The 72,089-nt window shown below is 38.9% G+C and overlaps 3 protein-coding genes across 3 annotated transcripts; all 3 read right to left on the reverse strand.

Annotated features, from left to right (window-relative positions):
• Positions 1 to 9,363: 9,363 nt before the first annotated feature.
• Positions 9,364 to 10,296, reverse strand: LOC126058378 (olfactory receptor 2T33-like). Its single transcript, XM_049853472.1, has one exon. It carries the CDS (start codon positions 10,294 to 10,296, stop codon positions 9,364 to 9,366), a length of 933 nt encoding a protein of 310 aa, XP_049709429.1.
• An 8,259-nt stretch (positions 10,297 to 18,555) lies between these two features.
• LOC126058023 (olfactory receptor 2AK2-like) lies at positions 18,556 to 28,879 on the reverse strand. The gene is made up of 2 exons (XM_049852966.1): positions 28,865 to 28,879; positions 18,556 to 19,502 (listed from the first exon to the last, which is right to left on the reverse strand). Exon 2 carries the CDS (start codon positions 19,498 to 19,500, stop codon positions 18,556 to 18,558), a length of 945 nt encoding a protein of 314 aa, XP_049708923.1. The 5' UTR covers positions 19,501 to 19,502; positions 28,865 to 28,879.
• On the reverse strand, positions 28,143 to 29,129 carry LOC126058379 (olfactory receptor 2AK2-like). The gene has a single exon (XM_049853473.1). It carries the CDS (start codon positions 29,127 to 29,129, stop codon positions 28,143 to 28,145), a length of 987 nt encoding a protein of 328 aa, XP_049709430.1.
• Positions 29,130 to 72,089: the final 42,960 nt, after the last annotated feature.

A 72,089-nucleotide genomic window follows, 5' to 3' on the forward strand; every position in this document is an offset into this window, starting at 1 on the left:
GGTTACTTCAGAGTCTATGTCTTATTTTGTTAGAAAAAATTTTAAAAACTACCAAATTATTTTAACATTGGTCTTTACCACTTACGCAAATCTAAATCCCCTTCAACGTTGAAATTTTACCATCTGTGTACTTAGCTACAGTCCCAAATTTCTCATTGGAATGACAAGATTTTGTTAATTTTAGATGAGCGGAATCACAAACATGAATTTTTGTCTAGAATGTGGGCAATTAGTTATAATATTCTAGTTTATGCTGTAGTATAACACCAGTGATTAAAAAAAACTCTATCATAAAACCACAATAGTGGATTTCTGGATCACGCTGCATGTTATCTTGGGATTTGTCCTCCCTCAGGGACACAGGCTGATGGTGCTTCCCTCATTGTGAAGCAACAGCAATTTATGGAAGGTGTAAAACCCAAAACCCAGTGCCGTCGAGTCGATTCCGACTCATAGCGACCCTATAGGACAGAGTAGAACTGCCCCATAGTTTCCGAGACGTAAAGAACATGGAATTTCACTCGCTGGCTCTTAATTCTTGCCGTGGGTTACACATGTCACTTGCACTAATGTTTCACAGTCCACACCTAACTTCAAAGAAAAGGGAAGTGCAATCTAAACTTGAGCCAGGAAGGATGAAGATCAGATGACTAACCCACATTCCTAATCAAGTAGTTCACCCTTCTGGGTCCCAACTCCTGTCCAAAGGAGACAACCAAATGTCCCATTCAGTCATGGAATAAGCTCAAAGCCCAGGATCTCTTGGTGATAAGCAGTCACCAATAAGGTCCATCTTTTATCTGATGACCTGTGAATTATCTAAATTTCCCAATTATCCAAATATCCAGCATGTCTTGGTTGGACAGGGACAGGATAACAGAAATAAACACTGGTATTAAGAAAGAACGAATGAGATATCCACAGGAATCATGAGCCCCCAGAAGTTCTGAAATTCCATTAGGCAGACATTTAAAGGCCCACTATATTTCGGATGGGGAATAGTCACTGATAAGGCCACTTTTCTGCCTCCTTGAAGTAGTTTTCTCATTTATTTTTTTATAGCATTGCCCCTGAGTCTTCTCTCTGAAATTTGCTTTTTAAAAGATTCGTATTACCTTATCTGCCGTGACGAAAAACGCAACAAAAAACCCACTGCCATTGAGTTGATTCTGACTCATAGTCACCCTATAGGACAGAGTAGAACTGCCCCATAAAGTTTCCAAGGAGCGCCTGTAGACTCGAACTGCCAAGCTTTTGGTTAGCAGCCGTAGCACTTAACCACTATGCCACCAGGGTTTCCTATCTGCCATGATAATTGTGGAATATACTCTTAGGGTTGCTAAAGAGTTTTTTCAACTAACTTTCTGCCCATGGTGATTGGAGTCTGTGATAAAGAGACAATTTGACAAATATTTACTGCCGTCTGCCGATCACATGAGGAGCACACTTCTTCACTCCATCACGCATTAACCTAGTGATGTGATAAACTTTGCTCAATCGCATGTGGCTGAAAGTGTCTGTATACCACTTCCAAGCCTAGAGTTTCAGGGATATTATATTTTCATATTTCTCTATTGTTTCTTGCATCATCATGAGAAGAAAATGTCTCCAGTAGGTTGTCTCTTTCAAAAGCTTATTTAACTTTTCTAAGCCTAATTCCTCATCTAAAAATCAGTTATCAGGAGAGAGATCACTAGCTATTTCAAAAGAGAGAACAGAATTCAGATAAGTACTTCAATAGGAGATGAAGGAATCAAGGAACCAAACAAGGGAAGCTGAATCAACCTAGAGACTCCCATCAGTATGTTGCTTCCAACACCCAGAAAACTGTCAAACAGCAGGACAAGATGGCTTCCAGGACCCCATGGGTGGGGCCCTCATGCAGAACCCAGAACCAAGGTGAGGACCAGCAGACAATATTTGAAACCATGGAGAGTGTGGCTATCTCATTGGAAGTGAAATCATGGCGAGCCACGGTTACTTCCAAGAACTATAGTTGAAGTGGGGAAAGAAAGAAGGAGAAATTTGCTGACTTCTGTCCTATAGCCTTTCTAATCTTCTGAGAGTCTTACATTGTGATTTCATACAAGAAATATGCTGGCAAAGGATCTTGGGAAATGTAGTTCTCCTTGGTATAGAGTCAAATAAAGTCAGTGAAAGTATCTGAAAACCAAGGAGCATTACAAAACATGCTGGCTAATATGAAATAATAAAAACCAATCATGTTGAGTCAATTACAACTCATAGCAACCCTATAGGGCAAAGTAGAACTGCCTTATAGGGTTTTCAAGGAGCAGCTGGTGGATTTGAACTGCCAACCTTTTGATAAGTGTCAGCTTTTAACCACTGCACCACCAGGACTCCGAGCTAATAATCCAAAAAATAGATCCTGTCTTATATGGTGTGTGTGAGCATCTTCATATCTAGAAATTTTTTTTCTTAAAATCTGCTTTGTTTAATATTTTATAGCTAAACCACCTTTCCTTTTAATTAATATTTGTCTTATGCATCTTTTTGACCTTTTAAATTTCATATATTCTTTGTCTTTATATTTAAATATGCCTCCTTAAAATTTCACTCAAGTAAAATTTTGCTGAAGATAATTAAAAAATGGCTGCAGCAGTACATCAACTGGAAACTGCCAGAAATTCAAACTGATTCAGAAAAGGATGTGGAAACTAATGGGCCACAACTACCACAGCCTCCACCAGACTGAGTCCAGCACAACTAGATGGTGCCCAGCTACCACCACCAACTGTTCTGACAAGGATCACAATAGAGGGTCCAGGACAGAACTGGAGAAAAATGCAGAACAAAACTATAACTTACAAAAAAAGACCATACTTACTGGTCCGACAGAGACTGGAGAAATCTCTAGAGTATGGCCCCTAAGTGTCCTTTTAAATCAGTACTGAAGTCGCTCCTGAGGTTCACCCTTCAGCCAAAGTTTAGACACACCCATAAAACAAATCAAGACTAAATGGGCACACCAACGCAGGGGCAAGGATGAGAAGGCTGGAGGGAACAGGAAAGCTGATAATGGGGAACCCAAGTTTGACAAGGGTAGAATGTTGACATGGTGTAGGATTGGCAACCAATGTCACAAAACAATATGTGTATTTATTGCTTAATGAGATATTAATTTGCTCTGTCATCTAAAGCACAATTAAAAAAAGAGAGAGAAAAATCAAAATATCCACCTGATAGCATTTGGGAATTACTATTATTTCCATCATTGCTATCACATAATAACAAAGACCTGTGCATTGTTAATTATAATTACAACGTTTATTGTGCACTGTCAGGAACAGTACCAAGTACTTCTCATACATTGTTCATTCCATGCCCGTATTAACCCCATGAAGTAGGTGCTATTATCACATCCAGAGTCCTGTGGATAGTAATGGGTAGGAATGTAAACCTATGTTGAAATTCTTAACCACTGTTACATTAACTTCAGTTCTACTTCTGGCCACGGTGGTTCTGTTTTTGTATATTAATTGATTAAATGTATTGAGGAAGACTGACTGAGACTATAAACCCAGAGATATAAATTTGAATATGTAAGTATATAGCCAATGGAAGGATTTCAAAGGATAATGGAATCAGGGTATCATAATGAAGAAAGATCTGGATCATTAGGATGGCAGACCAAAGAGTAAGAAATACTAACTCTTCAGATGAACTATGTGAGCACTACCCAACTGACACAATGGTAAGTTCCATCACTTGTCTTGTCAAAGAAGATATGACATACTGTAGCCATTTACAGCTGTATTTCTGTATGACTTGATTCTGATCCATTGGGCAGACAACCATGTATAATGACTCTGATCTACAAGAAATATGTGCTCTGTGTACTAGGCTTTGGGTACATAGATATATGTTCCCTTTCTTTCCTTTTTTTTTAAAATAAGTTGTGGTTAAATAAATATTAAAATATAAAAAAATCCTGTTTTAAAAGAAAAAAAATAAAGAAAATGACATGGAAGGAGGGATATAATTGCTGATGTCCGGTGGATCTTGGCTAAAAGCTGAGAATACCAGAAAGATGTTTATTGTTATTGTTATTAGGTGCAGTGGAGTCGCTTCCGACTCATAGCGATCCTATGTACCACAGAAAGAAACATTGTCCGGTCCCGTGCCATACTTACAATCGTTGTTATGCTTCAGCCCATAGTTGCAGACACTGTGTCAATCCATCTCATTGAGGGTCTTCCTCTTTTAAAAGCTGACCCTGTACTTTACCAGGCAAGATGTCCTTCTCCAGGGACTGATCTCTTCTGACAACACGGCCAAATTATGTAAGATGCAGTATCACCATCCTGGCTTCTAAGGAGCATTCTGGCTGTACTACTTCCAAGACAGATTTGTTTGTTCTTTTGGTATATTAAATATTCTTTGCCAACACCACAATTCAAAGGCATCAATTCTTCTTCAGTCTTCCTTATTCATTGTCCATCTTTCACATGCATATGAGGCAATTGAAAATACCACTAATGCTTGGAACCTGAAATATACGAAGTATGAATCTAGGAAAATTGGAAATCTTCAAGAACGAAATGGAGCACATAAGCATCGATATCCTAGGCATTAGTGAGCTGAAATGGACTGGTATTGGCCATTTTGAATCGGACAACACATAGCCTACTATGACGGAAATGACAACTTGAGGAGGAATGGTGTTACATTTATCGTCAAAAAGAACAATTCAAGGTCTATCCTGAAGTACAGTGCTGTCAGTGATAGAATAATATCCATAGGCCTATAAGGAAGACCAGTTAATACAACTATCATTCAAATTTAGGCAGTAACCACTAAGAACAAAGTTGAAGAAATTGAAGATTTTTTTCAGCTTCTGTAGTCTGAAATTGATTGAACGTGCAATCAGGATGCATTGGTAATTACTGGTGATTGGAATGTGAAAGTTGGAAACAAAGAAGAACAATCGGTAGTTGGAAAATATGGCCTTGGTGATAGAAACAATGCCAGAGATTGAATGATAGAGTTTTGCAAGACCAATGACTTCTTCATTGCAAATACCTTTTTTCACCAACATAAACGGTGACTATGCACATGGACCTCGCCAGATGGAATACACAGAAATCAAAATGACTACATCTATGGAAAGAGACAAAGGAAAAGCTCAATATCATTAGTCAGAACAAGGCCAGGGGCTGACTCTGGAACAGAAAGATTTTTATCTGTGTTGATTATTGACTATTCAAAGGCATTTGACTGAGTGGATCACAACAAATTTTGGATAACATTGCAAAGAGTGGGAATTCCAGGACACTTAATTTTGCTCATGCAGATTCTCTACATACACCAAGAGGCAGTAATTGGAACACAACAATGGGACACTGCTTAGTTTGAAATCAGAAAAGATGTGCATCAGGATTGTATCCTTTCACCATACTTATTCAATCTGTATGCTGAGCAAATGATCTGAGATGGACTATATGAAGAAGGCAGCATCAGGATTAGAAAAAAACTCATTAACAACCTGCAATATGCAGAACACACAGCCTTGCCTGTTGAAAGTGAAGAGGACTTGAAGCACTTGCTGATGAGGATCAAAGACTACAGCCTTCAGTATGACTTACACCTCAAAATAAACAAAAATCCTCACAACTGGACCAGTAACCAACATCGTGATAAATGGAGAAAATACTGCCATTGTCAAGGATTTAATTTTACTTTGATCTACAATTAATTCCAATGGAAGCAGCAGTCAAAAAATCAAAGGACGTATTGCATTTGGCAAATTGGCTGCAAAAGCCCTCTTTAAAGTGTTAAAAAGCAAAAATGTCGCTTTGAGGACTAAGATGCACCTGACCCAAGCCATTGTATTTTCAGTTGCCTCTTATGCATATGAAAGATGGACAATAGTAAGGAAGACCAAAGAAGAATCGATGCCTTAGGATCATGGTGTTGGTGGAAAATATTGAACATAAAATGGACTGTCAAAAGAATGATCAAATTTGTCTTGGAAGAATTACAGCAAGAATGCTCCTTAGTAGCAAGGATGGTGAGATTTTGTCCCACGTAATTTGGACATATTATGAGGAGGAACCAGTCCCTGGAGAAGGACATCATGCTTGGTGAAGTAGAGGGTCAGCAAAAATGATGGATTAACACAGTGGCAGGAATAATGGGCTCAAGCATAGAGGTGATAGTTAGGTTGGGGCGAAATGGGGCAGTGTTTCATTATGATGCACAGAGGGTCGCTCTGAGTAGGAACCGACATGAAAGAACCTAAGAACAACAATTTAAAATACTAAAAGGTTTTCTCCAGTCTAGATTCTTTGCTTGGAACATTTAGTCTATTTACATTTGCTGAAAAACTTATGTTTTTCAGCTTATTAGTGTTTTTATTTTAAATTAAAAAAAAGTATATTATTCAATGTAGTGATTTTTAGTTACCTATCTTCTCCGTGTCTCCCCTTCATGTCATTCTTGTCTTCTTTGGATTGATTATTTTTTGCATTTCACAATTTCTTTGTATCATTTAAGACAATATGCACTTTACTTCTTTATGTTTAGTGATAATCTAGGACAATGTACCATACACTTAATTAATCAAAAACTAATTTTATTACAACTTCATCTACTCAAACAATAAAAGGTATTATATATTTTAACTCATATCTTCACAGCTATTGCTGTCTAACAAAACACCACAAAACTTGGCAGTTTAAAACAATAAGTTATTATCTCCCCAGGATTCTGGGTCGAGTGGGTTGGTTCTCTGCTGGAATGTCTATTTTGAAGTTGCAATCAGATACTGGCTGGAGTCATCTGAAAACCTATTGGGCTGGATGTCCAAGAATACTTCTTCACTCCCATGTCTAGTACCGCAATGCTGCTCCATGGGACCTCTCTCTCCAGCAGACAGTTATGGGCTTTTTATGTGACCTACAAGTTCTTGACTGAGTTCTCAGCCACTCTACTTGGTGCCATTCACTGAGAAAGAATTTTCTGCAGATTTCCTGGACCTACTTGAGGAGCTGGGAGGTTAATTTCTAGCTAACTCAGACAGAATTGTGTTGTCCCTTACATTTCCTGGTTTATTCAGAGTTCTTCTGAATCCTCACCTTTAGGGGCCTTGTAGTTTATCTCCTGTTGTCCATGAAACACAGAGCCATGAAAGTTGATACGGCATTGTTTTTTTTATTTCCTTTGACTAATACTCTGGTAAAGAAGCTACTTCCTTCTGCCTTATTTTTCTAATTACTGTTTTTATTTGTGTATGTGTGTGTCTGTGGTATATATATGTAGTTCTTTAATGCATGAAAGAAAAACTTAGATCCACATGCCTATAATCTGTTTCCAAGTCTGTCTATCTATCTATTCAACTAGCTCTGTGTGTTGGTTATGATACCTCATCTGCCATGTTTCCAGGCACTGAAGTCTCTGTCATGTTCTTTTCACATTACTAACTTAAATCTAATCTTGATTGTATATATTTTTTTAATTTTAGGAATGCTGTTTTTATGGACAGAATAGCTGTATATCAGAGAAGCTAACTTACCCAAGGTACATGTTCTTAGTTGACTGATCCCAGATGGCAACCCCTGGCCTTCTCACAGAAAAATCTAAGTGGTTTTTCCTCAACCACATTGTTTTTGATTTTTCACTTCTAGAACATCTTAAAACTTTAATCAAAGCCAAAGTGGTAAGACTTCTCTGTAATATAAAATAATTATAAACAGATAATAATATTATTTTCAGAACAATGGTTCCAGATTATATGAAGTAGGGAAAGAGAATTATAACCCCTTTTATTCAAATGTAGTTGATATCTTTATTATGGGTTTTAGGTAACACATATATTCCCCTAACCAGTGTGTGTGTGTGTGCATCCACAAAGCACAGCAGTTTAAAACAATTATTTATTTTGCAAATGAATTTGCAATTTCAGCAGGTTTCATCAGGGACAGCTCATCGCTACTCCATGCATCATCAGTGGAAGTGGCTCAACTGGGAGCTGAAAGATACACTTGCATGATGTGCCACCAATGACTGAAAAAAATGGCTTTGAATTTGGCTGGGCTCTCAGCTGGGGATGTGCACCAGAAGTCTTGGTTTCTCTCTTTGTCACAGCATGGGGATTATATAATTGCACTAACACAATTACTCTTAAGACACTTCTTAAAATAGGGAATGGGGCGGCATACAGTCACTTAAAATTCTGGTAGAAATTGTTGCCAGCTCCTTAATTAAGATTCAGTGTGATTCTCTGGGAATTATTCTACATGATTTTTGCCTCTGCTTTCTGAGTCACCCTTGCTCTACCATAAGAAAACTGAGTAGTCACCTCAATCAGCTTACTCCTTAGACCAAACTAGTGGTATTTCTGTCAGAAAAACATGCTTGCAAACATTGCGAGTTTTCCATGAATCTTACTGGAATTTACTCCATTAGACAAAACCCACAACTACGAACCTTGGGCTTCCTATGACTCTGCTGCACTACAGTGCCCTAAAACATTTTAGTAGTCCTATTTATTTTTAACTAAAGAGAATCTACAAGACTCTCAAGATTTATAGAAGGTCTTTTGTCTGTATGTTTATTTAAGGTACTGTGTCTTAAATCGTCCTGAAGCCTTAATAAATGATTTTAGAGTCACACCTTGTGTTGGATCTTTGGCCTGAGGCCCTTTCTTAATTTGAGACTTCTTTGCTGAGAGAAAGTTTTATTTTTGAATCCACTGTGTACTGACTCCTTTGTACACAATATATTTTTTTCTTCAGCTCATCTCTCTACTCTTAGGTTTTAACATAGGTCATGAAAAGCCAATTAGCATTTTTATATTCTGTCTGGAAGTTTCTTTAACAAATTTTCCCACAGCAACATTTTGCAAATATTTCTTGATACCTTCTTACGTATTTTATGTTTGATGGTCACATTGGGTCCTTATTTCATTTGAATTTAGTTTATCTTCATTATGTGATTTAGGATCTATGTTTTGTTTTCAAAAGGTATTATCCCCATCAAAATTAGTGATTTCCATTATTTATCAAAAAATACAAATTATACACGTATCATATGCTATTTAGAAACTCAATCACTCATACTTATTGCCAAAGCCCTAATTTCAGAGCAAAAACACCACTGCAAGTTATGACAGGAGGACAAATATAATTTTTAATTAATTTACCATATATAAAAATAATCATAATAAATTTACCATAATAAAAACAATGCAGCCAGATTGGCAAAGTAAGAGCAAAATAACTTGATACAACACAAAAGAAGAATTTAAATGGGATGAACAAAATAGCAAAAGAATATTTTGGAAATGTAACCTGTATCCAGTTTGGTTGCTGCCCTTTTGGCAAATTATGCTCAGCATTGATATCACATAAAATGTTTTTCCAGCCACCTCCTCAAGGCCCCCTTGACTTCTTTATTTCTCACACTGTATATAAGGGGGTTCAAGACAGGTGTGAAGATGGTATAAAACACTGAGACCACCTTATCGTGGTCCTCTGAACCGTTAGATTTGGGCCTCATGTAGATGAACATGATGGTGCCATAGAAGAGTCCCACAACCGCCAGGTGAGAGGAGCAGGTCTTAAAGGCTTTTTTCCCAGCTCCAGCTGACCGCATGCAGAGCACTGCAGCCAGGATAAGGCTGTATGAGGCCAAAATGAGAGACAAAGAGATCAAGAGCATCAGAATGCAGCAGACATACATGAAAAACTCAAAAATCGTGGTGTGAGCACAGGCAAGGCGTACCAATGATGGTGCTTCACAAAAAAACTGATTGATTTCCTGTGAGTGACAGTAAGGGAAGCTCAAAGTAGCACCAGCCTGCATCAGCCCATCAATCCCTCCCAGGAGCCAGGAACCTGATGTCATGAGTAAACAGAGCTTCCGACTCATGAGAATGGGGTAGCGCAGTGGGTGACATATGGCCACATAGCAGTCATAGGACATGGCCGTTAAGAGGAAGCATTCACTCCCTCCCAGAGTGAGAAGCAGGAAGATGTGGACTCCACAGCCAGTGGGAGAGATAGACCTAGTGTCCATCAGGTAGTTGGCTGCCATTTTGGGAACGATGGTGGAGACCAGCATCATGTCCATGAAAGAAAGCTGGCTAAGCAGGAAGTACATGGGCATGTGGAGTTGAGGGTGCACATTAATGAGAATGATCATAAGGGCGTTGCCCATCAGTGAGGTGATGAAGATCATAAGCACCATGGCAAACAGGAATAGGTGGATCTGTGTGTGGTTAAAGAGCCCTAGAAGAATGAAGTTTATTCCTGTGGTACCATTTGCATTGACCATGGCTCTACTGGTGCCTGAAAGACGTAAGACTGATGCAGAAATGAGATTTGTTTAAAAGGAACAGAAATGAGATTTGTTTAAAAGGAAGCTTGTGCATATCTTTATGAAAACTTGATCAAATGACTTGGGAAATCTCAGACTTGGAGGGCTAATTACTACTTTAATCTTTCACTTACAAACAAGATTTTTGTCATAGCATACTACTATCCATCTCTGCTGTTACTATACATTATTTTTTATTCATGCAAAATTAGATAACACATACATATACAGTGGTACAAATTATACCTCTGTTGTTTTTTAATAATTTGTCAGTATGTCACACGTAATTTACTCATGGTGTTAAGAAATATTACTTATGCAATCCGAGTTCTTTATACTTTTGGTATTTCTATATTGAAGGAAATTCAGATTCATGCTCTTTAGTAGGTATTGAGGTGATATGCCTATAGTTATTACTTTTGCATGTGTTTTAGATATTTGCTTAATGTATTCTCACTTGATTTTCTTCAATATAAAGACAAATTAAAATTTCAAAATTTCAAAAAAATTACAACCAAAGAACTAAGTTTGATGGGGAAAAAACAAAAGCAAAAATTCTCTATTCCACACTTACATGCAGCCTGTGCTCTAAACACACTAGGCTTTCAGCCGCCACAGATTCTACTGTACCCATCACCACATCATTTATATTATCACGACTTGCATTCCGGATCATGGTGCCTACATCTCGTTAAGTTTAGAACCCCCTCAACATTTAAACTTTTATGTATTATGTTCTCAAACAATGCTGCTGATTTTAATTTAATATATCCATTCTAAGGGAGCCCTGGTAGCACAGTGGTTAAGCTTTTGGCACTAGCCAAAAGGTTGGCAGTTCAAACTCATCACCCACTCCTTGGAAACTCAATGGGGCAGGTCTATGCTGTCCTATAGGGTCAGAATTGACTTGACAGCACAGGTGTTTTGGTTTTATCCATTCAAAAAAAGTTAATAATTTCATAAATGAACATAATTCGTATTTTATGCAATTTTCATATAAATTTGGACATCAATAATCTTATACTTTTAAAAGTAGAAGACAAAAACTAATGCGTTAATTATGACTTATCCAAATGATATTCTCATATAATGCACCTGAGGTCCAACATCTCCCACAGGTAAAATATACAGGTACTCATTCACTTTCAGAATAGCTTCTCTTTTCCCTAGAATCTACAACTTCCATTTCTTTTACGTCTAAGTATTTTTGGTGGTAGAAATGGATGCACATGTAAATGGATTCACCTATTATACTTAGGTGAGTGGTGTCTTTTGCTCACAAATTCATATTGTCAAAGAGAGCTGTGAATTCAGGATTACCAACAGTATTATGTTTGGACTTCATTCATAATCTGTGGTGTAGTAAATCCTTTTTTAGTTTTTCTGTAACTTATTTGGAAAACATTGCAAATGTTGTGAATGGTCTATGATCTTCAGACCTTTAATACATATTAAAATTTTTTGATTCTTAGTATATACCAACAATGACTTTCATATCATTAAAATATGTAGATGTTCCATTTTTCAAAATTGATATAAATGTGCTATAATAGTGAGCATATCATTCTTTTATGCTTTGTTCCCTCAAATATATATATTTTGAGTGAAATATATATATATTCAGTTTAATATATTGTTAACTACTGCCAAATTTTATTGCATCATATATATGCAATTTATATATATATAAATATACATGTATATATAGAATGTTTATTTAAGAATACTTAGCTTCTTTCCAATCTTTTGTTAGTATAACCCATATCCTTGTGCATGTGGCGATATTTCTCAAGTAAATATTTTACTAGAATATTTTGGGTTTAAGATAATTGCATCTCCACCTTTTATACTCCAGTCAACTGTCAATTTGTGTGATAATTCCTCCACATATTTTACTGTTAGATGCGATAATTAACAGCAATCATGTAAGTGTGAAAATAAATTTAAATTGCATGTCACTTAAGTTACACGGCAGAAACACTTTTAATCTATTCATCGACCTCTTGGATTTCTTCTGCAAACTGTGAATAGCTCTTATTCATGGTTTCTAGATTGTTTGGCTTTTTCTTAATAATTTAAAGAATTTCCCATGTATTTTGTAATTTATATATTTAATTATATATATAATTTATATACCTTTATAACTTGTTATTTATATGCATTGTGAATATCTTCTCCAGTTGATTTTATATATTTGATATTTTTGTTATTTTGGACTGAAGTTTTGCATTTTATATTACATATATTTGGGATACTTATATGATATTAATAATTTAATATTAATGTTCTGCATTTCATTAATAGGCTACCATTTTAAACAATTTCAGTGTTATTTGGATCAAACAACTTGTTATTGGTATATAAGTTGTTTGAATCTATGATCATTGTTGATTTAATATTACATTGTACTGTCTTTGCATGCATGAATATTAAACATATTAAACTCACAAAATGTATTGCTATAGTTCATCTTTTAATTTGTAGTCTCTGATTTTTTTTAAACAAAATAGGGATAATCAGTGTTCTTAAAGGCCATTAAAACATAGGTGTAAAGTAGTCTGTGTCTGTAGATTTTTTTTTTTAAATAATGTATTCACTTTCCTATTAGTTTCAGGTAAGCTGTGTTTTCCTATTACTTTTTAAATTCATATGACTTTGTATTTTTAAGGAAACAGTTTCCTTTCCTAATCTATTTTCTTTGTTAGCGTTTCTGACTGCATTGGGTGGATGGACAGGTCTGTGTCTCTGGCTGCCGCTGAACTGGAGGTCCTGACATGCAAAGTTCATTCACTTAAGCCTGCCCTGGGTCAGGGCATACTGGGTATAGACATACGAGTTACGAGTTGCTTAAATACATGAAGACTAGGAGTCAGAACTCTAAAGACCTGTCCATATTTTGTTCACAAATACGTGTGAGATTTGGGGAAGGTCACTTACTTTGCTATGAGCCACTCTCCTTGTTTCTAGACTGGGAAGATTCGCAGACTTTGGTAGACAGCTGTACTGGAGCACTGTTTTCAATTGTTTCCATCTGGCTCATTCTCTGCTTTGGCGATTTGATAACCACCTGCTAAGGCCCTGGGCTTAAGGGCAGCTTTCCAATGTTTCTCAGATGCCAAGATTCAATGAATATGATTTTGATAGTCTTCTGTAGATTTAAATTTAAGATGAAATTATTTTAAACTAACAGTATTTGAATATATTATCATATCAGGCATTCTATTCGCTGGACAGTTCATATAATGTGAAATATATGTATATTTCACATTTAATCAGCAAGAATTACGAAGTTCAGAAAAGTTACATGACTAATCTAATAATAAGCATTTAAACTGGTAGCTGCATTCATCTGAAGGTTGCCTAAACGTAAAAGTACATATTTAATGGCCAGGTTTCTGGAGTTTGAATACCTATGCCGCTGTTTAGTAGTTGGATAAATTTGAGCAATATGCTTAAACCTCAGTTTCATTATGTGCAAAATGAGATGACATAATAGTATCTACTATAGGATTATTTGATAATTACAAAATAAAATGTATATAAGTACATTGGAGAATGCATGGACAAGAAGATAGCTCTATAAAGTTATTGATTATTATCATTATTATATTGTTATTGGTCATCCATAGATGTTTCCTACCGAAATATTTTGGAAGAAAAATTAGTATTTTCCCATAACTCACATGTAATGTAATGTTACTTATTTCATACCAAAGAACAAAAATATCATTACATATCAGTCTTCATTTTTCAGCCTAAGTGACATGTTTTCTGTGTTCCTTTAGATTTTTCTATCTGTCCTCTGTCTGTCTACCTTCTATGAATTTATTTCGAACATAGAGGAAACATTCATGACCATGGTAAATTTAATTATTCCAAGGCTATTAGGTTACTTGATTATTAATTTTACAAAGTGCTCTCATGCCTTTAATATTCAATGTGTTATAAGAATTGTAATAGATATCATGAAACTTGTCACAAATTCAATGTCTCAAAATTCAATCAAATTTTTTAAAAATAGTAGGTAAAAAGAGAAAATATTATCTGTATTTCACATCAGAAAGGCAGTTGTTCCCAAGTGATTTCAATTCTGTGTAATTCCACGCTACCAAAGTAGAAGAGGGTACGTAGGTCAGATAAACTTCTAGTTGTCCATAATATTTCTGTACAATTTAAAAGAGGATAAAAACGTAGTCCCATTTATTTTCTAGTTGTATAAAGTGGGTAATTGCAGAGAGTTCAGAGTACTTTTAGATCCATTGTCACATTTTTCTGTCTACCTCAATGTGGTGTTCCCAGAATTAGCAAAGCTTCCCCTTTCTCAAAGGTACACTCTATGTTACATACCCACCTGTCCAATATTCTGGCCTGGCACTAGTATGTTCATTTCTTCAATTCAATCCAAAACAATTCCAAGCCAAAATGACTCTTATTTCACATCTGCATGATATAGATGGAGTAACTCAGACATAACAAGGATTTTTATAACTGTAGCAAACAATGTCCCAAGTACTATGTTAACCCTGGATATGCATTGCCTCATGCAATGTCACAACAATTAAATGAGGTAAACTGTCACTGTTTCAGATTTGCAGATGAAGGACTGGAGGGTGAGATTAATTTATTTTTCCCTGGTCTCAAAAGTAGGAAGCATGGGTCCAAAATCCTGGTCATGAAAGTAAACTCCCCACAGTTATTTTGGGCTTGCCAGCCAGTTTTTTGTTCCAATTATTATCTTATTAATAACAAAACTTTTTGAATAAAGCAAACAACATAAATAAAGAATGGGCTCTCAAACACATCGTTGTTGTTAGGTGCCATTAAGTCACCTAACACACGGCTACCCCGGGCAAAATGCTGCCCAGTCCTGCGCCATTCCCATAATCGGTTGTTGATCGGACTATTGCCATCCATCGGGTTCACTTTGGCTGATTTTCAGAAGTAGATCGCTCGCCTTTTCTTCCTAGTGCATCTCAGTCTGGGAAATCTGCTGGAGCTCACTGGAGCAGCTGTGAGTTCTGTGAAGTTAGGCAGCTCTCTTATGAACTGTGTGTCTCAGGTTAGTGTATTTAAAATGGGTAACTGTCTTACTTTGTAAAAATGAAAAAAGACAGTGCATGTAGAATGTTTAATTAAATTATTTATATTTAGTATGTTATCAAACATAAATTTTATCTCTACACAAACTTTTCCCTAAAGAGAAATTCATGAATAGAGAATTTAATAGAATCAGATATATGCATCCATTTACCTTAGAGTCAGAGTGTTAACTAAGACTCAACTTTCCTAAAAAGCTTAGTACAGATCGTCCCCGACTTAAGACATGTTTGAGTTACAACGAACTGCCCTATGACTATCCTTTTTTTATCTTTGTACATCTTATTATTAGTAATATGTACTACATATAACGTTGTAGCACGTAATTTGTTGATGTTATCATTCTCATGCCAATCCCAAAGACAAATAAAGATTGGATTTATAAAGATATTGATAATAGGAGGCAAAAATAATGAATATTTTAAAAAAATTAGATATTCTACTTATATCAGAACTGACTTATGACTGAGTCTTCAGGATGGAACCCTGTCTTACACTGGGAAATACCTGTAATATTATTTTCATAATTACAATTTGATAAAAATACATTAGTGCAATGTAAGTATGAAAGGATGTTCTTTCTCACTGGAAATTAATACATAGTTTAAACCAAATTTTTATAATTTCTATGCATTCAAACATTATACACTCAATGTTTCTTTATGATATGCATTACCGGTAGCAATGCAATGAAGATTAATCTCAGGGTAAAAGTGAAAATCCTTTATTAGTCAATTTGGCAATATGGAGTGAGAGCCAGAGAGCTAGTCTTGTCCCTTGAAGCACTGCCATATGTTGTGGATATCATTCTAAAATATGACTAAGAAAGAAGGGATGGGAGGAGACCCTGTAAACACAAAGGGCTTATTTTGCAAGGTTTTCCACAACGTGCATCCTGAACTATTATAGAACTAATAAATTTCCCATGGAACACAATATAACAGCTGGAACACTCTTAGATATCATGCTAATTGTATAAACAATATTTTTCAAATTGTAAAAAATGTATATGGAAGAATATAAAAGGAATGGTTATGATGTTATCAAGTGCAATCCAGGTGCTTTAATTTCTGTGGTTTCCAAATAGTATGATTGTGACATAGTTTTTTAAATTACAGAAATTAAGTGGGCCACAACGAAAGCATTAGCGCATACCATCCCCTGTTGTAAGCACCCAGTCTAGGAGTCGTAGCACTAACCTGCATCAGAGGAGCCACCATGCAGGAGGCGTGGAATACTCTAAGCCTCTGGTTCCCAGATCACTGTTCGGATCCCCACCAATGCCTCTGTTGCCGGTATAAAATACAAGGCACCTGGCTAAAGCCTTAGGGATTCCTGAGCTTCAGGCTGCAGAAATGCTCGTGGGAAAGCATTCGGAAGAATACAGATGACCATATACTCTCCTCACTTATTACCTCCATACAGGATTATTTTAAAATCTCAGGATATTTGATCTCTGAAGAAAATGGCCTGTTTTATCAACCTGCTAAAGTCAGGATGTGATTATTTTGAATTTGATGCTTGCCTTATAATATTATTAGTATTAAATGAGTTATGATGCATAAAGCACTTAACTCATGCCTGGAAAATACACTTAGTCCATAATCCTGTTAATCTAAACTTTCACAATAACTAATGTGTCAAGAAAGAGCTGGTAATGATGTGGGGAATAGAGTGTACTTTTAGACATGTCTTACCCAACAAGAGGCCATGACTGAATTGAACTTTTCCAGTCTTGAAACTTTCTAGCTATATATTTTGGGCCTGTTATATAACCTCTCTGAGCCTGAGTTTAATCATCTGTAAAAGGGGCATAATAATGCCTCTTCCATAGGATCATTTTTAGGGGTTAAACATGTTTAGGAAAAGAAGCCAGACATCAAAGAGAACTTATTTTCTGATTTAAAAGTTTCGACTCAATGGTGATAAGAAATAAGAGCTTCTATTTAATGGTGATAGAAGCCAGAATAATGATTGTAATTGTGGGCCTAAGGCATTAACATGAAAGTAGCATAAGAGATGACGAATGATGAAATGCTCCAACTGTGGTTTCCCTCAAGCTGTAATGATGACAGTTCCACACTTCCAGTTGTTAATTTCAAATTTTAGCCCAATTCTGAAAGCTTCTTATTTCATAGTATTTCATATCCCATGTGTCCACAAAACTCAAATGTCTACTTTCTCCCAGTCTCCTGAATCTGCCCAGTCTTTGCCTCTCCACTAATATCACCTTGGTCCAAGGTAATATCTTGTCACAGCTGGACTGCTGCAATGGCTCACATCAATTGTCTACCACAACTCTGCAACGGTAGCCAATTGTTTTAGGTTCAAAGCCACAGTCCTCACATCAATCTAATTTACACTGTAAGACCTGGCTCCAAAACATATACCTATTTTCTGTGTCTCACCAATTTACTCCTTGATCTTTGGTGACTATGCTGGGCATGTCCCCACCTCAGGGAATTCTCACTTGTTCTTTGCTCTTCCCAGAACAGTCATCCACAGATATCCACTTGTCTCTTGTCCTTGACTCCTTTTACTTTTTGGCAAATGTTGCATTCTTGGTTCTCCCTTCTCTGTTTGCCTTAACATTGCAAATATCCTTTGTTTTCCCAATTCCAATTTTCCACTTAGTTCTTCTTCATGGTGATTAATACTTTTTGGTGAAAAACATACCGAGTTAAAGCATTAAAGCCCTTGTTCAATGAATGAATAAATAAATAAGTGGTTGTATGCATTTTGCTCTATATTATAGTTTGGTCATCAGATGTGTTTTCCTGATATTATGTATTATATGGTAAATTATATTTCATGTGCATTTTATTTCAGAATATTAAAAAAGGTACTAAAAATTTGTTATGACATGGGAGCATTGTGTGGACAGGGATTAAATCTATTGCTTTAGAAGATAAAGTTGATAATGGCAACCATTCTCTTGCTTTTACACAGCAAATCCACCCAGTTCCAATAACAATGCTTTAGTTATTTCTGAAAAGTGGAGAAACCAAGGCATTGTTACATTTATTTATTTTGTAAACATTTCTTTGAGCTTACATATCTCTAGACAGTAGGCTAATCAAATCATGTTGTTCAGTCTCAAACTATAAAGTGTTCCTAAAGTCATATTTTCTGTACAAATATCCATTTTCCCAGCACTCTTCTCATGGCCCCCATGACCTCCTTATTCCTCACACTGTAGATAAATGGGTTCAGAAGAGGTGTAATGATACTGTAAAATACCACCACCACTTTATCTTCCTCAGGGTAATGCAAGGAATGTGGCCTTGTATAGGTGGAGAGAGTAGTCCCGTAGAATAGGCTTGCCACAATCAGATGAGAGGAACACGTGGAGATGGCTTTTGTCTGCCCTTTACCTGAGCTCATCTGGTACACCGCAATAAGCACTCGGGCATAAGAAGCCAAAATGGCTATGAATGGTAGTAGCAGAATGATAAGGCCACTAAAGAGGACAGTATACTCATACTGGGAGGTGTGCTGACACACCAAAGGCAATAGAGATGGAACTTCACAGAAAAAGAGATTAACGATCCGAGATCTGCAGAATGGAAGTTGAAATACATACAGTGTATGTATTAAAGCATTGATAGAACTACTGGCCCATGCACATGTGACCATGGACAAACAGATCGTCTTGCTCATGAGCACAGGATAATGTAAAGGGTGACAGATCGCTACGTATCTATCATAAGACATGAAACCAAGAAGAAGAGCTTCAGTTCCATCGAGAGTCAAAAACAGAAAGGTTTGAATCTCACAACCTAAAAAAGTAATGGTCTTACTATTTGACAGGAAGTTTGTTGCCATCTTGGGTACCGTGGTGGAGATGTACACCATGTCAATGAAGGAGAGTTGACTGAGGAGGAAGTACATGGGAGTGTGGAGCAGAGTGTCCAATCGGATGAGGTGGATCAGTATGATATTTCCCATCAAAGCCACTGAGAAGATGACAGTAATGACAACAAAGAGTATCTTGTTCATTTGGCCATATTGGAAAAGGCCAAGAAGTACAAACTCTGCTCCAAAAGTTTGATTTTCTGTCTTCATGGCTTAAATCAAAACAAAGCAGACCATATCTGAAAATTCCATTAACAACACTGATTGACCTTTGAGAGAAAACAAAATGATTATTAAATGCAGTAGAATTCCCTGTAATCAGCTTAGGTGACTATGTCTCTCCTTGTTTTTATACAGGAAACCCTGGTAGTGTAGTAGTTAAGTGCTACACCTGCTAATCAAAAGGTCAGCAGTTTGAATCCACCACGCACTCCTTGGAAACTCTATGGGGCAGTTCTTCCCTGTCCTATAGGGTACTGTGAGTCAGAATCAATTCAACAGTAAGGGGTTTGGTTTTGGGTTTTTATGCACTGAATCTGTGTCTATTGAGCAATGGGCATTTTGAAAAATAAAATAAAAATAACATTTCTTTAAAATTGATCACAGAATAAAAATATAATATGGGGATAAAACATTTAGATGATTTGCCAACATGAGTTATTATTCACCTTGTAAATATCTTCATGATGATAGACTAGAGACATGTTCACATGTTGTGAAAAAATCTTTCACTCAATTCCTTCATATATATAGTTTAGAATTGCGCTGTTGTTTAAACTTGGTATAATAGTCTTTAAAAAAAAAGTTTCTTGAGTCCATTTTTCAATTTTGAATTTGTATTGGCTATAGATTGTAATAAAAATTACATTAACATTTGTGGGTCAGGAATATTTTAGCTCTTCTAAATGAATTGGTGGTTATATAGATAACAACTGTAAGTGTAAACGGGAATTCATTGACAAAGCCTTCCAAAAAAAAACTATCATCCATCTATCTATCTATCTATCTATCTATCTATCTATCTATCTATCTATCTATCTATCTATCTATCTATCTATCTATCTATCTATCTATCTATCTATCTATCATCTATCTATCTATCTATCTATCATCTATCTACCTATCATCATGACCATCTATCATCTATATATCTGTCTATGTATATGCCAGACCTAAGGGATGGTTGGAGAATGAATCATTAAAATATAAGTTAACAATTACTCATCTAAATTTAACTCAAGAAGCATGTCAAGAATGGCATTTTTAATTTTACTTAGTCCTGTTATATTAATTGGTGAAATTTACATTTAAACCACACTTGGAAGAAGTGGCAATTAGTAAAGGTTTATCACTTGCTGCTCAATCAGAATATGAAATCAAAAGACTACTTGATGGCTTTTTTAAAATTCAGAAGTTTTGGATAATTCTTATTGCAGAGCAACGTTAAGAACTAGAAAATATTTTCAATTAAAAACTAGCCAACTTTAATATAAAACGCCTTGTTGAGTTGATTCCGATTCACAGAGACCCTATAGGACAGAGTAGAATTGCCCCATAGGGTTTCCAAGGAGTGGCTGGTAGACTCGAACTGCCAACCTTTTGGTTATCAGCAAAGCACAAAATTAACTGATAATAACAATTGTTGATTATACACATGCAAGTACTAATACAATTCTGGCATATAAAATTCAATGACTCATCATCAGTTATATTTACCGTTAACTTGGCTATACTTGGTCCAAGATGCAGTCACATGAGCAAACCAAAACATAAGTCTTCATTCAGTAAATGCCTGACCTCAGAAGCCGAAATGTAAATTAACCAGTTAGAACTTGCCTGCTGGGCTTAACCTAGTTCAAAATGTCCCATTAATCCCTTCCCCATCACCAAATGTGTTGAAAATGAAATTTCTACAAGATTAATCTAATTTGTATATGAGCTCATAAGCTATATTTTCTATTCATGAATTGGGAAGCTATTGTCTGAAACTTCCTATTCATGAATTGCAAATAAAGCTTATAAATTCATATGCAAATTTAATCTAGTAGAAATTCTATTTTTTACATTATCTATTTTTTATAGTCAGCCAAGTTCGTATAAACTAAGGCATACTTTTTTTTTTGAACTAACAATATCATGTTAGGAATTTTCATTGTACAAAAAATTTGTAGAAGTATAGTAAACTTAATATGTTTTACAGAAGCAATTTGGAATGATGAGTACATGATAGTAACAGATAAAGGAACTAAAAAATATCAGCTTGGTGAGATAATGTGCATGTATTCAAAATCAGTTATGAAAACTAGACAATTACACATTATATATAGAAATATATACGCATATGTATGTATGCATATATATTTCACTTGAAATAAAACAATTTACAAAATATTTTAATTCAACTGCAAAGATTCTCACCGTGAATTTGTATTGCTTGAAATAGCTTACAGCCTTTCACCATTCCAATAATATTGTTGAATATGACTATGCCTCGAGCATAATACAAAGTGGCAAGGCAAAAATAAGAAAGAAACATTTTTTTCTACCCCAGTCAAGACTACAAGTGATGCCTCCAGGGCCATGCTGCCCAGTAGGAGTTGCACTGGGCCTTCAAACCCTACCCTTTTCTCGCTTTACGAAGACACGTCTCTCACCTTGCTCTTTTGTGATTGCTGTCCTGAGAAAATTTAAAATCAATATATGGCCAAATTAATCTCAGATAACATACCTGGATATTCAATATTTGCAGAGATCATCCAAATGTAATGTGGATAATCTAGCCAGCCCAGAAATCGCCCAAATCAAAGGAAATGGACATCCAAGAAAAATACTATTCACTCTACATAATTTATCAAATAAAACACATTCCTTTAAATAGTGTCCCTGAGATTAGTCTTATACTGAGCTTTTTGACACGAATTGCAGCAAAGTATTCAAGGCATTATAATATTTTAGGTTAAATTCAGAGTAATTAATGGCCCAAAAGAGCAATTTGAAATCTGAATGGTTGTTATTACTAGCAAGACTGCTTTACCTCCAGCAGACCATGTTTTTAAAACTGAAAAACAAGCCACTGTGCTGAAAAGCATATTCTTTTTCATTAGATATTTAGACATATAGATTATTTTACATATATAAAAATAGTTGAAAAATTTATTTTGATTGAGATATGTTGTCTTTTGTATAGAGATAATGTTTCAAAGTCCTAGAAGACTGTTTTTGAAATAAATCACTAAACAGGGAGTTGGGAAACAGATCTGCAAAATTACATAGACGATTTTCCTGTCACCCCACTTGGGCACAGCATTAGAGAGACACAGCAAGTCTGTCTTTCAGAAATTTTTAAGTTAAATTATATTATTTGTTTGTCATATATATTAAAAAGTCACAGACAAAACTGCATATATTATGAAAATCAAGCTACTTGACACTTCTACAGAATGACAGAAAAATAAATTCACAAAGAAATCCAAAACTGTGAAATCTCTAATTTGAAACACATTTTAGGAAGTGTTACCATTCTATGACCTTGCAGGATTGCTTTTTTTTTTTTTTTTGCCTCAGCAAATAAGTCTTCAATCATTTACCACGAAAAAATTTAGTGGAAAAAAGAATCAAATGTTCAAACTCATTTTCTCGTCCTTATATAAGACTTTAAACCTCTCGGTGGACACAGGCTGGCTGCCTGATCAGGGTGGAATTCTTATTTTGTTTCTCAGAGACCTTCTGGGAAAACTAGACCTCTAGTCCGTGATTAAGCACATTGTACAAATTACAAGTGATATTTTATTAGTCCTGGTGTCTGGGGGGAGGGAGGGAAATGAACAAAGGGTCAAGCCTCAAAATATATTTGTTCAAGTGAAAAAAAAATCAAATAATTGATATTAGCTGATTGCTTTAAAAAGATTTTTTTTAAAAGTTAACTCTTTTACCTTTAAAATATGTATGTAGATTTTGACTCCATATAGTTAGTAATCAGCTAATATATAGTTTGGTTTTTTTTTTCTATACAAAATATGCTTGAAATACTGAGGGGTTATATAATACAGGTGATATTGTTAATGTGCTAAATTTTGCAATAATTTTATTCCCAAAATAGGAAGGTTGGTTTGAATGGAAGTAAGGGACTCCGATTTCTGAAAGTCCACAGATCAAATACAAATGCTGTAATCCCTAAGGGTTAAAGTGCCCACGTGTAGAGTAGAATTTAGATTTTGGCATGGTGCTCAATAATGGTTGTTCTATTTCGATGAGGTGGATTTAATCTGGAAAAATTGAAGTGAGTTGAAATTTTGCCCAGTCAATTCCCTTACCTGATTCTATGGGATGACATGAAATAGCTGCTGTGCTCAAGAATGGGAAAAGAAAAGTGCAATAACTTAAGAAAGTCGACGTGGGTTAGATTTTGGGAAGAAAATACACAGGTTTATTCTCTCATGTACAGATGGGATGTAAGTCACATTGTAAGATCTTATCTTCATTTTTCTCCAATTATAATATATATGTTATTTTATAATTCATAAATTATAATTTATAATAATTTTTTTTATTCCTTAATTTGAAATACTTTGTCTCATTATTCTCTAAATCACCTTCCAGAGAAAACTCCAGGGGCCAAACAATCACTGAATCACTTTTAGGATGAAACACAGGTGTTTAGGAACCCTAATCTCAGATTTTTACTGAACGATTGAGTCCTATGAATAGTCAACATTTCCTCACATTCAGTCACTTGTGGAAGGATTTCTAGAATGTCGAAGTGACATTTGTAAGTTCTGAATACTGTGAAACTTGTACAGTTTCTGGCATTTTCTTTAAGAACAAGAGAGCAAAAATGTAAATATAAAATTGATATGACTGTGGAAGAGGCCTGCACAGGTGAGAGGATCTGCAGTTCAAGTTTCTTATGTTTCAGTGAAAATCTACCTCTGAAGTTAGGTTTGATACCTTTAAGTGGTGCTTGTTGTTATTGTTTTATTATTATTATCACTTGATATTGTGTGAGAAAAATATTTAAGTGTATTATACACAGATAGTTGTCAGCTACTTTGGATGGGTATGAGAACATGAAAACCTAGAAATCTTCCTGTGGCATAAAAAGAGAAATATCTCTTAGGGGCCCATATATTAAATCAGGGAGTAAAAGTGGAGCGTGATGGTGGAAGGTAGGATGGGGGTGACTCACTCTGTCTGAATTGCAGAAGCAGGAATGTATTACTTGCTCTCTTGATTCATAGATTATCTACTCTAATAATAGCATCTACCGCTAATATTGTTTATTAAAAATTAAATTAGTTAACACATGCAAACAACTTACAATGTTGTCCAGCATGCTGCAAGACCTTAATAAATATTAGCTTAATGATGATTATTAATGATGATGCTGTTTTTACTGCCTTTTTGGATTATTATTTTACATAAACTAAGATTTTTTTTAAGATAGATTCAAGGATGGAAGCATCTCCTCCACAGCTTTGCTCAAATGTGGACACAAATCCTTCTAAAAGCTTTCCCCATCCCAGTGTGACATGGTTCTACTAAAATTTCAAGAGAAAAATAAACAAAACTAGAACAAACTATCTACAGGGAGAATTACTTAAAATAAGCCCTGTACATACAGTCGCTCTCTCTGATAAGGTTCAAAGACCTAAAGTTTGGTATTGAAGAAATCTGAAGTATAAGAGAGTAATCAATAAATAAATAGAGAGAGATAAATGAATGAATGAATAAACAAATAAGCAGAGATATCAAGTTTGGTTCTCCAGAGCTCTAGTCAAAACCTGATTTTTGTGTGTTCATCTGACATCCTACAATTTTGTTGGATTTGTATATTAAATCTAATAATTTTTGTTTTTGTTGGTTTGTTGTGTGTGTGTGTGTATTCTTTGTTGTTGTTGTTAGGTGATGCCAAGTTTGTTCTGACTCATAGCGACTCCTGTGTACACAAGAAGGAAACACTGCTCTGTCCTGTGTCATCCTCACAATCATTGTTATGCTTGAGCCCAGAGTATTTCTTAGGATATTCTGTATATAAGATCATGTCATTTGAATAGGAACAAATTTACTTCTTTTCTAATTTGAATGCCATTTCCTATTTTTTTTTTTCCCTAACTTTTCTGGCTAGTATTTACGTAATAATATGGAATAAGAGTTGTGAAGTCAAGCATCCTTGTTTTGTTCCTGATGTTACGGAAAAACTTTTAGTTTTTCACCAATGTGAGTGATGTCAGCCGTGGGCATTTCATAACTGTCCTTAATCAGATACAAGCAGTTTCCTTACATTTCTAGTTTGTTGGGTGATTTTATTATGAAAGGGTATTGGAGTGTGTCAAATGATTTTTCTGCATCAATTAATATAATCATTTTTGTTCATTCTCTTAATTAATTGGTATTTATGTTTAACCACCCCTGCATTTGTGGGATAAGTTTCACTGGGTCGTGGTGTATAGTCCTTCCAATACGCTGCCCTATTTGGTTTGCTAGTATTTTGTTGCAATTTGCTGCTGAATTTGGTTTGTTAGTATTTTATAGACGATTTGCTTCCATATTCATAAGGTATATTGTGATTTTTTTTTTTTTTTTTTTGCTTTGGTATCAGGGTGATAATGTCATTCTAGAATGAGTTGCCTTCTATTTTTTGGAAGAGTTTGAGAAAGATTATTGTTAATTTCTGTCTTTTTATAATTTCTATCTCCTTATTGGCAGTCTCTTTGTTAAGACATTATTTCACTGGTTACCTTTAGTCCTTTGTACATGGTATCCATTTGCACCTTGAACATATTTAATACAGTTTATTTATATTATTTCTCTAGTAATTCCAATATCTGAGTTGACTCAGGGATTGTTTCAAATTTGTTTATTTTTTCCTGTGAATGAGCCACGTGCTCCTGTTTATTTGCATGCCTAATATTTTGTTGTTGCTGTTGTGGAAAACTGAGCACTGTGAATTACAAACCATAATTATTAAAATTATTGACAATGGATTAAAAACAATCTTGTCAGTGATTATCTTAAATATTTCACAGAAAATGTATACTTTCTTCCAATACCGTTATTCATGCACTGTTTTAGCACTGGTTGGATTTTATCGTCATGGCTTATATCCAATTCTATATTTAGCACCAGGTAGTTTAGCAAGTCACTGCATTATTTATTATCAACAATTAGACTCTAAGAATTTCTCTTGTATTGCTGAATGGAATACAAATGATTAAACCCACATTGCAATAACACATTCATAGCTATACATGTACTTAAAATATGACCAAGCAATTTCAATCTTTGATGTATATACAAGATGATTCAGTTAATATGTTCTCAAAAAGCATTTGTGCAGGAAGTTTTATGGCAGTTTTATTCATGATAGCCAAACATTTCCTGCATCAGAACGGAAACAATTGCTCAGGAGCCATACAGCGGAATGCAGCTTTGTAATATAAACGATGGAGTTACAGAGACACACAAAAATATGGTCAAATCTTTTAAATATGTTGACTAAAAGAAGCCAGATATCAAAGAGAACTTTTTTTTTTTCTGATTCCAAAGTTTCTACCCAATGGTGATGAGAAATAAGAGCTTCTATTTAATGGTGATAGAAGTCAGAATAATGACTGAGTTTTTGGGGCCAAGAGGTCAACGTGAAAGTAGCACAAGAGATGCTGAATGATGAAAACGCTCCACCTGTGGCTTCCCCCAAACTATAATGATGACAACTCCATATTTCCAATTATTTAGTCCAAGTCTTAGCCCAATTCTGAATGCCTGTTATTTCGTAGCGTTTCATATCCCAATGTGTCCACAAAACTCAAATATCTGCTTTCTCCCAGTCTCCTGAATCTGGCCAGTTCCTCCTCCACTAATATCCTGAATCTGGCCAGTTTTTCCTCCTCCACTAATATCACTTTGATCCAAGACCATATTTTGTCACAACTGGGCTACTGCAATGGCCTCCTTGTGTTCACATCAATTCTATACTCACAACTCAGCAATGGTTGCCCAGCATTTTGGGTTAAAATCCAGAATCCTCATACTGATCTAATTTATACTACATGTTCTGGCCCCATTACATCTACCTATTGCCTAAGTCTCACCAATTTACTCCTTGATCTTTTGTGACTATGCAGGGCGTGTTCCCATCACGGAAGTTCTCACTTGCTCTTTGTTCTTCCCAGAACACTCTTCCTCAGATGTCCACTTGATTCTCTTCCGTAACTCCTTTTAGTCTGACAAATTGTCACATTCTTGTTTCTCCCTTCTCTGTTTTACTTATAATTGCAAACATCTTTTAGTTTCCCTATTCCAATTTCCCACTTAGTTTTTCTTCATGGCAATTAATATTTTTTGATATACTGTAAAATTTATGCATTAATTTTATATATTGTTTTTCTCCTCACAATGATATGTAAACTTTAAGAGAGAAGACATTTATGTCAGTTTTATATTGCTCAACCCCATATCACCGTGCCTATAACAGCGTCACATACAAAGTTAAAGCATTAAAACTTTTGTTCAATGAATGAAAGAATGAGTGGATATATGAAATTTGCTCTATACTACAGTTTGATCATCATATATATTATCTAGATATTAGGCATTTTGCAATACATTATATTTTCTATGCATTTTATTTCAGCAAATTAAAGAAGAAAAAAATATTTGCTATGACATAGGAGTATTGCGTTTACAGGTAGTACATCTACTGCTTTAGAAGATAAACAACTTAGATAATGGCAACCATTCTCTTGCTTATATATCGTAAATCAGTCCAGTTCCAATAGTAATGATTTAGTTATTTCTGAAAAGAGGAGAAATGAAGGCATTTGTCTAATTATTTTGTAAACATTTCTTGGAGCTTACATCTCTCTAGACAGTAGGCTAATCAAATCATGTTGTTCAGTCTCAAAGTATAAAGGGTTCCTAAAGTCATATTTTCTGTACAAATATCTATTTTTCCAAAACTTTTTCATAGCCCCCATGACCTCCTTATTCCTCACACTGTAGATAAATGGGTTCAGAAGAGGTGTAATGATACTGTAAAATACCGCCACCACTTTATCTTCCTCAGGGTAATGCAAGGTGTGTGGTCTTGTATAGGTGGAGAGAGTAGTCCCATAGAATAGGCTTGCCACAATCAGATGAGAGGAACACGTGGAGATGGCTTTTGTCTGCCCTTTACCTGAGCTCATCTGGTAAACCACAATAAGTACCCGGGCATAGGAAGCCAGAATGGCCATGATAAAAAGGACAGTATACTCATACTGGGAGGTGTCCTGACACACCAAAGGCATTAGAGATGGAACTTCACAGAAAAAGTGGTTAATGATCCGAGATGCACAGAATGGAAGTTGAAATACATGCAATGTATGTATTAAAGCATTGATAGAACTACTGGCCCATGCACATGTGACCAGGGACAAACAGATTGTCTTGCTCATGAGCACAGGATAATGTAAAGGGTGAGAGATTGCTACATATCTATCATAAGACATGAAACCAAGAAGAAGAGCTTCAGTTCCACCGAGACTCAAAAACAGAAAGGTTTGAATCTCACAACCTAAAAAAGTAATAGTCTTACTATTTGACAGGAAGTTTGCTGCCATCTTGGGTACCGTGGTGGAGATGTACATCACGTCAATGAAGGAGAGCTGACTGAGGAGGAAGTACATGGGAGTGTGGAGCGGAGTGTCCAGTCGGATGAGGTGGATCAGTATGATATTCCCCATCAAAGTCACTGAGAAGAGGCCTGCAGTGGTAGCAAAGAGGACGGTGTTCATTTGGCCATATTGGAAAAAGCCAAGAAGTATAAATTCTGTTCCAAAAGTTTGATTTTCTGTCTTCATGTCTTAAATAAAAATAAAGCAGACAATACCTGAAAATTCAATGTAAACAACATTGAATGTCCTTCAAAAGAAAACAAAATGATTATTAAATGCAGTAGAATTTCCTTGAATCACTTTAGGTGACTATTTCTCCCCGTTTCTATACACTGAATCTGTGTCTGTTGAGCAATGGCCAATTTGAAAAAAAAAAAGATAAAGTTTTTTTTTTTTTACTTCTTACAGAATAAAAATACTATCTGGAAATAAACATTTAGATGATTTGCCAACATGAATTTTTTCTCCCCTTTTAAATATCTTCAAGATGAGAGATTGGAGATGTGCTTACTTGGTATGAAAAAAAAAAAATCTTTCACTCCATTCATTTAAATAATTAAACATGACTGTGATGTTCAAATATGGTAAAATATTCTTACAAAAAGAATTTCTTTCTCCATTTCTCAATTTTGAAATTATATTTGCTATAAAAAAAATTTTTTTTTATAGTTTGTAATAAATGTTATATTACCATTTGTATGTCAGGAATACTACAACTCTTATAAATGAATTGGTGGTTATTTTTATAATATCTGTAATTGTATGTGGAAATTTGTTGCCCAGGCAAAAAACAAATACGCAAGACCTTTAAGAAGGGCTGGAGAAAGAAACACTAAAATGTTACGTTAGCAATTATTAATCTAAGTTTAACTCAAGGAACATGTCAAGAATGGCATTTTGAATTTGACTTGGTCCTTTTATATTAATAGGGGAAATTTACATTTAAACTGCACCTGGATGAAATGTCAGTTAGTTAAATGTTATCACTTGCTCCTCAGTTGAGATATGGAGTCAAAAGGTATTGATGCCCCATTTAAATTTGAAAGTTTTAGATAATTGTTATTACAAAGATTGCTCAACAAAGTTGAGAAATTAAAATTATTTTCAGTAAAAACTAGTCAGCTTTAATATAAAGTGTGACAAATAACAAAATTAATTGACAATACCAACTGTTGATTATAAAAAATAATATAAATACAATTCTAGCATATAGAATTCAATGATCTATCATAAAGTTTTATTTATTGTTGACCTGACTATACTTGGTCCAAGGTGCAGTCACTTATGCTAAGCCCCACATCAGCAAACCAAACCTAAGTCTAGTTTCTGCAAATGCCTTACCTTCCCAGAAGCCAAAATGTGAGTTAACCAATTAAGACTTGCCTGCTGAGCTTAACCTAGTTCAAAACATTCCATTAATCCCATCCTCATCACCAGAACTGTTAAAAACAAAATTTTTACAGAATTAAATTTGTATAAGAACTCATAACCTGTAGTTGCTATTCATGAATGAGAAAGCTCTTGTCTGAGACTTCCCATTCATAAATTGCAAGTTAAACTTATGGGTTCATATACAAACCTAATCTTGTAGAAATTTTGTTTTTAACATATAGTCAGCCAAGTTGGTATAAACTAAGGCACATTTGACTATAAATAGTCATATCACTAAGTTATATAGGAAAGATACTACACACATTTCATATATTCTAAAAAGCTTTGATCCTATTGAACCGTCATTCTTCATTATAGGCCTTTCTCTAAAACAGCAAACACAGTGATATAAAATAATGATGGATGTTTGTATAATTCAGGAAAAAACAAAGACTTATTCTAACAACATTATGATTTTTTTGAATTTTCTAACCCATGAAATAGAATATGACAAATAAAAATAACACAAAAAAGAAAAAAAAAATTCTATTTAAAAGCTTTTCTGTTTTTGAAAATCTAATAAATGAAAAACGCTTAACTTGCTAAAAGTGTTCGATAAATTGTATAAATTATAATTTATAGTTAGCAACATTCTAATACATTATATTTTTAATATTCTTAAAATTTTTTCACCTTAATAATAACAATACTCAATGACAATAAAATATTATTTAAATATGGTTATCCAAAAAACTGGCTTATGTTTTAAAAAATATCAAATGCAAACACATGTAACTGAAAGGACAAAATAAATGTCATTGCAAGCTAGTTTGCTGTAAACCAATTGATGTAAATACAATCTAAATTTCAAGATAGGTTATATATTTCAGACCATGAACCAATTTTTTAATAAAAATCTGAAAGAAAATGATCAAGTTAAAAATAAAAATTAAAAAAAAATGTTGATAAGAGAATGAAGAGGAGGAAATACAACATGTAAAATTTTATGGATATAAACATGATAAAATAGCTTGATAATTGGGCGTGATAGAAAAACAGGAAAGTAAGAACACAATAGCTGTAGAAGTTATAAGGAGTCTTGATTCTGGTGTAGTGATTATAGCACTGAGCTGGTAACTGAAAGGCAGGTGGTAGTTGGAACCCACCAGCTGCTGAACAGGAGGAGAAAGATGTGCCAGTCTGCTCCTGTAAAGATTTACAGCCTTGGAAACCCTATGGGGCAGTTCTACTCTGTCCTATAAGGTCACTATGAGTTGCAATTGACTCCATGGCAGTGGCCTTATAGAAGTTATATAATTATTACATGACTATATATCATCAATAAATTATATACTCTGCCCATTGCCATGGAGTCAATTCCAATTCATAGTGACCCCTTGGGCAGAGCAGAACTGCCCCATAGGGTTTCTAAAGCTACAATCGGTACAGAAGGAGCCCTGTTTGTGCTGTGGTTATGTGTTTGGCTGATAACAGAAGAGTTGGTGGTTTGATCCTACTAGGTGCTTTGAGGGAGAAAGATGTGGCAGTCTGCTCCTATATGGTCACTATGAGTTGGAATCTACTGGATAAAAAAAAAAAAAAGCAGTGGGTTAATCTTTATGGAAACAGACTGCCACATCTTTCTCCCTTGAAGTTCCTGGTAGGTTCCAACCCCTGACCTTTGGGTTAAAACCCAGTGCTTAACAACTTTACAACCAGGGCTCCTTCAATAAAATATGTAGGGAAGTCTGTTCTTTTTGTGAATTTGATCGTCTGTTCTACATTTTCTCCCACTCTGTCCAGGATTTTCTGTTGTAATCCCAGTCAGAGCAGAACCCCGGAGACTCTGGCCCCTGGAGATCCTTCTAACTCAGAACTGAAGCCACCCCTGAAGTTTACCTTTCAGCCAAAGGTAAGACAGGCCTATAAAACGAACAGTATATGACATCAAATGGGCTACACCTGCCAAAAAACAGCGAGGAGAAGGCAGGAAGGGACAGGAAAACTGGACAAATGGAATGTGGGAAGGTGGGGTGGAAAGGGGGAGAGTGCTGACACAATAGGGGCTGCAGCCAATGCCATGAAAAAAATTGTGTATAAATTTTTGAATGACAAAGTAATATAAACATACACATGGAAGGAAAAATTTATTAAAAAAAAGAAAACGGGAACACTGGCAACAATTTCCAATCTATTGGAAGGCTCATTTCACCAGGTGGGGGTCGTTATTTTGATTTTGTAGTTTTTACCCCAAAAAATTTCATGTAAAGAATTATAAATCTAAACAAGAACCCAAATTAAATTCTTAGAACAAATAAAAAATTTTAATATCACAAATAAAATCCAATTTACCAAAAATTAATAAAAAAAATGAAAAGGGCTGACTAAGTGGAAAAAATATACAAATAAGTGATACATCAAAAATGAAATAGAAGGCTTAAAATAAAGAAATAATCCAAAAATATTAAAACCTAGTTAAACAAAATAACTTTATTAAATTATTAGGCCAAAAATGTTGTGAGCAACGTTATCAAATATGCAGTACCATAGTTTTGGTAAAACATGGTACATCTTTTCAAAACTTGCTAATCATTTCTCACGACCTTTGATCATTTTCATACCTGTCGCAGTCGTTGAGTTAGGGCTGCTTACCAAAAGGTTTGCAGCTCAATTCCACCAGCGGCTCCTTGGAAACCATACTGGGCAGTTCTACTCTGTCCTACAGGGTGCCTTTGAGTCAGAATAGACTTGATGGAAACCGCTTTTTTTTTTTTTAACTGAGAGTTTCATATTAGGAATTTTTCTTGTGTAATAAAAAAAAAAAAATTTCTTTTTTTTTAATTTATAGAAATACACTAAACATACAGGAGAAATTTGAAATGAAGGGCACATGATAAAAATGGAGAAAGGAACTAAAAACATCAACTTGTTGAGATAATGTGCATGTATTCAAAATCAGTTATGAAAACTAGACAGTTACACATTATATACACACATATATACATATGCATATAAGCATATATATTTCACTAAAAATAAAACAATTTACAGAATATTTTAATACAACTGCATAAGTTTCTCAACAGGTGTTTGTATTGCTTGAAATACTTTACATAGTTTACAACCTTTCACCTTTCTAATAATATTCCTGAACATGACTATGTCCTAAGCATAATGCAAAGTGGTAAGGCAAAAATAAGAAAGAAATGTTTTTTCTACCCGAATCAAGACTACTAGTGATAGCTGCAGGGCCACGCTGCCCAGTAGGGGTTGCATTGGACCTTCAAACCCTAACCCTTATCTCACCTTACCAAGAAATGTCTCTCACCTTGCTCCTTTGTGATTGCCGCCCCAAGAAAATTTCAATTCAGTGTATGGTCAAATCAATCTCACATAACTTACCTTGATACTCATTTTTGCAGAAATCATTCAAATGTAATCTGAATAATTTGGGCAGCCCAGAAATCATGCAAATCAAGGAAATGAGTGTGCAAAAAAGAAAAAAAATACAATTCACTCTACATAATTTATCAAATAAAACACATTCCTTTAAATAGTGTCCCTGAGATTAGTTTAATATTGATCTTTTTGATATCAATTGTAGTAAAGTCTCCAAGGTATTGTAATATTTTAGGTTAAATTCAGACTAATTAGGGGCCTAAAACAGCTATTTGAGATTTGAATGGTTGTTGTTATGAAGGAGACTGCTCACATCCAGCGGGTCATGTTTTTAAAACTGAAGAATAAGCTACTGCATTGAAAAGCACATTCTTCTTCATTAGATGTGTAGACATCCACATTCTTTTCCAGATATAAAGTAATTAATTTTAAAACTTATTTCAGTTGAGATATATAGTGTCTCATATAGAGATATGTTTCATTTTCCCAGGAAATTTTATTTGAAATAAAACATTAGGTCAGAAGCTGGGGAATGGGTCTGCAAAATTAAATAGATTTCCCTGTCACCCCACTTGGGGACAGTGTTACATACTCACAGCAAGTCCGTCTTTCACAAAGTTTTAAGTTAAATTATATTGTTTGTTGGTTATATATATCAAAGAGTCACAGAGACAAACTGCATATATTATGAATAATCAAGCTACTTTATTTGGCACCTCTACGGGGTGGCAGAGAAATAGATTTGAAAAGGAATCCAAAACTGTAGAAACCTCTAATCTGAAACACATTTCAGGAACTGTTACCACACTACGAGTATGCAAGATTGCCTTTGTTTTTTTTTGCCTCGGACAATAAGCCTTCAATCATTTACCATGAAAAATTTTAATAAAAAAAGAAATGTTCAAACTCATTTTCTCATCCTTATATGAGGTTTTCAACCTCTTGATAGAAATGGGCTGACTGCCTAATCAAGGTGGAATTCATATTTTGTTTCTCAGAGGCCTTCTAGGGAAACTAGGTCTCTAGCCCACAATTAAGCACATTGTAGAAATTCTAGGTGATATTTTATGAGGCCTAGTATCTACACTCCTGGGAGAAAAAAAAAAAGAACAAACAGTCAAGGCTCAAAATATATTTGTTCAAGTGAAAAACAAATCAAATAACTGATCTTAACTGAATGTTAAAAAAAGAAAAACCAGTTAACTCTATTTTACCTTTAAAATATGCGTGTAGATTTAGACTCCATGTAATTAGTAATTGACTAGTATTTACTTTGATTTTTTTCTGTACAAAATATTCATGCAATACTGAGAATTGTATAATGTAGGAGATATTATGTTAAATACTGCAATAATTTTATTCTCAAAATAAACAAGTTGGCTTGACCATAGAAGTAAGAGACTCAGCTTTCTGGAAGTCCACAGATCCAATATAAATGTTTCAGCCCCTAAGGTTTAAATGTCTCCAAGTTCATAGACAGGAATTTAGATTTTGGCATGATGCCCACTTAAATTTGTTCTATTTGAATGAGATATATTTAATCTGGAAAAATTAAAGTGAAGTGGGATTTTAACCAGCCAATTCTCTTACCTAATTCCATGGGATGACATAAGACAGCTGCTGTGCTCAAGTAGGAAAAAGAAATGTGCAATAACGTAAGAAGAAAGGTGATGTAGGTCAGAGTTCAGAGAGAAAATACGTAGGTTAACTCTATCACACACAGAGATAGAAGTCATATCAGTAAGTTCTTATCTTCATTTTTCCTCAATTATAATTTATAACATAATTACTTCTTAATTTGAAATATTTTATCTCATTATTCTCTAAAACACCTTACAAAGAAACTCCAGTCATCAAACAACCACTGAGTCAGTCATAGGATAAAACATAAGCATTCTGGAAACCAAATCTCAGAGTCTAACTGAAGAATTGAGTCCTATGAATGGTCAACACTTGCCTCACTTTTGTTCACTGGTGGAAATAGACCTAGAATATCAAGGTGACATTTGTAAATTTTGAATAATGTGAAACTTGTGCAGTTTTTGGCACTCGATTTTAGAACCAGAAAATAAAAATGCAAATATAAAATCCATATGATCTTGGAAGGGGCCTGGACAGGTAAGAAGGTATTTGCTCTCTTGATTCAGGTATTAATTATTAACTTTCAAGTGTTACTGGTAATAGCATCTACCACTAATATTGTTTATTAAAAAGTAAATTAGTTAACACATGCAAACAACTTACATTGTCCAGCATGCTGCAAACACTCAACAAACAGCTTTAATGATGATTATTATTGATGCTGCTGTTTTTACTGCTTTTTTGATTATTATTTTACATAAACTAAGATTCAGGGATGGAAGCATCACCTGCACTGCTTTTCTCAAACACAGGCACAAATCCTTTTAACAGCTTTCTACACCCCCGTGTTACATGGTTCTACTAAAAACTCAACAAACAAAAATAGAACAAACTCTCTGCGCTGAGAATTACTTAAATAAACTCTATAAATATAGTTGCTCTCTCTGCTCAGGTTCAAAGACTCTCCCAATGACATGATCACTGTTGAGGGCTGACCTCCTTCCAGCCAGGGGCAACCTTCCTACCTAATAGCCAACACAGGGCAAATGAATGTTTTTGCCACCACCTGAGAAGCACTGAGTCTATACACATGGGTGCTTGGGCCCAAATAGTGAACCAAGAGAGAATCATTAAGTCTCTTTTCCTCCAAATTTAAGCTCTTTAAATTCATACAAATAAGGAAAAAAAAGAAAGAAAAGATCATCCAATTTTTTTGGATCAAGCTTAATGAGAAGTAATTTAAAATAGATTTAAAGCAAACGTGTCATGAAGAAAACTAATCAAGTGAATCAATTTTTCCCATAGGCATAATTAAGAAGTCATTGACATCTTTTTTCCCTTAAAATCCAGGTCAATTTGAAGTTTGGTGTTGAAGAAATGTGAAGCTCAAAAGGGTAATAAGTAAACAGAGAGAGAGAGAGATAAATAAATGAATGAACACATGCATGGATGGATGGATGGATGGATGGACAGGCATACAGAAAGACAGACATATGAATGAATGAATAGATGAATAAGTAGTTAAAGAGATAGCTATATCAACAAATCACTAAATAGATGGATAAATAGATAAACAGATAAATAATAACAATTTGGCTTTCCAGAACTGTATTTTTGTGTGTTGATCTGATATCCTGCCATTCTGTTGAATTTGTATATTAAATCTAATAGCTTCTTTTTGTTTTTTATTTGTATTGTATATTTGTGGGTGTGTGTATGTGAGAGAGAGAGAATTCCTTAGAATATTCTATGTATAAGATCTTGTCATCTTGAATAGGAAAAATTTTACTTCTTTCCAAATTCAAATGCCTTTAAAAAAAATTTTAGCCTAACTTTTCTGTCTAGTATTTCCAGAAATATGTAGAATAAGTGTTATGAAATCAGGCATCCTTGTCTTGTTCCTGATGTTAGGGGAAAACTTGTAGTCTTTCACCAATGCGTGTGATGTTAGCTGTGGGTATTTCATAAGTGTCCTTAATCAGATACATGTAGTTTCCTTACATTTCTAGTTTGTTGAATGATTTTATTATGAAAGGGTATTGGATTTTGTCAAATGATGTTTCTGCATTCATTAATCAAATCATTTTTCCTTCATTTTCTTAATTAATTGATATTTATGCTTAACAACTCTCGCATTTGTGGGATAAGTTCCACTGGGATGTGGTTTATAGTCTTTTCAATATGCTGCTATGTTTGGTTTGCTAGTATTTTGCTGCTGGATTTGGTTTGTTAGTACTCTGTTGGAGATTTGCATTCATATTCATAAGGGATATTGTGGGTTTTTTGGCTTTGGTATCAGGGTGATTATGTCATCATAGAATCAGTTACAAAGTGTTCCCTACTATTTTCTTTTGCAAGAGTTTGAGAAAGATTAATGTTAATTTGTATTTGGTACTTTGTTATAATTTCCATCTCCTTAAATTATTGTTGTTGTTTTTGCTAGGTGCCCTCGAGTCATTTCCAACTCATAGCCACCCTATGCACAACAAAAGGAAACACTGCCCGATCCTGTGCCATCCTCACGATCATTGTTATACGTGAGCCCATTGTTGCAGCCACCATGTCAGTCCATCTTGTTGAGGGCCTTCCTCTTTTTCACTGACCCTATTCTTTCCCAAGGATGATGTCCTTCTCCAGAGACTGATCCTTCCTGACAACATGCCCAAAGTATATGAGATGAAGTCTCACCATCCTTGCTTCTAAGGAGCATTCTGGCTGTACTTCTTCCAAGGCAGATTTGTTCCTTATTTTGGCACATCATGATATATTCAATATTCTTCACCAACAGATGCCAATTTTTCTTCAGTCTTCCTTACTCATCATCCAGCTTTCATTGCTTGGGTCAGGGGCACCTTAGTCTTCAAGGTGACGTCCTTGCTTTTTAACACTTTAAGGAGGTCTTTTGTAGATTTGCCCACTGCTGCTTCCATGGATGTTGATTGCTGAAACAAGTAAAATGAAATCCTATTTTTTTTAGGTTTTATATTTAGGTCTTTGATTCATTTTGAGTTAGTTTTTGTTTATGATATGAAGTATGGGTCCTGATTCATTTTTTCTACAGATGGACATTCAGTTTTGCCAGTGCCATTTGTTAGAGACTGTCTTTTCCCAATTTAACAAAATTTGGTCCTTCGTCAAAAATCAGCGGCCCATAGCTGGATGGATTTACATCTGTGTTCTAAATTCTCTTCCATCGGTCTGTGTGTTTGTCATTGTACAAATACCAGTCTGTTTTGATTGCCATGCCTGTATAGTAGGTTCTAAGATTCAGTAGTGCGAGGCCTTCTACCTTGTTCTTCTTTAGTAGTACTTAACTTATCCAAGGCCTCTTTCCTTTTCACATTGGGTTGGTGATTAGTGTTTCCATCTCATTAAAGAATGCTGTTGCAATTTGGATCGGTATTGCATTATATTTGTAGATCACTTCAGGTAGTACTGACATTTTTATGGTGTTGACTCTTCCTATCCATGAGCATTTTTTTTCTTCCAATTATATAGGTCTCTTGGTTTCTTGCAGTAGCATTTTGTAGTTTTCTTTGTATAGGTCTTTTATATCCCTGGTTAGATTTATTCCCAAGTATTTTATCATTTGGGGGGTTATTATAAATGGCATTCTTTTTGTGATTTACTTTTTGAAGTTCTCTTTGTTGATGTAGAGGAATCCATCTGATTTTTTATATGTTGATGTTGTACCCTGCTACTTTGCTGAATCCTTCTATTAGTTCCAGTAGTTTTTTTGTGGAATCCTTGGAGTTTTCTATGTATAGGTTCATTTCATCTGTGTATAGGGAAAATTTTGCTTCTTCTTTCCAATTTGGATGTCCTTTATTTCTTTCCCTACTAGATTTCTTTAGTTAAGACTTTCAGTGCAATGAGATTTTGGTTAGCAGCCGAGCACTTAACCAATGCACCACCAGGCCTCCTCTATGTCGTTACCTTGAAATTTACCATTATCTTCCTAAGTTTAAAACAGTCTTTTATTTACTGATATCGCTTTGGCTTCCTCTCCATATGAAAGTTCTATAACTACACCATTCATTCCCTCTTTTTTGTTTTGATGTCATCGTTTACATATTGATGTCTTTGGTTCCCTGTTTTTAGCCTTTTAGCTTTGTTTTATTTTTAAAATTCTTTATTTGGGTTGGTATCTGGGTGGTCTGTCCTGCATCCAAATATCAGATTATTGTTTAATGTTTTTGGTTCTCTATTCGAAGGACTCTCTTTAATATTTCTTATAAGTTTTGTCTGGTTTTTACAAATTCCCTTAATTTCTGCTTATCTGGAAATATTCTAATGTTGCCATTGTATATGAGAGACAGTTTTACTGAATATAGAATTGCTGACTGGGTTTTTTTTGTTTTTTTTTGCTTTCGACCTTTTATATAGGTCTTCCCACTGTCTTCTTGCCTACGTAGTTTTAGCTACATAGCTGGAGATTAGTTTTATTGGTTCCCCTTTGTAGATAGGTGACTTTATTTTTCCTTAGCTGATCTCAGGATTCTTTGTTTGTTTTTGGTCCTTTTTATTTGCATGTTTGTTTATAAGTCTTGGTGACTGTCTTTGGGCTCTATCCTGTATGGGGTTCATTGCGCTTCTTGGATGAGTATCTTCTTGTCTTTCATGATGATAGATAGCGAAGTTTTCTGCCAGGATTACTTTGACAATTGTCTCTGTGTTTTGCATTGTACCCCCGCCCCATCCATTGGATCTCTTATCATATGCAAGTTTTTCCTCTTGATAGTGTCCCACATGATTATTAGGATTTCTTCATTCTTTTTTCCGATTTTTCCTCAAACAAAGTGGTATCAAGGGACTTTTCTTTAATTTCACTAATCTGTCTTCCATTGCTTCAATTCTGGTCCTATATCCTTCTTTTGAGTTGTCTGTTTCTGAAATTTTATTCTTAATCTTTTGGCTTTCTAGTTGATGTTTTTGTATGGTTTCTAGTTGTTTCGTTTTTATATTGTTTTCCTGAATTCTTTATCGCTTTTATGAGTTGTAAACAACTTGACAACAATGGGTTTTTTGTTTGGTTGTTGCTTTCTTCCATTTTGCCAGTGCCTTCCTCGATTTTGTCTATATTTTTCTTGGTTTTGCCTGTGTTTTCACAGGCTGTTTCTTACCCCCGGCAGTTTTTTTGTTCTTTATTTCAGTCACTTGCTGACTCCATCCTGTCCTGCTTCTTTTTGTGATTTGATATTGTCTGTTGTTTCCGAAGCATCAAGAAATTATTATATCTATTTATTTACTGTGTGTTTGTTGAACCCTGAAATTTTGTTTTGTTTTGATATATCCAAGTAGGCTGGCCCTGTGTTTTGCTCTGGTCTCAAATTTCGCCATTTTGATGCTCTCACTACCTTTCTCAGGGTTGGTGGAGGAATGACTGCATGTGTGAGTGTGGGTCTCTCGTGGGGCTGTTGAAGATATAGGTGGTGTTTCTGTTGAGGTGGTGTGTTTGTCTGTCCAGCTGGACCCTGGCTGTGGGTGCAGTGGGTGATCTTCCTAGTTTTGGGGTTGGGTGCTGTGTGTGTGCTCTGCTGATTGCAGGGTGGTTGGGTTTGGGGTATCTGGGTTGTTGGTCCCCAGATGAGTTGTCTGGAAACTCTCATTAATGGTTCCAGGTGAGCAGGGTTATGTGGGGATGTTTAGAATTAGAATATAGAATACAGAAGAGTATACAATATACATTATAGAACAATATACACAGTAGACTATACAATACAGAATATAGATTATACAAGAGCATATAATACAGAATTTAGAATATAGAAAGTAGAATGTAGAATACACAATATAAAATGTAGAATAAAGACTATAGAATACAGATTATAAAATATAGAAAATTATGGAATGTAGAATGTAAAATATAGAATACACTATATTCTATTTTCAAAGTTCTTTTACATTCTGTATTCTATCTTCAGTGTTCTATGTTCCATATTCTATGTTTCAAATTCTCTATTTTCTATAATCTATGTTCTTCTATATTCTATACATTTGTATATTCTATATTCCATACTCTGCATTCTATATTTGATGTTCTACGTTCTATATTTTTCTACATACAATATTCTTCTATATTCTATATTTCATATTCCATATTCTACACTGTATATTTTAAATTCTTCCATATTCTATGCTCTATATTCTGTATTCTACATTCTAAATTCTGTATTCTATGTTCTTCCATATTCTTCTATATTCTATATACTATATTTTTCTGTATTCTATATTCCATAGTCCACATTCTTCCTTCTATATTCTACATTCTTCTATATTCTGTATTCTATATTCTTCATAGTGTATATTTTGTTTTATTCTATATTCTTATTCCATTATCTTCTATATTCTATAATCTATATTCTTCTATATTGTGTTCTTTATGCTTTGTTTATATTCTATATTTTGTATTCTACATTCTATATTCTTCTATATTCTGTATTTTCTATATTCTATATTCCATCCTGTGTTCTATATTCAATGTTCTTTTTCTATATTCTATAATTTTCTGTATTCTATATTCTACATTCTATATTCTTCCATAGTCTGTATCATATATTGTTCTATACTGTATATTCTGTATTTTGCATTCTACATTCTATATTCCATAATCTTCTATATTGTATAATGTATATTCTCTATATTATGTATTTTTATTCTATATTTTATATTCTGTATTCTACATTCTATTTTCTATATTCCATTGATTGTATTCTATATTCATTTTTCTCTGTAGTCTACATTTTTAATAATTTTCTGTATTCTATATTCCATATTGCATATTATGTATACTCTATTCTACATTCTATATTCTCTTATAGTCTATCTTCTATATTTAATTCTACATTCTATATTCCAGAATCTTCAATATTCTATAATCTATATTCTTCTATATTCTATGTTCTTTATTCTATATTTTATATTCTATATTTTGTATTCTACTTTGTACATACTCTATTCTATATTTATCTCTATTTTATATTTTTCTATATTCTCTATTCCATACCCTGTATTCTATATCACATATTCTATATTCTGTGTTCTATATTCAATATGTTTTATATACTACATTCTTTTGTATTCTATATTCCATATTCTATATTCTACATTCTGCATTCTATATTCTATAGTCTTCTATGTTCTGTATTCTATACTCTTCTACATTCTTATTCTACATTCTATATTCTTCTCTTATAATCTATATTCTTCTATCTGCTATATTCTATATTGTATATTCTAAATTGTATATTAAATATTCTACAGTCTACATTCTATATTATAAATTTTGTAATATTCTTTTTCTTCTCTATACTCTATTCCACATTCTACGTTCTCTATTCTACATTCTATATTCCATTTTCTTCTATATTCTACATGTTCTATTCTAAATTTTTCTGAATTCTATATTCTTCTATATTCTATATTTTTTAGTGTTTATTCTACCTTCTAATCTCTATATTCTATATTCTTCTGTAATCTAATATTCTCTTGTATTCTCTATTCCATATTCTCTATTCTACATTCTATATTCTTCTATAGTCTGTAATCTATATTCTTCTACTTTCTTTCTTCTATATTCTTCAACAGTGTATATCCGATACCTTATATTCCATATTTGTCCATGTTCTATTTTCTTCTACGTTCTATCTTCTATTTTCTGTAGTCTGTCATCTATATTCTGTATTCTTCTATATTCTGCATTCTATATCCTATATCTTCTATATTCTAAATTTTTGCTCTAGATTTTCCTATATTCCATATTCTGTTTTTCAGTTTTCTATATTCTTCTATAATTATACTCTACATTCTTCTATTGTCCATATTCCATATTCTTCTATACTCTATATTCTTTTTTCTTTTATATTCTGCATTGTATTTTCTATATCCTATGTTCTTCTATATAGTATATTCCTTTATATTCTATGTTCTACATTCTAAATTCTTCTATATTCTATATTCTGTATTTTATATTCTACATTCTAAATTCTATATTCTCCTATGTTCTATATTCTTTTATATTCTCTTTCTATATTTTTACATATTCTAGGTTCTATATATCATACTCTGTATTCTATATTGTATATTCAAAGTTCTATGTTCTATATTCTTTATTTTTATATATACTATATTTTTCTGTGTAGTATATTCTATGTTCCATATTCTACATTCTGTATTCTTTTAAATTCTGTATTCTTTTATATTTTACATTCTACATTCCATAATTCTCTGTATTCTACAATCTGTATTCTATAGTCTTTATTCTATATTTTATATTCTGTAGTCTACATTCTATATTCTAAATTCTATATTCTGTTCTTCAGTAATCTATATTCTTTCTTGTATAGTAGTCTACTGTGTACATTCTTCTATAATGTATATTCTGTATTCTATATCCTAATTCTTCTATATTCTCTATTCCATATTCTGTATTCTTCAATATTCTGTATTCTACATTCTACTATATTCTTTTTCTTGTATTTTCCATACCCTCGTATATTCTATATTCTTCTATATTCTGTATTCTATGTTCTCCTATATTCTATATTTCACATTGTACATTCTATATTCCATTATTTTCTATATTGTATGATTTATAATCTTCTATATTCTATACTTTCCTGTATTCTTCATTGTATACTTTGCATTGTATAATCTGTATTCTACATTGTACATTTTATATTCTTCTCCATTCTATATTCTAAATTTATACTCTATTTTCTTTTATATTCTGTATTCTTTATGCTATATTCTTCTATAATGTATATTTTATATTCTTCTTTATTCCAAATCCTCTATACACTATATTGTTCTGTTTACAAAGTTCTTTTATATTCTGTATTCTATCTTCAGTGTTCTATGTTCCATATTCTATATTTTAAATTCTCTATATTCTACGATCTATGTTCTTCTATATTCTATATTTTTGTATATTCTATATTCCATACTCTGTATTCTATATTTAATGTTCTATATTCTGTTTTGCCACATACACTATTCTTCTATATTCTATATTTCATATTCTACATCCCACATTGTATATTTTAAATTCTTCCATATTCTATGCTCTGTGTTCTATATTATACATTCTAAATTCTATATTCTTCCATATACTTCTAGTCTATATTTTTCTATATATTTTTTGTATTCTCTATTCCATATTCTATATTCTTCCTTCTATATTTTATATTCTACTATGTTCTGTATTCTATATTCTTCTGTATTGTATATTCTGTATTTTAAATTCTATATTCTATATTCCATTATCTTCTATATTCTATATTCTTCTATAGTCTGTGTTCTTTAGCCTTTATTTTATATTCTGTATTCTACATTCTATATTTTTCTATACTCTATATTTTCTATATTACATATTCCATACTCTGTGTTCTATATTCAATGTTCTTTTTCTATATTTTTCTATACAATTTTCTGTATTCTATATTCTTCATTCTTTACTCTATATTCTTCCATAGTCTGTATCATATATTTTTCTATATTGTAAATTCTGTATTTTACATTCTACATTCCATAATCTTCTATACTGTATAATGTATATTCTCTATATTATGTATTTTTTTCTGTATTTTATATTCTATATTCTACATTCCGTATTCTAAATTCCATATTTTTCTATATTCCATTGTCTATATTCTATATTCAATGTTGTTTTCTATATTCTATATTTTTTATAATTTTCTGTATTCTATATTCCATATTGCATATTCTGTAAACTATATTCTACATTCTGTATTTTCTTATATTCCATCTTCTATATTCTATATTTAATTCTATATTCGAGAATATTCTATATTCTTCTGTATTCTATGTTCTTTATTCTACTTTGTACGTACTCTATTCTACATTCTATATTTAAGTCTATTCTATATTCTATATTCCATACTCTGTATTCTATATTCCATATTCGATGTTCTATATTCTATATTTTTATATCCTATATTCTTCTGTATTCTACATTCTATATTCCATATGCTATATTCTACATTCTGCATTTTATATTCTTCTATGTTCTGTATTCTATACTCTTCTACATTCTATATTCTTCTGTTGTAATCTATATTCTTATACCTGCTATATTCCATATTGTACATTCTAAATTCTATATTCAATATTATAGTCTACATTCTATATTCTAAATTTTTCAATATGCTTTATTCTTCTCTATTCCCTATCCCATATTCTATGTTCTCCATTCTCCATTCCATTTTCTTCTATATTCTATATTCTACATTTTATATTCTAATTTTTTTCTGAATTCTATATTTTTATGTATATTCTACCTTCTAATCTCTATTCTTCTGTAATCTATTCTCTTGTATTCTCTATTCTACATTCTATATTCTTCTATATTTTGTCATCTATATTTTTCTACTTTATTCTCTATTCTTCAATACTGTATATCCTATACCCTATATTCCGTTTGTCAATATTCTATTTTCTTCTACATTCTATCTTCTATATTCTGTAGTCTGTCATCTATATTCTTTATTCTTCTATATTCTGCATTCTATATCCTATATCTTCCAAATTTATGCTCTATGTTTTCCTATATTCTGTATTCTGTATTTTTCAATATTCTACATTCTTCTATAATTATATTCTACATTCTCCTATTTTCCATATTCCTTATTCTTTTATACTCTATATTTTTCTATATTCTTTTTTCTTTTATGTTCTGTATTGTATCTTCTATGTTCTTCTATATACTATATTCCTCTATATTCTATAGTCCATATTCTATATTCTACGTTCTAAATCCTTCTATATTCTATATTTTATACTCTACATTCTAAATTCTTTTACATTCTATTTCTATATTCTTCCATAATCTAGGTTCTATATTCCATTCTCTGTATTTTATATTGTATATTTAAAGTTCTATGTTCTATATTGTTTATCTTTCTATATACTGTTTTTCTGTATGGTATATCCTATGTTCCATATTCTATATCCTATATCCTATATTCTACATTCTGTATTCTTCTATAGTATGCATTCTATATTCTTCTATATTTTACATTCCACATTTCATAATTTTCTATATTCTATAATCCGTAACCAATACTCTTCATTTTATATTTTATATTCTGTATTCTACATTCTATTTTCTATATTCCAAATTCTGTATTCTATGTTCTTCTATAATCTATATTCTGTATCGTATAGTCCTGTAGGGTAGCCCGCATACACGAACAGGCCCGAATAGCGGAGCCCCGCAGGTAAGGCGAAGCCCGAAAGGAGAGTCCCGCAGGCAACAATAGTCTCGAAAGGAGAGCCCCGCAGGCATGAACAGGCCCGAACAGAGAGTCCCGCAGGGAAGAATAGGCCCGAACGGAAAGTTCTGCAGGCAAGTATAGGCCCAAATGGAGAGTCCCGCAGGCAAGAATAGGCCCTAACGGAGAGTCCCGCAGGCAAGAATATCCCCTAATAGAGAAGCCCCACAGGCAAGAACAGGCCCAAATAGCGGAGCCCCGCACGCAGAAAAAGGCCTGAATAACGGAGCTCCACAGGCACCAAGAGGCCCGAATAGAGGAGCCCTGCAGACAAGAGGAAGCCTGAAAGAAGAGTCCCGCAGGCAAGAATAGTCCCGAACTGGGACTCACGCAGGCAAGAATAGGCCCGAATTGGAGCCCGGCAGGCAAGAAAAGGCCCTTACACAGTCCCGCGGGCAAGAATAGGCCTGAAGAGAGGAGCCCCACAGGCAAGAATAGGCCCGAACAGAGTTCCACAGGCAAGAATAGGCCCGAACAGGGAAGCCTGGAGTCGAGAACAGGCCCGAATGGAGAGTCCCGCAGCCGAGAAAAGGCCCGAACAGAGATTCCCACAGGCCAGAATAGAGGAGCCCTGTAGGCAAGAATAGGCCTGAACAGGGTCCCGAAGGCAAAAACAGACCTGAACGGAGAGTCCCGCAGGAAAGAACAGGCCCAAACGGAGAGTACTACAGGCAAGAATAGGCCAGAACGGAGATTTCTGTAGCCAAGAATAAGCCCCAACAGAATCCGGAAGGCAAGAACATGCCCTAATAGAGGAGTCCCGCACTTACCAACACGCCGAATAGCGGAACCCGCCACACAGGATCACGCACAAACACCGGAGCCCCGCAGGCACGTACACGCCCGAAAAACGGAAGCCCGCAGGCTCAAACAGGCCCGAATAACGGAGGCCCGCAGGCTCAAACAGGCCTGAATAACAGAGCTCCGTAGGCACGAACAGGCCCGAATAGAAGAGCCCCGCAGGCAAGAGAAGGAAGGAAAGGATGCTCCCGCAGGCAAGATTAGGCCCGAAGAGAGAGTTCTGCAGGTAAGAATAGGCCCGAACGGAGATTCCCACAGACCAGTTAGAGGAGCCCTGTAGGCAAGAATAGGCCTGAACAGGGTCCCGCAGGCAAAAATAGACCTGAACGGAGAGTGCCGCAGGAAAGAATAGGCCAGAACGGAGATTTCTGTAGCCAAGAATAGGCCCGAACAGAGTCGGGAAGGCAAGAACAGGCCCGAATAGCGGACCCGCCACACAAGAACACACACGAATATCGGAGCTCCGCAGGCACAGCAGGCCCGAATAGAAGAGCCCCACAGGCAAGAGGAGGAGAAAGGATGCTCCCGCAGGCAAGATTAGGCCCGAATGGAGGTTCCGCAGGCAAGAATACACCCGAAGGGAGAGTCTCGCAGGCAAAAACACGCCCTAACGGAGAGTCCTGCAGGCAAGAATAGGCCTGAACGAATGATCCCACAGGCAAGAATAGGACCGAAGAGAGTGTCCCATAGGCATGAATGGGCCCTAACAGAAGGTCCTGCAGGCGAGAATAGGCCGGAAGGGAGAGTCCCGCAGGCCAGGATAGGCCCGAACAGAGATACCCGAATGCAAGAATAGGCCCAAATAGAGGAGCCCCGCAAGCAAGAATAGGCCCTAAGGGAGAGTCCCGCAGGGGAGAACAGGCCTGAACGGAGAATCCCACAGGCAAGAGGCCAGAATAGAGGAGCCCTGTAGGCAAGAATAGGCCTGAACAGGGTCCCGCAGGCAAGAATATAGAATGTTGAATACAGTATAAAGAATATGGAATATAGAATACACAAAAATATAGTATATGTAAATATATAGAAAATAGAAGATTGAATATAAAAAATATAGAATATAGAAAAATTTCAAATGTTTAATATAGAATGTAGAATATAGAAGAATTTAAAATGTAGACTACAATATGGAATATAGAATACAGAAGAATATAGTATAGAGAAATATAGAATATAGAACATCGAATAGAGAATAGAGAGTATGGTATATAGGATATAGGAAAATATAGAATATAGAAGAACATAGAATTTAGAATGTGGAATATAGAATATAGAAGAATTTAGAATATAGAATATGGAATATAGAAGGAAGTAGTACATAGAAGAAAACTGAACATAGAACACAGAACACAGAAGATAGAATACAGAATGTAAAAGAATATAGAAAATAGTAGAATATAGAATATACAAGAATATGGAATACAGAAGAATATAAACAAGAATATAGATTATAGAATATACATTACGGAAGAATATAGAATACAGAATATAGAAGAATATTGAATATAAATTTAGAATATAGAAGAATATAGAATATAGAAGGCTATAGAAAATACAAGAAAAAGAATATAGTAGAATGTAGAATACACAATATGGAAGAATAGAGAATATAGAAGAATTAGAATATAGAATACAGAAGAATATAAAAAAATTATAGAATATACATTATAGAAGAATATATGCAGTAGAAGACTATACAATACAGAATATAGATTATACAAGAACATGTAATACAGAATTTAGAATATAGAAAGTAGAATACAGAAAATAGAATATAAAATATAGAATAAAGACTATAGAATACAGATTATAAAATATAGAAAATTATGGAATGTAGAATGTAAAATATAGAATACACTATATTCTTCTATTTTCAAAGTTCTTTTGTATTCTGTGTTCTATCTTCAGTGTTCTGTGTTTCATATTCTGTATTTTAAATTCTCTATATTCTATAATCTATGTTCTTCTATATACTATATTTTTGTATATTCTATATCCCATACTCCGTATTCTATATTCTATATTTTTCTACATACAATATTCTTCTATATTCCATATTCTATATTCTACATTGTATATTTTAAATTCTTCCATATTCTATGTTCTGTATTCTACATTCTAAATTCTTTTCCTTCCATATTCTATATTTTTCTATATACTATAATTTTCTGTATTCTACATTCCATATTCTACATTCTTCCTTCTATATTCTATATTATTCTATATTCTGAATTCTATATTCTTCTATGTTGTAGATTCTGTATTTTACATTCTATATTCTATATTCCATTATTTCTATATTCTATAATCTATATTCTTCTATATTCTGTGTTCTTTATGCTTTATTTCATATTCTATATTTTGTATTCTACGTTGTATATTCTATATTTTATTTTTTCTATATTCTATGTTCCATACTCTGTGTTCTATATTCAATGTTCTTTTCCTATATTCTATATTTTTCTGTATAATTTTCTGTATTCTATATTCTACCTTCTATATTCTTCTATAGTCTGTACCATATGTTGTTCTATATTGTATATTCTGTATTTTACATTGTACATTCTATATTCCATAATCTTCTATATTCTAGAATGTATATTCTCTATATTATGTATTTTTTAGTCTATATTTTATATTCTGTATTCTACCTTCTATATTTTAAATTCTATATTTTTCTATATTCCATTGTCTGTATTCTATATTCAATGTTTTTTCCTATAGTCTATATTTTTTAATAATCAGTATTCTATATTCCATATTGTATATTCTGTAAACTATATTCTACATTCTATATTCTCTCATATTCCATCTTCTATTAAAAAAAAATTTTTTATTCTATATTCCAGAATCTTCTATATTCTGTAATGTATATTCTTCTATATTCTGTTCTTTCTTCTATATTTTATATTCTGTATTGTACTTTGTACATACTCTATTCTATATTCTGTACTTTTCTATATTCTCTATTAATACCCTGTATTGTATATTCCATATTCTATATTCCAAATTCTTCTATATTCCATATTCCACATTCTAAATTCTATGTTCTTCTATATTCTATATTTTCCTATATCCTATATTTCATACTCTATTCTATATTCGATGTTCTATGTTGTATATTCTGTATTTTTCTCTATACTATATTTTTCTGTATTCTATATCCCATATTGTATATTCTACATTCTATATTCTAAAATCTTCTATATTCTACATTCTGTATTCTATATTCTTCTATATTCTATGTTCTATATTCAATCTTCCATTTTCTATATTTTTACATATACTATGTTTTTGTGTATTCTGTATTCCATATTCTTGATACTATAGTCAACATTCTATGTTCTTCTATATTCCGTATTCCATATTCTCCTACATTCTATATTTTACATTCTACATTCTATATTCCATAATCTTCTGTATTGTATAATTTACAATCTTTTATATTCTGTAATCTATATTCTCCTATATTCTTCATTCTATACTTTGCATTCTGTAATCTGTATTCCACATTGTACATTTTATATTGTTCTGTATTCTGTATTCTAAACATATATTCTATGTTCTTCTATATTCTGTTATCTATGCTATATTCTTCTATAATGTATATTCTATATCCTTATTTATTCCAAATCCTCTATACACTATATTCTTCTATTTTCAAAGTTCTTTTATATTCTGTATTCTATCTTCAGTGTTCTATGTTCCATATTCTATATTTGAAATTCTTTACATTCTATAATCTATGTTCTTCTGTATTCTATATTTTTTATATTCTATATTCCATACTCTATTCGATGTTCTATATTCTGTATTTTTCTACATACAATATTCCTCTATGTTCTATATTGCACATTTCATATTCCATATTCTACTTTGTGCATTGTGTATTTTAAATTCTTCCATATTCTATGTTCTATATTTTTCTACATACTATATTTTTCTGTATTCTATATTCCATATTCTTCATTCTTCCTTCTATATTCATCTATATTCTGTACTCTATATTCTTCTATATTGTATATTCTGCATTTTATATTCTATATTCCATTATCTTCTATATTCTTTAATCTATATTCTTCTATATTCTGTGTTCTTTATGCTTTATTTCATATTCTATATTTTGTATTCTACATTCTATATTCTTCTATAGTCTATATTCCATACTCCGTGTTGCATATTCAGTGTTCTTTTTCTGTATTCTATACTTTTCTATATAATTTTCTGTATTCTGTATTCTTCCATAGTCTGTATCATATATTCTTCTATATTGTATATTCTGTATTTTACATTCTACGTTTTACATTCCATAATCTTCTATATTCTGTAATGTTTATTCTATACATTATGTATATTTTTATTCTGTTTTATATTCTATATTATTCTATATTCCATTGTCTGTATTCTATATTCAATTTTTTTCTATAGTCTATATATTTTATAATTTTCTGTATTCTATATTCCATATTCTGTATACTATATTCTGCATTCTATATTCTCTTATATTCCATCCCGCATATTCTATATTTAATTCTACATTCTATATTCCAGAATCTTCTATATTCTATAATCTATATTCCTTTATATTCTATGTTCTATATTTTATACTCTGAATTCTACTTTGTACATACTGTATTCTATAGTCTATATTTATCTCTATTCTATATTTTTTCTATTTCTCTATTTCATGCTCTGTATTCTATATTCCATATTCAATGTTCTATATTCTATATTTTTATATACTATATTCTTCTATATTCTACATTCTATATTCCTTATTCTATATTCTACATCCTGCATTCTATATTCTTCTATGTTCTGCATTCTATACTCTTCTACATTCTTATTCTATATTCTTCACTTATAATCTACATTCTTCTATCTACTATATTCTATATTGTACATTCTAAATTCTATATTCAATATTCTACAGTCTGCTTTCTATATTTTAAATTTTTCAATATTCTTTATTCTTCTCTATACTCTATTCCATATTCCATGTTCTCCATTCTAAATTTTATATTCTATTTTCTTCTATATTCTACATTTTATGTTCTAAATTTTTCTGAATTCTTCTATCTTTTATATTTTTATTGTATATTCTGCCTTCTAATCTCTATATTCTTCTATAATCTAATATTCTCTTGTATAGTCTATTCCGTATTCTCTATTCTACATTCTTCTATGTTCTATATTCTTTTATATTCTATTTCTATATTTTTCTGTAGTCTAGGTTGTATATTCCATATTCTGTATTCTATACTGTATATTCTATGTTCTATATTCTAAAATCTTCCATATTCTACATTCTGTATTCTACATTCTACATTCTATATTCTTCTAGATTCTGTATTCTAGATTTTTCTATATTCTATGTTCTATATTCAATCTTCTATTTTCTATATTTTACATACACTATATTTTTGTGTATTCTATATTCCATATTCTAGATACTATATTCAACATTCCATATTCTTGTATATTCTGTATTCCATTTTCTCCTATATTCTACATTTTACATTCTACATTGTATTTTCCATAATCATGTATATTGTGTAATTTATAGTCTATATTCTGTAATTTATATTCTCCTATATTCTTCATTCTATAGTTTGCATTCTATAATTGCTATTCTACATTGTACATTTTATATTCTTCTGTATTCTATGTTCTGAATTTATCTTCTATTTTCTTCTCTATTCTGTATTCTTTATGCTATGTTCTTCTATAACGTATATTCTATACTCTTCTTTATTCCAAATTCTCTATACACTATATCCTTCTATTTTCAAAGTTCTTTTATATTCTGTATTGTATACTTAGTGTTCTATGTATCATACTCTATATTTTAAAGTCTCTGTATTCTATGATCTGTGTTCTTGGATGTTTTTCTACATTCTGTATTTTTGTATATTCTATATTCCATACTCTGTATTCTATATTCGATGTTCTATATTCTATATTTTTCTTCATACAATATTCTTCTATATTCTATATTGCATATTTTGTATTACATATTATATATTCTACATTCTATATTTTAAATTCATCTATATTCTGTATTCTATAGTCTATGTTCTTCCATGTTTTATCTTTTTATATACTATATATTTCTGTATTCCATATTCTACATTTGTCCTATATTCTATATTCTTCTATATTCTGTTTTCCTCTATATTGTGAATTCTGTACTTTACAATCTATATTCTATTGTCTTCTATATTCTATAAAATATATTTTATGTTCTGCGTCATTTATACTTTATTTCCTAATCTATGTTTTTTATTCTACATTATATATTCTATGTTCAATAATCTATATTCTTCTATATTCTATATTTCCTGTATTCTCTATTCCATACTGTGTTCTATATTGAATGTTCATTTTCTATATGTGGCAAACAGGTCATCCGTGTCCCCACATCCATAAACCACTGGACTGCTGGGGCCCAGGCTGCCATGATTTCGGCCTTGCCTTCGGAGCCCGGCCACATACGCAGCTTTTGACCGGAGGCGGGGATGGGTAGAAAGCAAAAATTTGGAAAATCGCAGTGTCTCCTCGATTTTCCTGGCATTGTCTTTTTGAGCGGAATGCTTTTTTTCCTAGTAGGATGAGGCACTGAAGGAAAAGGCAGGATTATGTGTGCAGGAAAGGTGTGTGCTGAGAGGGTGATGACGTTGAGACCAGGTTGGGATCTTTCGTCCCAGGAAAGGCCCCTGGCAGTTGTGGGTCAATGTTCTCTGCCCTTCCCGTTGCGGGGGGCGGTTTCACCATACAAAGCAGCAGAGGAATTATTACTCGCCTGAGAACTTGGATCTGCCCACAAGCTACAACTGGCCACGGTCCACCCTACTTTATTCCTCATGTCAATCAACAAGAGCTAAGACATTCCAGAGAGACTACCTGCTATTGTCTGCCCATGGGAAAGTGGTACAGCCAGAAGCCTCCTCTGTTTCATCTCCAGGCTCTGTCTCAGGCCCCTCGTACCTGTGATGTGTCTCAGAGGTAGAATGAAGAGATTTCTCTGAATGACCACATACAGAGAGGGGCCATAGATGCTGAGGAAGGGCACCTTGAATACTGATATTCTAGCATAAGTGGAACAGAGATACTTCCCTGCTATCCTAGTGTGTTGAACCTGTCCACATCAACGGTTACCTACTGTGAAGATATTCCCTGAGTGCCCTTCATTTTGTGGCCAAAGACAGAAGGGGCCGTTCTGTATCCATGGGTGAAATGGAGGGCTCTGCGGAACCGGCGGGGTAGGCCGGACCTCCCCTACTGGCTCAGTGTTTGTAACCCGTCCCCGTCAGAAGTTCTCCCCAGCCTTCCGGTGGCTGTCTCCATGCTGATTAGGAAAAAACCTTACGCCCCGCACTCAGCCTTTACCTGGCCTACCTGGCGTCTTTACCCTCATCTAGACCGCTGTGTGGATGAAAGAAAGGATGTTGGCCAGTGACCACGTGTCCTCATTGCCTTTGAAGGATTACGCTCCTTGCCTGGGCAGAAGACAGCCAAGGTCAGCCTGAGCCTAGACTCCTAGTGACCTGTGACACTGCGACCAGTGATAGATGTTGATTTCCACGCTCACGAATCCTCAGGTGACGGATTCACAGTGGTCAGAGGAGAACTATAAGTAGAGATCACACACTCACGAGGGCACGGGCCAAAGGTCAGGGAAAATAGCTGAGGTCGTGGAGCTCTAGCAGAGCCAGCCTAGGGCCAAGGCCTCCCTCTTGTACGTGGCAAAGTAGTGAACCATAGGCCGCCATCCACAGACTCTAGACTGCTGGGGCCCTGGACGCCTGAATTTCGGTGTTCTTTTCAGAGAAGTGATACACGTGCAGTGTGCCCCCGGAGGTTGTGTACCAGCAGAGGGCAAAATCTTGAAAATGGGGGCTTCAGTTGACTTTCCCTGTGCTCTCCTTTGGCTGAGTGACATCCTGTGTTTCCTAACAGGAGAACGCATTCGTGGAGAGAGGCGGATTCCATGTGTGCAGGCAAAGTGTGTGCTGAGATGATGAGTCGCTGGAGACCAGGGTGGACTCTTCAGACCGAGGGTAGGCCTCTGGCAGGTGTGTGTCAATGTTTTCTACCCATCGCACTCACCGGGGTACTTCCATACAATGTTATCAGTGTAATTAGTAGTCTTAAAGGAGGCTGTCACATGTCAGCAAGCTTGTAGTAGTCTTAAAGGAGGCTGTCACATGTCACCTGGCCAGGGTCCGCCCGTGATGTAGCTCCCCAATCAATCACTACTCTCTCATTCTTCCAGATGGACTACCAGATATTCTTTGCCCATGGGCAACCAGTACAGCCTGAGGCCTTCCCCCTTTGCTCTTTCGTCTCTAGGCACTCTGTCAGGCACTCCAAGCTGTGAAGTGACTCAGGGGGAGAAGGAAGAGATTTCAGAGAATGAACACATACAGAGAAAGACAGAGAGGGGCAAGAGATGCTGAGTGGGGATGCCTTGTGTACTGATACCCTCAGGAAAGTGGGAAAGAGGTACCTGGCCTGCTCTGCCAGTGCCCTGAACCAGTACGCACCAGGGGCTCCCTTGTGCCTGCGTAGCTTTTCCTGGGGTGTGCTCAAATCCTGTGGCCACTAGGTGTCACAGGTCACAATGGAGGGCCCTGTGTCATCTGGCTGGCCAGCTGGATCTTTACCATTGGCTCAGTCTTGTCACCAGGCCCATCATAAGCTCCGCTCCCTCTTCCGGTCAGGGGATTGTCTCCATGGTGATGGCAAACAAGCCGTAGCCCTGCCCACCTGGACTTCACTTCACCTACCTGGCCTGCTGACCCTCACTCAGCCCTCTGTGTTGATAAAAATTCATGTCGGCCAGTGCCCAGGCGTCAGCATCTGGGATAAAGCATTCGGGACCTTGCCTGGGGCAGAAGGCAGGCTAGGTCAGCTGGTACCTGGAAGTCTGGTGACTTGTGACACTGTTGCCAGTGAGAAATGGTGACTCCCACACTCACATATCCCCTGGTGGCAGAATGATAGTGATGGGTGTGGAAAAATTGCTGAGGAGCACACGTTCAGTGTGGCACCGGCCAAAGGCCAGGGTCAGTTGTGGACATCGTGGAGCTGAATGGCGAGCCAGTGATACGCCCAAGGATCCCTCCTGTAAGTGGCAAATAGGTAATCCGTGTCCCCACATCCATAAACCATTTGACTGCTGGGGCCCAGGCTGCCAGGATTTCAGCCTTGCCTTCGGAGCCCGGCCACATACGGAGCCTGCCAGCTCAGGCGGGGACATTTACGCAGCAAAAATTTGGAAAATGGCAGGGTCTCCTCGATTTCCCTGGCATCGACCTTTTTGTGCGGTACGCTTTTTTTCCTAGTAGGATAAGGCACTGATGGAGAAAGGCAAGATTATGTCTACAGGAAAGGTGTGTTCTGAGAGGGTGACGACGTTGAGACCGGGTAGGGATCTTTAGTCCCAGGAAAGGCCCCGGGTAGGTGTGGGTCAATGTTTTCGACAAATTCCACTTGGTGAGGGGAAGTTTTCACCATACAAAGGAGCAGTGGAATTATTCGTGGCCAGAGAGGTTGCATCTGCCCACAAGTTCCACTTGGCCCGGGTCTGCCCCTCCTGTATTGCCCAAGTCAACCAAAAGAGCCAAAAGCTTCCAGAGAGACTAACTGCTATTGTTTGCCCATGAGGAAGCGGTACAGCCAGAAGCCTCCCGTGTTTCATCTCCAGGCTGTCTCTCAGGCCCCTCATACTTGTGATCTGTCTCAAGGGTAGAATGAAGAGATTTCTCTGAATGAACACATACAGAGGGTGGCCATAGGTGCTGAGGTAGGGCGCCTTGGCTACTGATATCCTAGCGTAAGTGGAAAAGAGGTACCTGCCTGAAGCCCCAATGTGTCGGACCTGTCCACATCAGCGGTTCCCTAGTGTGAAGATATTCCCTGGGTGCCCTCGATTTTGTGGCCAAGAGAGAAAGGGCCGTTGTGTGTCCATGGGTAAAATGGAGGGCTCTATGGAACCGGCTGGGTAGACTGGAGCTCTCCTATTCTCTCAGTGTTTGTGACCCGTCCCCGTCAAAAGTTCCGCCCAGCCTTCCAATGGCTGTCTCCATGGTGATTGAGAAAGAAGCCTTAGGCCCCGCACTCAGCCTTCACCTGGCCTACCTGGCCTCTTTACCCTCGTACAGACCGCTGTGTGGATGAAAGAAAGGATGTCGGCCAGTGACCACGTGTCCTCATTTCCTTTGAAGGATTAGGCTCCTTGCCTGGGCAGAAGACAGCCAAGGTCAGCCTGAGCCTAGACTCCTAGTGACCTGTGACACTGCAGGCAGTGATAGATGTTCACGTCCACGCTGAGGTATCCGCAGGTGGCAGATTCAGAGTGGTCGGAGGTGATGTGTAACTAGAGATCACACACTCACGGGGGCACGGGCCAAAGGTCAGGGAAAATAGCTGAGGTCGTGGAGCTCTAGCGGAGCCAGGCTAGGGCCCAGGCCTCCCTCCTGTACGTGGCAAAGAGGTGATCCATATGCCGCCATCCGCAGACTCTGGACTGCTAGGGCCCTGGATGCCCGAATTTCGGCCTTGTCTTCGGAGAAGTGACGCACATGCAGTGTGCCACGGAGGCTGTGGGCCAGCACAGGGGAAAATCTTGAAAATGCAGGCTTCAGTTGACTTTGCCTGTGCTCTCCTTTGGCTGAGTGACATCCTGTGTTTCCTAGCAGGAGAAGGCATTTGTGGAGAGAGGCGGATTCCATGTGTGCAGGCAAAGTGTGTGCTGAGATGATGAGTCGCTGGAGACCAGGGTGGACTCTTCAGACCCAGAATAGGCCTCTGGCAGGTATGTGTCAATGTTTTCTGCCCTTCGCTCTCAGCTGGGTATTTGCATACAACGTTACCAGCGGAATTAGTAGTCTCCGGAGAGGCTGCCACGTGTCAGCAAGCTTCACCTGGCCAGGGTCCGCCCGTGATGTAGCTCCCCAATCAATCACCACTCTCTAGACCTTCCAGAAAGACTAGCAGATCTTGTCTGCCCGTGGGCAACCAGTAGAGCCAGAGGCCTTCCCCCTTTGCTCTTCCGTCTCTAGGCACTCTGTCAGGCACTCCAAGCTGTGAAGTGACTCAGGGGGAGAAGGAAGAGATTTCAGAGAACGAACACATCCAGAGAGAGACAGAGAGAGGCAAGAGATGCTGAGTGGGGTTGCATTGCGTACTGATATCCTCTGGAAAGTGGGAAAGAGGTACCTGGCCTGTTGCAGCAATGCCCTGAACCAGTCGGAACCAGAAGCTCCCCTGTGCCTGCGTAGGCTTTCCCGGGGTGTGCTCAAATCCTGTGGCCACTAGGTGTCATAGGTCGTAATGGAGGGCCCTGTTTCATCTGCCTGGAGGGCCAGATCTCTGCCATTGGCTCAGTCTTGTCACCAGGCCCATCATAAGCTCCACCCACTCTTCCGGTGGTGGGACTGTCTCCGTGGTGATGGCAAAGGAGCCTTAGTCCCGCCCACCTGGCCTTGACTTCACCTAGCTGGCCTGCTGACCCTCACTCAGACCTCTGTGTTGATAAAAATGAATATCCGCCAGTGCCCAGGTGTCAGCATCGGGGATAAAGGATTCGGGACCTTGCCTGGGGCAGAAGGCAGCCTAGGCCAGCTAGTACCTGGAAGTCTAGTGACTTGTGACACTGCTGCCAGTGACAAATGGTGACTCCCACTCTCACATATCCCCTGGTGGCAGAATGATAGCGATGGGTGGAGAAACATCGCTCCGGAGCACACGTTAAATGGGGCACCGGCCAAAGGCCAGGGCCAGTAGTGGACGTGGCCGAGCTGAAGGGCGAGCCAGTGAAGGGCCCAAGGATTCCTCCTGTATGTGGGAAACATGTCCTCCGGGTCCCCACGTCCATAAACCATTGGATTGCTGGGGCCCAGGATGCCTGGATTTCGGCCTTGCCTTGGCTGCCTGGCCACATACGCAGCCTTCCACCGGAGGCGGGGATATGTAGACAGCCAAAATTGGGAAAATGGCAGTGTCTCCTCGATTTCCCTGACATCGGCCTTTTTGAGCGGCATGCTTTTTTCCTAGTAGGATCAGGCAGTGACGGAGAAAGGCAGGATTATGTGTGCAGGAAAGGTATGTGCTGAGAAGGCGACAAGGTTGAGACCAGGTTGGGATCTTCAGTCCCAGGAAAGGCCCCTGGCAGTTGTGGGTCAATGTTCTCTGCCCATCCCACCTGGCGTGGGGAGGTTTACAGCATACAAAGCGGCAGCGGAATTATTCTTCCCCCAGAGGTTGCATCTGCCCACAAGCTCCACCTGGCCAGGGTCCGCCCCTACGGTATTGCCCATGTCAATCAACAGAAGCTAAGACCTTCCAGAGAGACTAACTGCTATTCTCTACCCACGGGGACGCGGTACAGCCAGAAGCCTCCCCTGTTTCATCTCCAGGCTCTCTCTCAGGCCCCTCATAGCTGTGATTTGTCTCAGGGGTAGGACGGAGAGATTTCTCTGAATGAACACATACAGAGAGGGGCCATAGATGCTGAGGAAGGGCGCCTTGCCTACTGATATCCCAGCGTAAGTGGAAAAGAGGTACCTGCCTGCTGTCCCAGTATGTCGAACCTGTCCACATCAGGGGTTGCCTACTGTGAAGTTATTCCCTGGGTGCCCTCGATTTTGTGGCCAAGGACAGAAGGGGCCGTTGTGTGTCCATGGGTAAAAGGAGGCCTCTGTGGAACTGGCCTGTTAGGCTGGACCTCTCCTATTGGCTCAGAGTTTGTGACCCGTCCCCGTCAGAAGTTCCGCCCAGCCTTCCAGTGGCTGTCTCCATGGTGACTGAGAAAGAAGCCTTAGGCCCCACACTCAGCCTTCACCTGGCCCACCTGGCCTCTTTACCCTCGTACAGACCGCTGTGTGGATGAAAGAAAGGATGTCGGCCAGTGACCACGTGTCCTCATTTCCTTTGAAGGATTAGGCTCCTTGCCTGGGCAGAAGACAGCCAAGGTCAGCCTGAGCCTAGACTCCTAGTGACCTGTGACACTGCAGGCAGTGATAGATGTTCACGTCCACGCTGAGGTATCCGCAGGCGGCAGCTTCAGAGTGGTCGGAGGTGATGTGTAACTAGAGATCACACACTCACGGGGGCACGGGCCAAAGGTCAGGGAAAATAGCTGAGGTCGTGGAGCTCTAGCGGAGCCAGGCTAGGGCCCAGGCCTCCCTCCTGTACGTGGCAAAGAGGTGATCCATATGCCGCCATCCGCAGACTCTGGACTGCTAGGGCCCTGGATGCCCGAATTTCGGCCTTGTCTTCGGAGAAGTGACGCACATGCAGTGTGCCACGGAGGCTGTGGGCCAGCACAGGGGAAAATCTTGAAAATGCAGGCTTCAGTTGACTTTGCCTGTGCTCTCCTTTGGCTGAGTGACATCCTGTGTTTCCTAGCAGGAGAAGGCATTTGTGGAGAGAGGCGGATTCCATGTGTGCAGGCAAAGTGTGTGCTGAGATGATGAGTCGCTGGAGACCAGGGTGGACTCTTCAGACCCAGAATAGGCCTCTGGCAGGTATGTGTCAATGTTTTCTGCCCTTCGCTCTCAGCTGGGTATTTGCATACAACGTTACCAGCGGAATTAGTAGTCTCCGGAGAGGCTGTCACGTGTCAGCAAGCTTCACCTGGCCAGGGTCCGCCCGTGATGTAGCTCCCCAATCAATCACCACTCTCTAGACCTTCCAGAAAGACTAGCAGATCTTGTCTGCCCGTGGGCAACCAGTAGAGCCAGAGGCCTTCCCCCTTTGCTCTTCCGTCTCTAGGCACTCTGTCAGGCACTCCAAGCTGTGAAGTGACTCAGGGGGAGAAGGAAGAGATTTCAGAGAACGAACACATCCAGAGAGAGACAGAGAGAGGCAAGAGATGCTGAGTGGGGTTGCATTGCGTACTGATATCCTCTGGAAAGTGGGAAAGAGGTACCTGGCCTGTTGCAGCAATGCCCTGAACCAGTCGGAACCAGAAGCTCCCCTGTGCCTGCGTAGGCTTTCCCGGGGTGTGCTCAAATCCTGTGGCCACTAGGTGTCATAGGTCGTAATGGAGGGCCCTGTTTCATCTGCCTGGAGGGCCAGATCTCTGCCATTGGCTCAGTCTTGTCACCAGGCCCATCATAAGCTCCACCCACTCTTCCGGTGGTGGGACTGTCTCCGTGGTGATGGCAAAGGAGCCTTAGTCCCGCCCACCTGGCCTTGACTTCACCTAGCTGGCCTGCTGACCCTCACTCAGACCTCTGTGTTGATAAAAATGAATATCCGCCAGTGCCCAGGTGTCAGCATCGGGGATAAAGGATTCGGGACCTTGCCTGGGGCAGAAGGCAGCCTAGGCCAGCTAGTACCTGGAAGTCTAGTGACTTGTGACACTGCTGCCAGTGACAAATGGTGACTCCCACTCTCACATATCCCCTGGTGGCAGAATGATAGCGATGGGTGGAGAAACATCGCTCCGGAGCACACGTTAAATGGGGCACCGGCCAAAGGCCAGGGCCAGTAGTGGACGTGGCCGAGCTGAAGGGCGAGCCAGTGAAGGGCCCAAGGATTCCTCCTGTATGTGGGAAACATGTCCTCCGGGTCCCCACGTCCATAAACCATTGGATTGCTGGGGCCCAGGATGCCTGGATTTCGGCCTTGCCTTGGCTGCCTGGCCACATACGCAGCCTTCCACCGGAGGCGGGGATATGTAGACAGCCAAAATTGGGAAAATGGCAGTGTCTCCTCGATTTCCCTGACATCGGCCTTTTTGAGCGGCATGCTTTTTTCCTAGTAGGATCAGGCAGTGACGGAGAAAGGCAGGATTATGTGTGCAGGAAAGGTATGTGCTGAGAAGGCGACAAGGTTGAGACCAGGTTGGGATCTTCAGTCCCAGGAAAGGCCCCTGGCAGTTGTGGGTCAATGTTCTCTGCCCATCCCACCTGGCGTGGGGAGGTTTACAGCATACAAAGCGGCAGCGGAATTATTCTTCCCCCAGAGGTTGCATCTGCCCACAAGCTCCACCTGGCCAGGGTCCGCCCCTACGGTATTGCCCATGTCAATCAACAGAAGCTAAGACCTTCCAGAGAGACTAACTGCTATTCTCTACCCACGGGGACGCGGTACAGCCAGAAGCCTCCCCTGTTTCATCTCCATGCTCTCTCTCAGGCCCCTCATAGCTGTGATTTGTCTCAGGGGTAGGACGGAGAGATTTCTCTGAATGAACACATACAGAGAGGGGCCATAGATGCTGAGGAAGGGCGCCTTGCCTACTGATATCCCAGCGTAAGTGGAAAAGAGGTACCTGCCTGCTGTCCCAGTATGTCGAACCTGTCCACATCAGGGGTTGCCTACTGTGAAGTTATTCCCTGGGTGCCCTCGATTTTGTGGCCAAGGACAGAAGGGGCCGTTGTGTGTCCATGGGTAAAAGGAGGCCTCTGTGGAACTGGCCTGTTAGGCTGGACCTCTCCTATTGGCTCAGAGTTTGTGACCCGTCCCCGTCAGAAGTTCCGCCCAGCCTTCCAGTGGCTGTCTCCATGGTGACTGAGAAAGAAGCCTTAGGCCCCACACTCAGCCTTCACCTGGCCCACCTGGCCTCTTTACCCTCGTACAGACCGCTGTGTGGATGAAAGAAAGGATGTCGGCCAGTGACCACGTGTCCTCATTTCCTTTGAAGGATTAGGCTCCTTGCCTGGGCAGAAGACAGCCAAGGTCAGCCTGAGCCTAGACTCCTAGTGACCTGTGACACTGCAGGCAGTGATAGATGTTCACGTCCACGCTGAGGTATCCGCAGGCGGCAGCTTCAGAGTGGTCGGAGGTGATGTGTAACTAGAGATCACACACTCACGGGGGCACGGGCCAAAGGTCAGGGAAAATAGCTGAGGTCGTGGAGCTCTAGCGGAGCCAGGCTAGGGCCCAGGCCTCCCTCCTGTACGTGGCAAAGAGGTGATCCATATGCCGCCATCCGCAGACTCTGGACTGCTAGGGCCCTGGATGCCCGAATTTCGGCCTTGTCTTCGGAGAAGTGACGCACATGCAGTGTGCCACGGAGGCTGTGGGCCAGCACAGGGGAAAATCTTGAAAATGCAGGCTTCAGTTGACTTTGCCTGTGCTCTCCTTTGGCTGAGTGACATCCTGTGTTTCCTAGCAGGAGAAGGCATTTGTGGAGAGAGGCGGATTCCATGTGTGCAGGCAAAGTGTGTGCTGAGATGATGAGTCGCTGGAGACCAGGGTGGACTCTTCAGACCCAGAATAGGCCTCTGGCAGGTATGTGTCAATGTTTTCTGCCCTTCGCTCTCAGCTGGGTATTTGCATACAACGTTACCAGCGGAATTAGTAGTCTCCGGAGAGGCTGCCACGTGTCAGCAAGCTTCACCTGGCCAGGGTCCGCCCGTGATGTAGCTCCCCAATCAATCACCACTCTCTAGACCTTCCAGAAAGACTAGCAGATCTTGTCTGCCCGTGGGCAACCAGTAGAGCCAGAGGCCTTCCCCCTTTGCTCTTCCGTCTCTAGGCACTCTGTCAGGCACTCCAAGCTGTGAAGTGACTCAGGGGGAGAAGGAAGAGATTTCAGAGAACGAACACATCCAGAGAGAGACAGAGAGAGGCAAGAGATGCTGAGTGGGGTTGCATTGCGTACTGATATCCTCTGGAAAGTGGGAAAGAGGTACCTGGCCTGTTGCAGCAATGCCCTGAACCAGTCGGAACCAGAAGCTCCCCTGTGCCTGCGTAGGCTTTCCCGGGGTGTGCTCAAATCCTGTGGCCACTAGGTGTCATAGGTCGTAATGGAGGGCCCTGTTTCATCTGCCTGGAGGGCCAGATCTCTGCCATTGGCTCAGTCTTGTCACCAGGCCCATCATAAGCTCCACCCACTCTTCCGGTGGTGGGACTGTCTCCGTGGTGATGGCAAAGGAGCCTTAGTCCCGCCCACCTGGCCTTGACTTCACCTAGCTGGCCTGCTGACCCTCACTCAGACCTCTGTGTTGATAAAAATGAATATCCGCCAGTGCCCAGGTGTCAGCATCGGGGATAAAGGATTCGGGACCTTGCCTGGGGCAGAAGGCAGCCTAGGCCAGCTAGTACCTGGAAGTCTAGTGACTTGTGACACTGCTGCCAGTGACAAATGGTGACTCCCACTCTCACATATCCCCTGGTGGCAGAATGATAGCGATGGGTGGAGAAACATCGCTCCGGAGCACACGTTAAATGGGGCACCGGCCAAAGGCCAGGGCCAGTAGTGGACGTGGCCGAGCTGAAGGGCGAGCCAGTGAAGGGCCCAAGGATTCCTCCTGTATGTGGGAAACATGTCCTCCGGGTCCCCACGTCCATAAACCATTGGATTGCTGGGGCCCAGGATGCCTGGATTTCGGCCTTGCCTTGGCTGCCTGGCCACATACGCAGCCTTCCACCGGAGGCGGGGATATGTAGACAGCCAAAATTGGGAAAATGGCAGTGTCTCCTCGATTTCCCTGACATCGGCCTTTTTGAGCGGCATGCTTTTTTCCTAGTAGGATCAGGCAGTGACGGAGAAAGGCAGGATTATGTGTGCAGGAAAGGTATGTGCTGAGAAGGCGACAAGGTTGAGACCAGGTTGGGATCTTCAGTCCCAGGAAAGGCCCCTGGCAGTTGTGGGTCAATGTTCTCTGCCCATCCCACCTGGCGTGGGGAGGTTTACAGCATACAAAGCGGCAGCGGAATTATTCTTCCCCCAGAGGTTGCATCTGCCCACAAGCTCCACCTGGCCAGGGTCCGCCCCTACGGTATTGCCCATGTCAATCAACAGAAGCTAAGACCTTCCAGAGAGACTAACTGCTATTCTCTACCCACGGGGACGCGGTACAGCCAGAAGCCTCCCCTGTTTCATCTCCAGGCTCTCTCTCAGGCCCCTCATAGCTGTGATTTGTCTCAGGGGTAGGACGGAGAGATTTCTCTGAATGAACACATACAGAGAGGGGCCATAGATGCTGAGGAAGGGCGCCTTGCCTACTGATATCCCAGCGTAAGTGGAAAAGAGGTACCTGCCTGCTGTCCCAGTATGTCGAACCTGTCCACATCAGGGGTTGCCTACTGTGAAGTTATTCCCTGGGTGCCCTCGATTTTGTGGCCAAGGACAGAAGGGGCCGTTGTGTGTCCATGGGTAAAAGGAGGCCTCTGTGGAACTGGCCTGTTAGGCTGGACCTCTCCTATTGGCTCAGAGTTTGTGACCCGTCCCCGTCAGAAGTTCCGCCCAGCCTTCCAGTGGCTGTCTCCATGGTGACTGAGAAAGAAGCCTTAGGCCCCACACTCAGCCTTCACCTGGCCCACCTGGCCTCTTTACCCTCGTACAGACCGCTGTGTGGATGAAAGAAAGGATGTCGGCCAGTGACCACGTGTCCTCATTTCCTTTGAAGGATTAGGCTCCTTGCCTGGGCAGAAGACAGCCAAGGTCAGCCTGAGCCTAGACTCCTAGTGACCTGTGACACTGCAGGCAGTGATAGATGTTCACGTCCACGCTGAGGTATCCGCAGGCGGCAGCTTCAGAGTGGTCGGAGGTGATGTGTAACTAGAGATCACACACTCACGGGGGCACGGGCCAAAGGTCAGGGAAAATAGCTGAGGTCGTGGAGCTCTAGCGGAGCCAGGCTAGGGCCCAGGCCTCCCTCCTGTACGTGGCAAAGAGGTGATCCATATGCCGCCATCCGCAGACTCTGGACTGCTAGGGCCCTGGATGCCCGAATTTCGGCCTTGTCTTCGGAGAAGTGACGCACATGCAGTGTGCCACGGAGGCTGTGGGCCAGCACAGGGGAAAATCTTGAAAATGCAGGCTTCAGTTGACTTTGCCTGTGCTCTCCTTTGGCTGAGTGACATCCTGTGTTTCCTAGCAGGAGAAGGCATTTGTGGAGAGAGGCGGATTCCATGTGTGCAGGCAAAGTGTGTGCTGAGATGATGAGTCGCTGGAGACCAGGGTGGACTCTTCAGACCCAGAATAGGCCTCTGGCAGGTATGTGTCAATGTTTTCTGCCCTTCGCTCTCAGCTGGGTATTTGCATACAACGTTACCAGCGGAATTAGTAGTCTCCGGAGAGGCTGCCACGTGTCAGCAAGCTTCACCTGGCCAGGGTCCGCCCGTGATGTAGCTCCCCAATCAATCACCACTCTCTAGACCTTCCAGAAAGACTAGCAGATCTTGTCTGCCCGTGGGCACCCAGTAGAGCCAGAGGCCTTCCCCCTTTGCTGTTCCGTCTCTAGGCACTCTGTCAGGCACTCCAAGCTGTGAAGTGACTCAGGGGGAGAAGGAAGAGATTTCAGAGAACGAACACATCCAGAGAGAGACAGAGAGAGGCAAGAGATGCTGAGTGGGGTTGCATTGCGTACTGATATCCTCTGGAAAGTGGGAAAGAGGTACCTGGCCTGTTGCAGCAATGCCCTGAACCAGTCGGAACCAGAAGCTCCCCTGTGCCTGCGTAGGCTTTCCCGGGGTGTGCTCAAATCCTGTGGCCACTAGGTGTCATAGGTCGTAATGGAGGGCCCTGTTTCATCTGCCTGGAGGGCCAGATCTCTGCCATTGGCTCAGTCTTGTCACCAGGCCCATCATAAGCTCCACCCACTCTTCCGGTGGTGGGACTGTCTCCGTGGTGATGGCAAAGGAGCCTTAGTCCCGCCCACCTGGCCTTGACTTCACCTAGCTGGCCTGCTGACCCTCACTCAGACCTCTGTGTTGATAAAAATGAATATCCGCCAGTGCCCAGGTGTCAGCATCGGGGATAAAGGATTCGGGACCTTGCCTGGGGCAGAAGGCAGCCTAGGCCAGCTAGTACCTGGAAGTCTAGTGACTTGTGACACTGCTGCCAGTGACAAATGGTGACTCCCACTCTCACATATCCCCTGGTGGCAGAATGATAGCGATGGGTGGAGAAACATCGCTCCGGAGCACACGTTAAATGGGGCACCGGCCAAAGGCCAGGGCCAGTAGTGGACGTGGCCGAGCTGAAGGGCGAGCCAGTGAAGGGCCCAAGGATTCCTCCTGTATGTGGGAAACATGTCCTCCGGGTCCCCACGTCCATAAACCATTGGATTGCTGGGGCCCAGGATGCCTGGATTTCGGCCTTGCCTTGGCTGCCTGGCCACATACGCAGCCTTCCACCGGAGGCGGGGATATGTAGACAGCCAAAATTGGGAAAATGGCAGTGTCTCCTCGATTTCCCTGACATCGGCCTTTTTGAGCGGCATGCTTTTTTCCTAGTAGGATCAGGCAGTGACGGAGAAAGGCAGGATTATGTGTGCAGGAAAGGTATGTGCTGAGAAGGCGACAAGGTTGAGACCAGGTTGGGATCTTCAGTCCCAGGAAAGGCCCCTGGCAGTTGTGGGTCAATGTTCTCTGCCCATCCCACCTGGCGTGGGGAGGTTTACAGCATACAAAGCGGCAGCGGAATTATTCTTCCCCCAGAGGTTGCATCTGCCCACAAGCTCCACCTGGCCAGGGTCCGCCCCTACGGTATTGCCCATGTCAATCAACAGAAGCTAAGACCTTCCAGAGAGACTAACTGCTATTCTCTACCCACGGGGACGCGGTACAGCCAGAAGCCTCCCCTGTTTCATCTCCAGGCTCTCTCTCAGGCCCCTCATAGCTGTGATTTGTCTCAGGGGTAGGACGGAGAGATTTCTCTGAATGAACACATACAGAGAGGGGCCATAGATGCTGAGGAAGGGCGCCTTGCCTACTGATATCCCAGCGTAAGTGGAAAAGAGGTACCTGCCTGCTGTCCCAGTATGTCGAACCTGTCCACATCAGGGGTTGCCTACTGTGAAGTTATTCCCTGGGTGCCCTCGATTTTGTGGCCAAGGACAGAAGGGGCCGTTGTGTGTCCATGGGTAAAAGGAGGCCTCTGTGGAACTGGCCTGTTAGGCTGGACCTCTCCTATTGGCTCAGAGTTTGTGACCCGTCCCCGTCAGAAGTTCCGCCCAGCCTTCCAGTGGCTGTCTCCATGGTGACTGAGAAAGAAGCCTTAGGCCCCACACTCAGCCTTCACCTGGCCCACCTGGCCTCTTTACCCTCGTACAGACCGCTGTGTGGATGAAAGAAAGGATGTCGGCCAGTGACCACGTGTCCTCATTTCCTTTGAAGGATTAGGCTCCTTGCCTGGGCAGAAGACAGCCAAGGTCAGCCTGAGCCTAGACTCCTAGTGACCTGTGACACTGCAGGCAGTGATAGATGTTCACGTCCACGCTGAGGTATCCGCAGGCGGCAGCTTCAGAGTGGTCGGAGGTGATGTGTAACTAGAGATCACACACTCACGGGGGCACGGGCCAAAGGTCAGGGAAAATAGCTGAGGTCGTGGAGCTCTAGCGGAGCCAGGCTAGGGCCCAGGCCTCCCTCCTGTACGTGGCAAAGAGGTGATCCATATGCCGCCATCCGCAGACTCTGGACTGCTAGGGCCCTGGATGCCCGAATTTCGGCCTTGTCTTCGGAGAAGTGACGCACATGCAGTGTGCCACGGAGGCTGTGGGCCAGCACAGGGGAAAATCTTGAAAATGCAGGCTTCAGTTGACTTTGCCTGTGCTCTCCTTTGGCTGAGTGACATCCTGTGTTTCCTAGCAGGAGAAGGCATTTGTGGAGAGAGGCGGATTCCATGTGTGCAGGCAAAGTGTGTGCTGAGATGATGAGTCGCTGGAGACCAGGGTGGACTCTTCAGACCCAGAATAGGCCTCTGGCAGGTATGTGTCAATGTTTTCTGCCCTTCGCTCTCAGCTGGGTATTTGCATACAACGTTACCAGCGGAATTAGTAGTCTCCGGAGAGGCTGCCACGTGTCAGCAAGCTTCACCTGGCCAGGGTCCGCCCGTGATGTAGCTCCCCAATCAATCACCACTCTCTAGACCTTCCAGAAAGACTAGCAGATCTTGTCTGCCCGTGGGCAACCAGTAGAGCCAGAGGCCTTCCCCCTTTGCTCTTCCGTCTCTAGGCACTCTGTCAGGCACTCCAAGCTGTGAAGTGACTCAGGGGGAGAAGGAAGAGATTTCAGAGAACGAACACATCCAGAGAGAGACAGAGAGAGGCAAGAGATGCTGAGTGGGGTTGCATTGCGTACTGATATCCTCTGGAAAGTGGGAAAGAGGTACCTGGCCTGTTGCAGCAATGCCCTGAACCAGTCGGAACCAGAAGCTCCCCTGTGCCTGCGTAGGCTTTCCCGGGGTGTGCTCAAATCCTGTGGCCACTAGGTGTCATAGGTCGTAATGGAGGGCCCTGTTTCATCTGCCTGGAGGGCCAGATCTCTGCCATTGGCTCAGTCTTGTCACCAGGCCCATCATAAGCTCCACCCACTCTTCCGGTGGTGGGACTGTCTCCGTGGTGATGGCAAAGGAGCCTTAGTCCCGCCCACCTGGCCTTGACTTCACCTAGCTGGCCTGCTGACCCTCACTCAGACCTCTGTGTTGATAAAAATGAATATCCGCCAGTGCCCAGGTGTCAGCATCGGGGATAAAGGATTCGGGACCTTGCCTGGGGCAGAAGGCAGCCTAGGCCAGCTAGTACCTGGAAGTCTAGTGACTTGTGACACTGCTGCCAGTGACAAATGGTGACTCCCACTCTCACATATCCCCTGGTGGCAGAATGATAGCGATGGGTGGAGAAACATCGCTCCGGAGCACACGTTAAATGGGGCACCGGCCAAAGGCCAGGGCCAGTAGTGGACGTGGCCGAGCTGAAGGGCGAGCCAGTGAAGGGCCCAAGGATTCCTCCTGTATGTGGGAAACATGTCCTCCGGGTCCCCACGTCCATAAACCATTGGATTGCTGGGGCCCAGGATGCCTGGATTTCGGCCTTGCCTTGGCTGCCTGGCCACATACGCAGCCTTCCACCGGAGGCGGGGATATGTAGACAGCCAAAATTGGGAAAATGGCAGTGTCTCCTCGATTTCCCTGACATCGGCCTTTTTGAGCGGCATGCTTTTTTCCTAGTAGGATCAGGCAGTGACGGAGAAAGGCAGGATTATGTGTGCAGGAAAGGTATGTGCTGAGAAGGCGACAAGGTTGAGACCAGGTTGGGATCTTCAGTCCCAGGAAAGGCCCCTGGCAGTTGTGGGTCAATGTTCTCTGCCCATCCCACCTGGCGTGGGGAGGTTTACAGCATACAAAGCGGCAGCGGAATTATTCTTCCCCCAGAGGTTGCATCTGCCCACAAGCTCCACCTGGCCAGGGTCCGCCCCTACGGTATTGCCCATGTCAATCAACAGAAGCTAAGACCTTCCAGAGAGACTAACTGCTATTCTCTACCCACGGGGACGCGGTACAGCCAGAAGCCTCCCCTGTTTCATCTCCAGGCTCTCTCTCAGGCCCCTCATAGCTGTGATTTGTCTCAGGGGTAGGACGGAGAGATTTCTCTGAATGAACACATACAGAGAGGGGCCATAGATGCTGAGGAAGGGCGCCTTGCCTACTGATATCCCAGCGTAAGTGGAAAAGAGGTACCTGCCTGCTGTCCCAGTATGTCGAACCTGTCCACATCAGGGGTTGCCTACTGTGAAGTTATTCCCTGGGTGCCCTCGATTTTGTGGCCAAGGACAGAAGGGGCCGTTGTGTGTCCATGGGTAAAAGGAGGCCTCTGTGGAACTGGCCTGTTAGGCTGGACCTCTCCTATTGGCTCAGAGTTTGTGACCCGTCCCCGTCAGAAGTTCCGCCCAGCCTTCCAGTGGCTGTCTCCATGGTGACTGAGAAAGAAGCCTTAGGCCCCGCACTCAGCCTTCACCTGGCCCACCTGGCCTCTTTACCCTCGTACAGACCGCTGTGTGGATGAAAGAAAGGATGTCGGCCAGTGACCACGTGTCCTCATTTCCTTTGAAGGATTAGGCTCCTTGCCTGGGCAGAAGACAGCCAAGGTCAGCCTGAGCCTAGACTCCTAGTGACCTGTGACACTGCAGGCAGTGATAGATGTTCACGTCCACGCTGAGGTATCCGCAGGCGGCAGCTTCAGAGTGGTCGGAGGTGATGTGTAACTAGAGATCACACACTCACGGGGGCACGGGCCAAAGGTCAGGGAAAATAGCTGAGGTCGTGGAGCTCTAGCGGAGCCAGGCTAGGGCCCAGGCCTCCCTCCTGTACGTGGCAAAGAGGTGATCCATATGCCGCCATCCGCAGACTCTGGACTGCTAGGGCCCTGGATGCCCGAATTTCGGCCTTGTCTTCGGAGAAGTGACGCACATGCAGTGTGCCACGGAGACTGTGGGCCAGCACAGGGGAAAATCTTGAAAATGCAGGCTTCAGTTGACTTTGCCTGTGCTCTCCTTTGGCTGAGTGACATCCTGTGTTTCCTAGCAGGAGAAGGCATTTGTGGAGAGAGGCGGATTCCATGTGTGCAGGCAAAGTGTGTGCTGAGATGATGAGTCGCTGGAGACCAGGGTGGACTCTTCAGACCCAGAATAGGCCTCTGGCAGGTATGTGTCAATGTTTTCTGCCCTTCGCTCTCAGCTGGGTATTTGCATACAACGTTACCAGCGGAATTAGTAGTCTCCGGAGAGGCTGCCACGTGTCAGCAAGCTTCACCTGGCCAGGGTCCGCCCGTGATGTAGCTCCCCAATCAATCACCACTCTCTAGACCTTCCAGAAAGACTAGCAGATCTTGTCTGCCCGTGGGCAACCAGTAGAGCCAGAGGCCTTCCCCCTTTGCTCTTCCGTCTCTAGGCACTCTGTCAGGCACTCCAAGCTGTGAAGTGACTCAGGGGGAGAAGGAAGAGATTTCAGAGAACGAACACATCC

Source organism: Elephas maximus, chromosome 14 (genome assembly GCF_024166365.1).
Source record: "Elephas maximus indicus isolate mEleMax1 chromosome 14, mEleMax1 primary haplotype, whole genome shotgun sequence".
Taxonomy (NCBI): Eukaryota; Metazoa; Chordata; class Mammalia; order Proboscidea; family Elephantidae; genus Elephas; species Elephas maximus.

Bases quoted from the DNA above. Each gene is read 5' to 3' on its own strand.
- LOC126058379 (XM_049853473.1), bottom strand. From the start codon at position 29,129: ATGAAGACAGAAAATCAAACTTTTGGAACAGAATTTATACTTCTTGGC.
- LOC126058378 (XM_049853472.1), bottom strand. From the start codon at position 10,296: ATGGTCAATGCAAATGGTACCACAGGAATAAACTTCATTCTTCTAGGG.
- LOC126058023 (XM_049852966.1), bottom strand. From the start codon at position 19,500: ATGAAGACAGAAAATCAAACTTTTGGAGCAGAGTTTGTACTTCTTGGC.